General features: G+C 43.2%; 3 protein-coding genes and 2 long non-coding RNA genes across 5 annotated transcripts; 1 reads left to right on the top strand and 4 right to left on the bottom strand.

Annotated features, from left to right (window-relative positions):
* Positions 1 to 2,621: 2,621 nt before the first annotated feature.
* On the top strand, positions 2,622 to 6,224 carry LOC120715648 (asparagine synthetase [glutamine-hydrolyzing]-like). The gene is made up of 3 exons (XM_040002741.1): positions 2,622 to 4,302; positions 4,377 to 4,562; positions 4,650 to 6,224. Exons 1-3 carry the CDS (start codon positions 4,101 to 4,103, stop codon positions 4,790 to 4,792), a joined length of 531 nt encoding a protein of 176 aa, XP_039858675.1. The 5' UTR covers positions 2,622 to 4,100; the 3' UTR covers positions 4,793 to 6,224.
* Positions 6,225 to 21,458: 15,234 nt separating this feature from the next.
* On the bottom strand, positions 21,459 to 31,088 carry LOC120715573. The gene is made up of 3 exons (XR_005691674.1): positions 30,977 to 31,088; positions 29,223 to 29,225; positions 21,459 to 21,472 (listed from the first exon to the last, which is right to left on the bottom strand). It is a non-coding gene; the product is annotated as an uncharacterized LOC120715573 (long non-coding RNA).
* On the bottom strand, positions 24,341 to 27,464 carry ssr2 (signal sequence receptor, beta). The gene is made up of 6 exons (XM_040002615.1): positions 27,348 to 27,464; positions 26,639 to 26,799; positions 26,280 to 26,378; positions 25,817 to 25,925; positions 25,646 to 25,723; positions 24,341 to 25,278 (listed from the first exon to the last, which is right to left on the bottom strand). Exons 2-6 carry the CDS (start codon positions 26,797 to 26,799, stop codon positions 25,168 to 25,170), a joined length of 558 nt encoding a protein of 185 aa, XP_039858549.1. The 5' UTR covers positions 27,348 to 27,464; the 3' UTR covers positions 24,341 to 25,167.
* Positions 31,089 to 48,994: 17,906 nt separating the features above from the next.
* Positions 48,995 to 58,430, bottom strand: LOC120715564 (PHD finger protein 12-like). Its single transcript, XM_040002593.1, has 13 exons — positions 58,398 to 58,430; positions 57,745 to 58,201; positions 57,503 to 57,623; positions 57,281 to 57,413; positions 57,022 to 57,186; positions 56,586 to 56,729; positions 55,051 to 55,750; positions 53,745 to 53,884; positions 53,506 to 53,690; positions 53,297 to 53,391; positions 51,492 to 51,574; positions 51,258 to 51,396; positions 48,995 to 50,162 (listed from the first exon to the last, which is right to left on the bottom strand). The coding sequence occupies exons 1-13, from the start codon at positions 58,428 to 58,430 to the stop codon at positions 49,669 to 49,671; spliced, it is 2,889 nt and encodes a 962-aa protein (XP_039858527.1). The 3' UTR covers positions 48,995 to 49,668.
* An 809-nt stretch (positions 58,431 to 59,239) lies between these two features.
* Positions 59,240 to 61,382, bottom strand: LOC120715581. Its single transcript, XR_005691676.1, has 3 exons — positions 61,129 to 61,382; positions 59,518 to 59,621; positions 59,240 to 59,392 (listed from the first exon to the last, which is right to left on the bottom strand). It is a non-coding gene; the product is annotated as an uncharacterized LOC120715581 (long non-coding RNA).
* Between the last annotated feature and the right edge of the window lie 1,604 nt (positions 61,383 to 62,986).

Here is a 62,986-nt window from a genome sequence, read left to right as displayed (position 1 = left end):
GATCTGTGCTGAGTGACAGTGGGGGTGGGGGGTCTGACTGATTGAGGCCGGTTGGTGAGGAAAGCTTTGATCCAGTACCAGGTGGCAGGGGGAATCTGAGGGTGGGCTAGTTTGGTGGTAAGGATGTCTGGAATTAAGGTCTTAAACGCTGATTGATTAAATGATTGGGGAGAAAAAAAAGTTATCCAAAACTATCTGGTCCTATGTGGGGAAAAACTGTGACCTATTCCTGTTTATGCCATCTTTGGCAGCAAGAATTGTAATCAAGTCTTCGAGATAGTGGGGCATTAAAGTGTTTGCACCCTTACCGATTTCTTTTTTTTTTTTTTATGTTTGTCACACTTCAGTGTTTCAGATCACCAAACAAATTTAAATATTAGACAAAGATAACACAAGTAAACACCAAATGCAGTTTTAAAATGAAGGTGTTTATCATTGAGGGGGAAAAAATCAAAACCTACATGGTCCTGTGTGAAAAAGTGATTTTCTCCCCTATAACATAAATAAAGTTGAGTTAAATTTCTCCAGCCACACCGAGGCCTGATTACTATCATACCTTCTGAATAAAGAAATCGCTTAAATAGGACCTGCCTGACAAAGTGGAGTAGACCTTAAAAGCCAGACATCATGCCATGAGCTAATGAAATTCAGGAACAAATGAGAAGCAAAGTAATTGAGATCTCTCAGTCTGGAAAAGGTTATAATGCCATTTCTAAAGCTGTGGGACTCCAGCAAATCACAGTGAGAGACATTATCCACAAATGGCGAAAACATTGGACAGTGGTGAACCTTCCCAGGAGTGGCCAGCCGACCAAAATTACCCCAAGAGTGCAGCACGACTAAGAGGTCACAAAAGACCCCAGAACAACATCCAAAGAACTGCAGCCTTCACTTGCCTCGGTTTATGTCGGTGTTCAGGATTACAATAAGAAACTAAGATAAAAATGGCCTGAATGTCAGAGTCCAAAGACAAAAACCACTGCTGAGCAAAAGGGACATAAAGGCTCATCTTAGTTTTGTCAGAAAACATCTTGAAGATGCCCAAGACTTGGGCTCCATGCTAAAACAAATTCTGTTAATTTTATACATGCTTTTAAGCAGTGTTATCAGACGACATATCTTTGTCCTGATTATGTGTTAATTCTTGAGATAAATAAGTAGCCACTGTTTACCAATATTGTGATTTTTGTCGTAGCCTGTGAGCTAATTATACAAGTGTATGCTTACCCGTTACCTAATATCAGATTGTCTATTTTAATTATACTTATTTTGTACTCTGCTGTGTTAGTGTCTAACTCTACTTACCTGCGGATTATATGACAGTCTATTTCTATTTCACTCCAGTTCATTGATGTCATTTTAATGTGATTGGTGTGTGCCAAGTAGGGCTGGGTATCGTCACTGATTTCTAGAATCGATTCGATTCTGATTCACAAGGTCCCGAATCAGTTCGATCCACGATTCGATTCAGTTCGATTTGTATCTGGGAAATTTTGCCTCAGACAGTCAGAAATATTATAATTCAGATCAGTACATTTATATATTTTTGTATCTATAAAAAGGAAGCTGACACTCGCAAGACTTTATCAAAGGTGTGAGCATCACAGCAGAGGCCTTTGTGTCAAAGTAGCTGAAGATAAAACACAGAAAAACATGAAGGTGATTTTCCTGTTCTGGGATTTTATAAAAATATTCTGCAGTAGGTCAAAAACAAAAGAAAACCATTAATCAACATATGAACATTACCTCTGAAGTTACAGCGGTTTTATTAGTGACACAGCGTTTTGCATTTTGCATAATTTTAAAAAGTTTAAATTTGTTCAGAAGCCTGTTGAACGGCAGAAATGAGGCTTTCTTTTCGGAAGTAAGTAAAAGGAAAAATCAGCGGCCGACAGCCTGTAAACAACGGTAGACTTGTGCGTAACAAGCAAACGAATAATGAAGAAAAAGGATTTTTAGACGGGAAACTGTTCTTGAAAGAGAGAGAGAGAGAGAGAGAGAGAGAGCTGCATGAAGTGTGATTTTTATCGTCGTAGAAGCAAAACGGCAAAAGTCAGAGGGAATGTTTATGTTTATGTCGGTCAATAATGTTTGGAGAGAGATCAAACTAACAGCTTTAGAATCAGCGCAAAAAGGGCCGAAACATCAGAATCAGTGAGATGTCGCCTTTCTCACCCGACGGCACGGTCGGGGCTGAAAGGTGACATCTCACTGATTCTGATCCATCAGCGGCTCTGCGCTTTGTGTTTACATTTATGTGCAGAATCCGTGTTCCTGCTCTCATTCACTGTTTTAGCTGTTTGGTGTGTTTTTGTTTTTTTTGTTTTTTTTGTTTTTTTTCCCATCCATCCATTCGCGTCCGCTTATCCTATTCAGGGTGGCGGGGGGCGCTGGAGCCTATCCCAGCTGTCATGGGGCGAGAGGCGGGGTACACCTTGGACAGGTCGCCAGTCTGTCGCAGGGCCAACACACAGAGACAGACAACCATTTGCACTCACATTCACTCGCACATTCACACCTATGGGCAATTTGGATTAACCAATTAACCTATCCCCACTTTTTTTTTTTGTGTGAGGTTTCACCTGAGATTCTGGCATTTCGGGCAAAATAAATTTATATTAAAAAATCGATTCAGGATTTTAATGAATCGATATCACGTTATCCAAGCCAGAATCGATTTTAATCGATGATCAAAGCCCACCCCTAGTGCCAAGTCATTAAAGAAGCAAGCATGCTCACTTGCTCACTGTTCACGCTCAGGAAGTTCAACGCCCAGACCCTTACACATAACATATATTTTTATTTCTGTGCCGATGATGCCCAGTTTTATCTATCCATGAATTATTGTTGTGTTTTTACCTTACAATATAAAGTGCCTTGAGGTGACTGCTGATATGATTTGATGCTATATAAATAAAGTTAAATTTAATGGAGCCAGATGACACAAACCAGTTACTAAAACTGCAGGAATGTTTTAACAACATAAAGACCTGGATGGCTTCTGATTTCCTGCTAGCAAATTCAGATTAAACACTGGTTATTGTACTTGGCCCTAAAAATCTTAGGTACATGGTATCTGTCGCAGCACATGGACGGATCCAGTTAAAAGGAAGTTTTCCTTTGCCCTGTTTCCAAGTGCGTGCTCATAGATGTTATCTAATTTTGGGTGTTTTTCTCTGTATTATTGTAAGGTCTGTCTTGCAATATAAAGCACCTTGAGGTAACTGTGGTTCTGATTTGGTGCTATATAAACAAAACTGCCTGACTGTATCCTCATTTGAAGTCAGCAGCACTCTATTCCTGCTGACAAAGGTTTGCTTCATGGCCTCACTGTGTTCCTCCAATGCCTGCGTTTTTGCTTCAGCTAGAGCCACATCCGGCTTTGCCTTTTGCCATTAGCTTGATAGGACTCGTACTTCAGCTTAACTGCTCCCTTCACTTACGGTGTCTTCTATCTTGTTTGGCGATAACTGCCATAACAGGCACCAACCACCTTGTGGCTGCAGCACTGTACTGCAGCTCTGGCAGTGGGGTGCAGAACATGACTCAATGTCCCTAGCCTCACTTGGGATGGAGCTCTGCCAGATCTGGGAATTAAAGATCGGGGCCTCACACTCCCATTGCACCCTCACTGCACAGACCTGGGTGTGCCAGGTACCACAATCCTCCCCCACCCGCTGATCCAACTTGCCATCAGGTGGTAATCGGCTGACAGCCGTCGGCTGTGTCACCAGAGTGTCTAAGGTAGCAACAGGTCTGATGAAAGCCACCATAACCATTTATTAATCTGCAACCTCGGGCATGCTGCTGCTAAGAGTACCTGTGGACACCCTTATGCTGGACCATGGTGCTTTGTCATTGATAGCCTCTTACCAGGGACTCCAAGAAGGATAACCGCGATTCGGTTCAGTGCAAATGACAGTCAGGACCTGTTTCTTAACCTAAAGAGACAGAGAAGTAGTTCTCATGGCCATCTGGGGAAATTCCAGAGTGGTTAAGGGTCTAGCCCTACTTGAGTTTGATGAAAGTTAAAATGATCATTTTGTTGCCATTTGTTCTTTCAGCTGAGGAAGCAATTTGAGTTTGATTGTCAGACTAAAATGGATGGTGAGATTCTGCTCCACCTTTATGACCGCTTTGGCATTAAGAAGATGGCTTCTCTCCTGGATGGTGTATTTGCTTTCATTCTTCTGGACACTGCCAACAGAAAAGTGCACGTGGGAAGAGATACGTATGGTGTTAGGCCTTTGTTCAAACTCCTCACAGACGATGGATTCCTTGCATTGTGCTCGGAGGCCAAAGGTAATGGGATGGTTTATATTGCTTGAATGTTGCTTCTTTATATGTTTGCATTACTAACCTCATTCTGATCACAGGCTTGATAGACATTACCCATGGCATGGGTACTCCTGCCAGCATTGTCCCCTTCCCCCCTGGGCACTTTGAGGTCTTTGATTTAAAGCCAAGTGGCAAAGTTCAGTCTATTCAGATGGAACAGTTTCACTGCTGCAGACAACAGCCTTCTCATGCCATCTATGATACAGTGGAGAAACTACCTATAAGTAAGGGTCTATTCACCACTTTAAACATCAAGCATTTCTAGTGGTAGATGGTATTTGTGAAGGACATTAAAGAGTTTGTCTCCCTAGGTTTGGATGAGGAACTGGTGAAGAGCAACATCAGAAATCTGTTTGAAAATGCTGTAAGGAAACGTCTCATGGCTCACAGGAGAATTGGTTGTCTTCTGTCAGGTAACATCTGCTATGTGGAGCACAACGTGTGTGTGTGTTAATCTTATGTCCTTTTTGAAAGGGCTTGCATTTTCATTTGGCTTCTGGGAGTCTGCCTTGAGACATGCTATTCTGCTTTAGCGCCTAAGAGTTGGCGTTCATACGTAGACATATTCTGTGTGAGTAAGTCGACCTGTCTGACAGTAACATTAACTTCACTTACATGTGATGAGCTTTCTGTTCATTCACAAGTGAAGAAGTGTTTTATTTGCAATTCATCGCAATCCAATTTACATATAGAGTTGTGGTTAAAAGTTAACATACACTGATCATAAGCATTAATGTCATGGTCATTTTGTACATGCAACTTCTCAGCTGCCCTCTCCAGCTTGCGCACAAACCACACAGCTCTCTCCTCTGGGCCCCGGCAGCTACTGAAATAGGGAAGGTGTAGTAGATGTGATGGATGACAGCTGTGACAGCCTCTTATGGCACTGCCCGCTGAAGTTAGAATCATCCCAGAAAAGTTGATTCTGTTCATCTGGACGTAGCGTTTTCAGTGGGAGAAACGTTTCGTCATTCATCCAAGTGACTGAATGCAGATAAACAGGACATTTGCATAATGACTGAAACTACAACCAATGGCAAACAGTGAGCTGAGAGGGCAGTTTCTAGATCTTTAATATTCAAATTCTCATGACCATTGATCATCAACCACTGATCAAAGATCGTTAATCAATGGCCATAAGTACTATTCACAGAGAGTTGGGAATGGCTGCAATCACAGCATTGTAAGATCGCGAAAGATGCACCCTTAGGCCCCCCCCTCGATTCAGAGATGGTCTTTCCCTTTTCATGTAAATGACGTCCTTGGCTCCGCGCTCAAAGCAGCGTCCTCATCAAGAACTGTATAGTATGCTCAACTGCACCAAAGAGTAAAACGGTGAAATGTGGATTTGTAAACATCAGGTCTCTCCGTGCTAGTACACGAGTTTATAATTGATCAACATAGTTTACTTTGCTTTAGAAAAACCTGGATACAGCAGAATGATTGTGATCATTTAAATCAGGGGTGTGAAACATCTGGCCTGTGGGCCGAATACAATTACTTTTGGCTTGTGAGATAATTTCATATGTCAGTTATTAATGGCCCATCTCTAGGTGGGAGCCGAATCTTTTGGCATTTATTTTAATGGGCACACCATGCAGCCAATCACATGCAAAGACAGACCGAGATCGTGCCATTATGTGAAAGAAGGAAGTGGGGCAGACGTTCTGCAGACAGCAAGTGTAGCAGAAAGAAACGAAAACTTAAAGTGAGCAGCATCTGGCTGTATTTCAATGATACTGGAGACTGCAAAACTGAGTGTAGAATTTCTAAAATTAGGAGCTGGCTAAAGTGATATCAGCTTATATTTTCAGCCATGTTCCATTGTTAATGAAAAAAGGTTTCAAACTTGTCCAGGCCTTAAACCTTATGTGTGTTCTCCCTAGTAAATCATACTTTTTATTTGTTTTTGTTTCTAATGTCTCTGTAAAGCACTTTGAATCACCTTGTTGTTGAATTGTGCTATACAAATAAATTTGCCTTGCCTTGCCTAGTACTGAATGCATACCACCCCCTCAAAACTGGATTCATTTTATACATTTATTTCTTACAATACAACTCCAAAGAGTTGTTGACAGATTATCTGTATCATGTAGAAAAACTGAACTTCTTTACACTGACAGAAAGGTTTCAGTGGTCTGACACACTTAAGGTCGAAGTGGGCTGAAATGACTTTGACACCCCTGGTTTAAATGAATCAACACCTCTGAGCCATATTGTTAGAATCCTTGGAGCAGCTTCCATTCCATCGTATTAAACAACCAAAGACCAAACAGTTCCCAAACTATTGTGATTTTAGCATCCATGTGGATACTGTAAATCAGCGGTCTCCAACCTTTTTTGCACCACAGACCGGTTTATGCCCGACAATATTTTCACAGACCGGCCTTTAAGGTGTCGTGGATAAATACAACAAAATAAAACTAGTACCGGTACCGAAAAAAAGAAGATTTATTCATAACACACATGAAAAGACCCAGGAAAACAGAGTTAACGGTAAAAACAATAAAAACCCTGAAAACCATACATTTCACAGCTGAGCCTCAACTCTCACGGCCCGGTACCGGTCCGAGGCCCGGGGGTTGGGGACCGCTGCTGTAAATGACAGCCTCAGAATGGGATTTAAACTGTTATTAAACTCAATGGGCTTCTCTTAAAATGTAAAAAAAACCACCCACTACTTTAATTACACTTTAATCACAGGGATGAACCAATAATGACCTCTGTTTAACTATTAGGGGTGGGGGAAAAAATCGATACTGTGTAGTATCGTGATATTTTGTTTGCTAATAATGTATCGATACAGGGACAGCAGAAATCGATATTTTGTTACAAACAATTTTTTCTCAACATGCTCTGGAGTCAGAGCATGTTGACTTCAGAGCATGTTGATCCTTTTTCTGAGCAAGAATCCTGACATTCCTTCACTGTCCAAATGTGTTTAACTTTTTTTTTTGGCAGCAATAAACATGACAGTTTACTTATTTTAATTTAAGACATGTTTAATTTTAATTAAGTTTAAAACTTTTTTATTTAATGTAAAATTATATATTTTTTAACATATCCTCACAGCCTTCTGCTGCTGAACAGGTGGTCCTTACACAAGAGTATTAGCTTCGGAAAAACTCTGAGTAACTGCTCTGCCGCTCAGGTGGCCAGGGGCAATTTCTTCCCTGCATAACGTGATCCAGTGGTTTCTGTTATGATGCTGAGCCACGATATATTTAGCCGAGATGCAGAGTATTTGCACATGTTTTGCATATTCATGCTTTGAGCAGGAGAGGTTGGTATGCCCTCCTCCTCGTCACAGTGTTGGGCTTAGAGTCAAGCCCCGGAGTTTCTGCAAGTTTCTGTCCACCTTCACTATCTATGGTGCTAACAACAAGGACAACAAGTTAGCTGGTTTACTAACTTCAGCAGAAAAGGAAAACAGTGTTAGCTAGTGTGGTAAACCGTACTAACTAAACCGCCTTAGTGGAGAGTACGACGCCCAATCTATGGTGCAGACTTGGTTTCAGCAGAGACGAGCAAAAGGTATCAAGCACCCAGCGACAGGAAGTTTGCTAAACACTCCTGTCTATGGACAGGTAAGATAGCTAGCTAGCCTAATATAGGTTGAGATATGCACCAAAGCTTGAAGAGGTGTTTCAATAATGGCTATGTAATAGCACAAGCTACTGAAGGGTGGGAGTTTCTGCCTGACGTAGTTGTTGCAACCACCAGCCAATCAGGAGTGGTGGAATGAGTTAAATGATTCTGAGTTGAATTGCATCCCATAGTGCGATATTGCCGTGATTGCTACTATGGGAACAGGGAATTTTACTTTCACACGCATCACCTCGTTAATATGGTTTCAGACCAACCATACGTGGTACAAGGCTGCAGGTTATTGTAGGCAGGCATTAAAAAAAAGCAGAGGACACAGCTCTTGTTACAGTATACTGGGCATGACTGGGAGACTGATGTCTCTGAGAGCTTTTATTCCTATTGTGGTTAATAATTTATAGTGGAATTGCAGTATAATTGCTCAAAATGGGAAGTTTGTTAAGCACACAAGCACAGAGGTTTCTGTGGTCATTTCGCAATAGTCTGGTATGGGTTGCATAAAATGCATGTAAATCGTTCACTTTGTATGACTTTGAGTTAACATAGGATTATCGTTTCTTCTTTGTTTTACCTTATTACTCAGAGAGCTTTTTGGGGTATCAGCACCATCAAATTAAGGCTGAAATCCTGCTTATTTCAAACCCAATATGCTGGTATTCAAAAGAAACAAATCTGTACATGTCCTCACCATACATCACTGTACTGCGGAGCACCTATTGGAACACACTAGAGCATAAAACAGTTGCATCCATACCTTCCCAGAACTTCCCCAATCTCATAGAAGTCTTCCACATTCTCAGGTTTGAAGACAGCCATGTTCCTTTGGTTCACACTGGTCACCTTGGTTATAGGTTTGCCTACTGCCAACTATTTAATATGGAGCTTCAAGGGGTTCATGATCCTCCAAACTCTAACATCAACGCTGGACCTGAGTTTGAGTAAGAGAAAATATTACAGAAAATTATGTTCTCCAAAAGACCACACAATGTCTTGTACTGTGACAACTACACAAACACAGTGCATACATCTGATACATACAGCCGACATTTTGCTAGCAAGAAAAAAAAAAATCAGACGTAATAATTTCTCCAGGGTTCTTCAATATGTGTTTATGCTGAACTTTTCCCAGTCATCTAGTTCAAGATGAATACTTTATCTACTCATAAATAAAACTGTAACGCAGCGGTGTTCCAACAGACAAGCAGGCTAAGCAGCGACTGCCTGGTCAAATCAAGAAATCAGAAACAATTAATGTGAAAGATCTTTTTTAATCTGAAACAGCGTTCTGCCATCAAACTTCCACCCATCCTTTACATTACTGCCATCTTCTGACTGCAGTTGGCTTTTGCTACTGGAAGCTTTACTTGTCTTGGATCCTACTGAAAACTGTGTGCTTCTACTTCATGAGCATATCTGTGTCCCGTTAACTATGCCTGAAGCTTGACAAGCTGAGAGACCAGATAAACATCTGGTGTTTGATGGGAGACCAATGGGAGATTAGCATGCAAGGTATGCTGCCACTGGCTCTGCATTCAAAGTTCTGAGATTCCCAGTTTGTGTGGAAACAGAATCAGCATTAGCCAGTAGATGAGCTTCTGGAATTTATCATCGTAACAGATCATTACGAGCAAGCATTTCCTCTTACAAACCAACCCGACAAACGTGTATACAAGCTGGAGTGCAGTGTGAAAAGTTTTAATAACTTCCTTAGGCAAGTGGAACAGGCACAGGCTCAACCAGCACATTAAGATTAGTATATCTGAGAAATCACTAGTAAGTTTAACTAGCTGTTTGGTCAAGACGCCTTCATTTTTCATACATATTTACTAGGGATGGACCGATCCGATATTATGTATCGGTATCAGTCCGATACTGACCTAAATGACTGGATCAGAGAAATAAAAAAATGTAATCCGATCCATTAAATATCAAAAAAGCACCTCACAAAACTTGCGACATGGCGTAACTCAGCTCATAACCGTAGCTCGTCGGAGCAGTATGCGTCTCGTCATAGAGCGTCTGTGGCGTGCGAGACCTGTCGGTGGTCTAGTTGAGCATTTGGAGCCTCGCTACCAAACCAGCATTTCATCTCCAAGAAAGTTATCCAAGAAAGAAGTAAAGCAAGTGTGTAAGTTCATCTCTGAATGTTTGTAAAGCATTCCCGCGTTAAGCTTAACAACCATATATGGAGCGACTGCCTCTCCCTCTCCCTCCCTCTCCTGTTGCTACTTCAATTGTGAAACTGATTAATGATCAGCTGATCGGCTTTTCTGTGCGAGTCTCTCTTGCTTGTTTTTGGTCCACACAGTTACACGGCTGGTAACTTTGCAGGGGCAGGTCTAGCAAAGTTTAGCCAGGGGGGCCGATAGGGCATGAACAGGGAAGAGGGGGCACAAAGACATTCTTTTCTTTCTTATTCTCAGTTAAAATGTCGAGCTTTTAATAAATAATTATCTGAATAATACAACCAAAGTTTTAATCTGATGTAAAATGTATAGAAATCCATTACTGTATATAGTAACTGTTAAGTCTAATATACCCTAGTAAGCTATAGTACTTTTTCCTTTGGGAACCATCTGTGCAGTCTGCAGTTCTGTTGAAGAAAGATGTTGAATCTATTTAATTATTGTGGAAAAATAATTGACTTCTGTCCTTTTTTTTTTTTTTTTTTAAACACATGCATTAAATTAAAGTTGATTACGTCAATTAAGCATCATGAGGTGGGGGGTGGGGGGTGGTTTCCTATTATTTTTGCTGGGAGATGGCAACCCTATTAGTTAGGTTGTTTAATATTTCTGCTAAATACTCTTTAAAATACCAGAATAGGGAGGATGGAGCAGGTTTAAGTTTATTAGCTCAGTATTGCTGAACTATGAAATATTTTGGGTGCAGTGTATTTCTTGCATACAGGTTTAACAGAATAGCTTTAGTGTTTTGTTTTTTAAAACTTGAGTATGAACAAGATATTAAAAAAAAAAAAAAAACAGTTTTATTGATTAAAAAACACTATATTGGATTCATATCGGTATCGGCAGATATCCAAATTTATGATATCGGTATCAGACATTAAAAAGTGGTATCGTGCCATCTCTAATATTTACATATTTAAACCAGTGGAGACAGTTAACCATATCGTGCACTGCTCAAGCCTTTTAATTCAGCTATGCTTGTTTGTTATTAATACAGTTTCATATATCAACAAGCTGCGTTTCTAAGCTCATTAACAATTTTTTTCAGGGATAATGGATTGTCACAACAAAACTACAACAAAACTACACAAAGATACAAACATTAATATTTTACTTCTCCATTGCGTTACTGACATTTTCAGAAAATATATGCATATTTTCTCAGTTACCACCTCATGTGTCTCCCTCTTTTCTTGACAGTTTTGAGCCAATCTGTATATGTGGAATGTGTTGTGATAACATTGACAAGTATACTAGATGCCATGGATTCGTAGGATTACAATTCTTTGTATTGTTGTAGAAGAATGAGCTCAGTGACATTCGCCTCACACCCTCAGTAGTTTTAATGTTTCAGCTGTATATTTTTAGTATTTTACGTGTTCATTCAGTACACTGCCATCATACTTTTTGCAATTCTAAAAAATGTTTACAATATTTCAGAAAATAAAATGTATTAACATAAAATGGAAGCACAGCAAGAAACAATTTAGCAGTTTCCCACAATAACTTTACGTACATAGAAGCTGAAACTGATAAAAGACTGGAGAAAATGAAAGCCTCTTAGTGGCATCACCAGCTTTCACAGAAGCACAAGTCACACGTGAGGCACTTCCTCATTTCAGGTTCGATTTCTGGGCTTGAGGATTTTTATCTTATTAGGTGCTGTATAATAACGACTTCTCTCGTCTGCTTGTGGCACTTCCATTGATTCTCTTCTCACAACTCTCTGTACTAGAAACCATGACATCAGATGCATGTCGCAAACTTCTCTCTACACACTTTGATGTACTTCCCCATATGATACAGAATGAAAGAAACATACAGGGAAGGGTGAATAAAATGTGGATGTCAGTTTGTGCATCATGTCTCCTGGCTAAAAGAAACAATCACAATCTTTCAAACGTCGTCCGACCCTGGTCATTTCACCAAGCATGACGAGAACGGTAATAGCTACAGGAATGTCACTGCAGGCACAAGATTCAAAACTCACTGCAGAAAATACATTTATGGTCCCAACAGGCTCAATCCGCATGGTCTGAATTATGGTCGTTTTTGTGATATTCTCTATGTTATTTTAAAAAAAAAAATGAAAAATTAAACTAAAATTAAAGAAAGTTGCTGTAACTTGTTTTGTTTTTCTACAGTCTTAGAAATTCTGTGACAGCAATTTTGTTATTTTATTTAACTGGATGCAGAAAAGCACATGCAGATCTGGAAAATGTAGTGACGATTTTGCAAAAAGGAACAGACATGCATACATTTCAGTTCATTAAGCTGGTTAACTGATCTGTAAATAATTCCAAACAATCTATGGCAGATGCAACATAGCAAAGCAGTAAAGCGGTTTCACGCTGTACAGCTTTGGTATTAAATAGATTGGGTACTCAGCCGATATCTAAGCAGACTGACTGCCATTTGTCAGTGATGCTTCTGTCGCACTGCGCCTTGCCTAAACTGACCAAGCAGAACTAGTCCAACCCGTTGCAATTCTGGACCATTTGCTTGAGTCATCTCTCTCTCTGCACATGACTTAGCAGCAAGTTAAGCTCTAGGAGTTCCCACAATGACGGCGCATTTCAGCAAGCTGGTAAACACCAAAGTGGTTATTATTGTTTATCATTTCATTTGTTTTCTTTTCCTTTTCTTCAGAGCACAATTCACTGATGATTACTTAGATGATATACATAAAGGAAAAGTTCCCCAGATAGAGATTTAGATATGGACCTCAGTCAGGAGATCCCGACAAAGGCAAAAGCGGACTGCAAACTGACACACACAAATCGCCTGTAGTTACGGCTAGCTAAAAGAGTGTGAAGTGGAGCAAAGGTTGGGACATTGAGTCAATGCAGAGAGTGGCTGAGAGAGACAGTGTGGACAACTGTCACACTGAGTCAGAGTAATAACAATATGATAAACTGCTATGTAGATGATCCTCTGCTCCCCCACAGTGACGCTATGCATCATCTGCAATAAACATCTGCAGTTTTCTAAATAATAATCCACAACTTTACAGAAAGAAAATGTACAGTATTTTCTTGATCTACTGCTAGAAGTACACTGATGTGAGGTCATGTTCTGTAGTGCACTGCAGGCAAACACCACCACCAAATACAAGCAAACAAAGTACAGTTAGTACAGTGTTTATCTAAAACCCAAATACCTCTTAAGGTGAGCCAGCTACCACAGATAAAAGATGACTTTACACAGGTGTTCCTGAATGCATAGGTGCTATAAATCATGCTAGTATGAAAAACCTATCAACGCACATTAACTGTAAGACAGCTATCCCTAAAGAATCTCCTCAACATCTTTCTTTCCTGTCGATTGGTCATTTGTTAAAGTGATGTGACTTCTGACTCCTTTGGTCGAGGAATGTGATTTGTCCAAATGTTCCCAAGGGTACACTATGAGTTTTTCCACAATAACAAAGTCACCAAATGTGACAAACAGTCTAAGAGCCAAAAATTGTCTAACCCCCCCCCCCCCCTTTTAAAAGTTTAAGTGTTTTTCCCCCAGAGCAGATTTTTTTTTAAGAAAGGGAACACCCTATGTGGTTTTGGGAACGCCACATATTTAGAATCCTATTTAGTTCATCCTAAATCCACCCTGCGATAACCAAACCTTCAAGCTAGAATCTGCAATAAATAATGAACATACATAAGATCAGGCTGGTTTTGGAGAACCCGCCCGATACCTGCCAAACAGTTTGAAACGCTGTGGGTACAAAGATCTGACGCCCTTTGAATGTACTAAAATGTATTTTGTATGAAGTTAACCGATAAAAACTATCCATTGGTTAATTTACAGAATAACTTCTTTGCAAGTAACAGTATAAAAAAATGTGTAGACTGCACAGCCTAAGGCACTATACGACCTCAGCCTGTTGGGACATGTTTTATGTAGAAAAACAGACTAAAATCCATCCGTTCTAAAGGAGGGAAACAACACAAAACTTCCTTGTCCCACGAAATGGCACAGTTTAAAAATAACTACAGATGCTTTCAATATTTCAAAGAAGACAGATGCCACTAAAATAGAAAAAAAAAAATCAGCTGAGAAATTTGTTGGCTCACTAACCATCGACACGTATTGCAAGCAGCCTTAACAACACAGCGCTTCCTTGCCCAGGTTCACTGTTCGGCTTCCAGGTAAGACGTTCCCAGGAAAAGCTGTGTATCTCGCGGATGTGTTCCTGCCCTGATCCTGGAAAGGCTGGAACATAAATGCCGTTTCGCCGTATGCTTGGCCCTGAAGCTCGCAGGCAGTTGGGGAATGCGGAAAACACCACCACTATCCACACTTTGATGTCATGTCCGATTTACCGTAAATACGAGTTTAGCGACCTGGAGAGGCGTTCAGGGCACCTACTAAGAGTCAATAAAGTAAAAAGCTTTTTTTAAACTACATTTCACGTCCACCCGTCACATAACAGGTAATAAGAGAAAAATTTCCGGTTTGAAAACACCTTCAAAATAAAGGCGGAAACTACAAATTAAGTTTTGAGGTGTTTCAGCTTTATAATACTATTCAGTGGGCAGAGTAATAACGAAATATCAATCCATTCATCTGGTTTCTTAATCATTTATTCAACTGATTTAGAGTTCTATGGGGAACCTCTATAGAGCCTAGGACCTAACCTATGTAAGCGGCCAACGTCAAGATTCAAGATTCTTTATTTGTCACATGCATAGTTATACGAGTACAACTGAAATGAAATCTGTCCTGAAACACTCCTCGACTGTGCATAAAGAGGACATTATATACAGTAAGTAGTGAATTATATACATTAAGTAAATTAAATAAAACAATCTGGAAATTTGAAATTAAAAGTCTGAAAATGTGTGGGAGTGGAATGTGTCTTGTGCCATATTAGCACCGCAATGTACTGACAGAGCAGTGCAACATACAACATAGTGACCAGAGTAGTACAAACGGTAATGTACAAGATCAGTTGCGGTCCTAGCCTATTTAGCGCCCTGGGAGAACACCCCCTCTGCGGACTCCGTTAGGGTGGTGTCTGAGAGGTAGATGTTGTCCAAGATAAAGACAATGTTGGATAATACCTCCCACTCACTCCATGACATGACATGCTGGCTAGTCACAGGAGCATGTTCAGAGACTGAGATTAGCAAAAAGCATCACTGAATGACACAGGAAATCATTCCTGCCTGTGGCCATCTCCCTGTACAACTCCTCCATCTAACACACTGTAAACACTGCAATAGTTACATCCTTTTTACACACGCTCTTTTCTACTCTGGAATATTCTCGTCAATTTTCTTGTAATCACCTCTGTTAATCCTTGATATTTATAACTGAGTGATCTGTATATATTAATGCTATTTCTTAAATGTGTCAAATCTGTAACATAATGTATTGTTTGGAGTTTAGTCTGTTACTGTTACAATTTTTACCAGGGCCGTGCAGAGAGGTTTAAAGGGGCGGGTGCTCAAAGTTAAAAAGGGGCACATTGAGCCAGGCTGAATAACAACAACACACATTCATCAAGAATCTAATATGGGCAACAAGGCAAAGCAAACGTAGCCAATGTTTTACCTGATGGGTACAATGTTGCTGTTGAGGGGTTGCTGTGGATAGTGCTGGAGGGCAGGGCTGTGTTGATCTGAGACTGTAGACATTAAAAAGTCCATAGGAGAGATGGTAGCTGATTAAACAAGTGTCATGAGATAATAACTAAATGCAAAGATTGGTGACAGCGCTTAGGCTCTGCCTGTGAATCACTCTTTGCTTCTCTTCTTCCTTCCATCCCATCATTTCATATATCACTCTCCACTTGCTGTCTTTCTGACAACAAGGCACAACTTGCTATTGCAATAAACTATAATCTAATTATCCACACCTAACAACTCCAGCACTTAATCTATAATAAAATGATGACAGAAAAATGTTATAGCACTGCCTTTAGTAGCCTCACACAGCTCCTACTGTTTCCTCCTCATGTCCTTACCAGGCATGTCTGGACAATGTTATATCATGAGTAATATTTTTTTTTATAAATCCATCTAAATAAAACACACACATGCACGCACACACAGTGACATTTTAGACCTTCTTCAGAATACTGTATATACTATGGGCATCATGGTGCTGATCCAGAATCCTTACATTATTATTTATTACTAGAGCTACAATAATAAAGCAAAGAGGAGGGGGAAGTAATAAATATGAAATAATATCATTATGATGATTCCATTTGTTTCACTATCCACTCTGTGCAGGGCAAAGCTTATTACATTTTTAAACTGTAGAGATACAATAATTTTACTGCTGTAAAATCCCGATTTTGTCTTATTTAAAATATAAATCTAATATAATCTGCTTCTTAATGTATGTTCTTTAAAATACAGCGTGTGTTTTTAATATATTATAATTATAATAATTATTATGTGGACATGCATATTAGATCGTTTTTTAGTGAAATATAATCCCTCCAGAAAGGCAGGAAAAGCCCGGAAACTTACTTTAAAACTAAATATGTTTCTAAATACTTTAAAACTAAATATGTTCCCTAAAACGGTGACAGAGCTACAGACCCATGACAGCCTTACACAGGTAGCCAGCAGCTATGACCAGCACTACATGTGCAGTTAATAAAAGGACAGGTAATGTTTGTCACGCTGTTGCACACACAGCACGCTCGTTTGTTTCAGTTCGTCAGTTGCCACAAGACAGTTTACCAACGTGTACGTAATAAGCTGATACTCCTGGGTGCTATACACTACAGTGTGCGCTGTACACCTACTTACTGGTTTTGTCGCATCAGTCTGTGTCTCTGAGTTAACTTGTGTTTCTCCTACAGCTCCGGACCGGAAAAAATGCGCGTGCTCTTTGTGAGCTCGTTCCCGGCTCGTAACCAGCGCGTTCTGCCGTCAAGGGCGATCATTGGTTAAATGTGATCATGTGACTGATGCAAGCCAGATCCTTTTATTTAGCAAAACTGTGATTAATAGTATATATTATTGTTGAGGGGCACAGACAGGACTCCACACGCACGCACACATTAAAAAATAATAATAATAATTTTTTTTAAAAAGTTGCCTCAACAAAAGGGCACCTTGGGCACCCATCAGGAAAGGGGCGGGTGCTCAAGCACGTGCCTGATTTTTACCATTTCTTCTTGGAGCAACTGTAACTCACATAATTTCCTTAGAGATTAATAAAGTATTCTGATTCTGATTGTTTCAGGATGACCTGCCATTATCCAATCACACATCTGCTTACCTGCATCTTTTGCTCATTTCTCCTCCTGTACTTGTATCTTTTTTTCTAAACTGAGCACCTGATGGCTTTGAACTTTTCTTGTCCATCTTCCATTGGTTTTAATTTTGCACTCCAGTATGAACACCCATCCCCCAACCCGAGGATCACCACAACATAACCTAACAAACCTACACCTTAGTTCACAGATTCACTTTGTCTAGGGTTTATTTCTGGGATTTTGCACAACCCAGGATTCAAAACATGAATACATAATGGGCTTGGATTTACATCATTATGATTAAAATGTGCTCTATCTGGAAGCAGCCGGCCCCTCCCCTTTCGACAGGTTGTGTGTGAGACTTTAAATCATCAAACTGTGAATTATAAATTTTAAATTGTTATTGATCCTTTACCCTGAGTCCTAAAGTGTATATTTATTTTCTTACTCTTCTTATATTTATCGTTTGTTTACTTGCACTGCTGTAACTGGAGCCTCGTCGTCTCGTCTCTCTATATACTGGACTGTATAGCGGAGATGACAATAAAGTTTACTTTGACTTCAGCAGCGAGCAGGCGCACCGAGGTGCAAATTATAAGTCTGTATCATGATGTCTGGTGTTTTCATGTTTGTTGGTTTGTTTTTATTTTGTTTTATTTTGCGGGTTGGTTATTAGATGCTGCTCCAGCCAGCCAGAGAATCCCCCGCCGCCCCGCCCTCTCCTCCCTGTGCCGCATGCAGCAGGTGCACCTCGCAAACGGAGGGCGCCCTTACTCCCAGCAAATGGGCGATAGAAAACCGATCGGTGCCTATGCCATTCCCAATATGCACTGGCATGATGTCGGGGCAGCATGAGTACGAACAAATTGTTTTTTGTTTTTTTTGACGATGCCCCTGATGCCGCCCCCCACCACGATGCTGCCCTGGGCAACCGCCCATGTCGCCCGTATCAAAAACCGCTACTGTACAAGACAATATACACAGTAGTGAGGCCAAGAAGAATCAGCCATGATATGAGATGACCGTGAACGTTCTGGAATGTGGCAAGAATAAGTCCTGTCTCAGTCACTTATGGATGCTTTTGGACGGGTGCGCATGTTCTGATTAAGGACTCGGAGGGCCTGAGGGTAGAAGCTCTTCCTGAGCTTCTCTGTTTTTGCCCAGGTGGTGCAGAACCTTCTGCCTGATTGCAGAAGTTGGGACAGATTGTTGCTGGGATAGGATGGGTCCTTCAATAGCTGCTCTAGACCAGCATCTCGTGGTGTAGATGTCCTGTAGGGAGGGAAGAACAGTCCTGCAGCAGCGTTCAGCCACACAGATCACTCTCTGAAGAGCTTTCTGATCCTTAACACAGCTGTTCCCATGCCAGGATGGGATGTTCTGTGTAAGGATGCTCTCCATAGCACCTGTATAGAAAGTCCTGGGGATCACTGGAGAGACCCAGGACTTCCTCAGTTGTCGGAGATGGTACAGGCGCTGCCTAGCCTATTTGGACTGGACCTGAATGTGAGCAGACCATGTCAGGTCTGAGGAGATGTGGACACTGAGATACTTGAAGGACCACAACCTCTCCACTGGAGCTCCATTGATGATAAGGGGCTTGTAGACTCTATGCTTACTCCTGAAGTCCACCACCAACTCGTTGGTCTTGCGGATGTTCAGCTGGAGGTGGTTGTCCTGGCACCACGATGCCAGATTCTTCACCTCATCCAAGTAGGCTGCCTCATCGTTGTTGGAGATGGCGTCCAACACCACTGTGTCATCAGCAAACATTACAATGGTGTTGGAGCTTTTGGAATGTCAATTGAGCAATAGATTCCGGTCTACCATCCAACCATCTTTGGAAAACCCGTTAAGAGCTTGGTGAAAATGTTCTAGAGCACGCTTAAAGATAGAGCAGCTGTTCCTTGTGAGGAGCTTGGTGGTTGGCTGAAGAAACTGGCAAAAAAGGTCTTTTGAGAAATGTTAGAATGGTTATACTAACATCGCATCCTGCCAAGAATTCTTTGGCACCTGCTGATTTATGAGTGTCCCATATCCACCACTGAGGGTCAGTCTCAGAAGAAGAGTTTGACCAGCATAGTTGTCTATGGAAATAGCAGCAAATTAAGGCTCACCTTGAAATCCATTCTGGAGGAGTTCAAGGTTTTGTGCATCAGGAAAGTAGTACAGTACAATGAATCAATTACTCCATGATGCAGATGTGAACAGATGGTAACATTCACAGTTCTGCTGTGCTATATAAAAATATCAAAAATAAATAAGGATTATATATTTACAGTGTGGGTTATTGCACGTATTAAATATTGCACAGTAGTGATGGTAATTTGCATAGTCTGTGTATAGAGGGTTGGGGGTCAGTGCGTGTGAGTTCAGGGTGGTTATGGCTTTTGGAAAGAAACTGTTCTTGAGTCTGTTAGTCTTTGTACTGATGCACCTGTAGCACTTTCCTGAGGACAGCAGTTTGAACAGGTCAAAACCAGGGTGGGAGCTGTCCTTGATGACGCTCTCTGTTGAGCTCTGCTCTGTTGAGCTCTGCTCTGCTGAGCAAGCCAGGGAGGTATAAATGTCCATCAGGGAGGGGGGAGGGCAGCAAATGATCTTCTGTGCTGCCTTGGTAAATGGTAAATGGCCTGTATTTATATAGCGCTTTACTAGTCCCTAAGGACCCCAAAGCGCTTTACATATCCAGTCATCCACCCATTCACGCACACATTCACACACTGGTGATGGCAGCTACATTGTAGCCACAGCCACCCTGGGGCGCACTGACAGAGGCGAGGCTGCCGGACACTGGCGCCACCGGGCCCTCTGACCACCACCAGTGGGTGAAGTGTCTTGCCCAAGGACACAACGATCGAGACTGTCCAACCTTCCGATTACAAGGCGAACTCCCAACTCTTGAGCCACGATCCTTAACTACTCTTCGAAGCCTCTCCGTGTCTGCCATGATGCTCCCGTACAATACTGTGATAGAGTATGTCAGCAAGCTCTGGACGAGCAGTAGAAGGTCAGCAGCAGTTTGGAGTTCTGGTTGGGTTTCCTGAGGACCCTCAAAAACTGCAGCCGCTGCTGAGCCTTGTTGCCAACCGCTCTGTGATGTCTGTCCAGGAGATGTCAGCAGAGATGAGGACGCCAATAAACCAGAAGGTGTGGGTCACACTCACTGTTGATGTACAGGGCCGTTTAAGTCAGTGCTGTGCCTCCTGAAGTCGACAATGACCTCTTTCAGAGGAACTACAGTAATCAGAGTCACACGCAATGAAGATTATTGTTATCTTAACAAGATAATCGACCTCTGTGAGAGCTGAGTTAGGGCAGCTGCACAGTGTTTGCACAAGCCAATGAAGAAGATAACAGTGGATGAATTATATCCTTAAACTTAGTTAAAGCAATTTCAGAAAGGTATCTACTGTGATGAAATCTATTCCCCACTGCTATGTAATACATTATTGTAAATTTAAATGTCATTAGGAAATGATCAGACAAAAGAGGATTTTCAAGAAATACTGTTAAATGTTCAGTTTCTATGCCATGTCTCAGAACAAGATTTAGAGTGTGATTAAATGATGAGCAGGAGGTGTAAAGAACACAGTTTTGTGGAGCAGTCAGGGAGGAATCATCTGCTTCTGAATGTGAATAAGACCAAAGCTTTGGTGATCGACTTTAGAAGGTAGAAGACGGATCCATCCCGGGTCAGGATTAGTTACAAGACCAACACAAAAGTATACAAATGGATAAGCAGGTTACCTGTGGCTTCAGCAGGGCTAGACCGGAACCAAAAAAAAGAATAGTTTTGTTTTTTTTAATCAAATGTTTATAAAAACCTGACATATACCTTCTGTCACCATGTATTATCTCTGTCAAAGCTCTCACTTCTGAATTTATTGATTCAAATGGCACATAAGATACATTTGTACATATAGCTCCTCGGTAAGGCATGAAAAGTTGGAACATTACTTGTAACAAACATTTGATTTGCAAATGTCCATCTTGGAAGTCTAAGCAAAATTCTAAATACACCCTGAAAGGCCACCTGCAGTTTTTTCATTATGACTTGACTATAATTACACCAAATGAGTCATATAGAAAGAGGTACAATAGGCTTGAAAAAGAGCCACTTTAACATCATCTGTGCACATGTAAAATTTACGTGCCTGGTTTGCTTTAGCTGTATGTTTTGGGTCATTGTCCATCTGTCCATTGTCCATCCAAGTAACTTCTTCAGTCTCAGCTGAAGAAGGGAAACCTGCAGTCAGCTGAGACTGAAGAAGACACTTGAGGGTGGAGAATTTGTCTGACAGACAGCTCAGCCAAACAGAGAGCAAACATCCTTGCTAAAGGGTTGAATTTTGCTGTGACGCCGAGACAAATCCCACTATTGGAACTCTTTTCAGCCACAGAAACAGCAATTCGAAACAACAATATTGCAGACATGTAAGCTGCGAAGCCCCCAGCATCCAACATCAGCATGGACGAGAGGAAGGCACACACAATGACAACAACATTAGCGCTCACAATGACAGCAACATTATTATCCTTCCGGCAGACAAGGGTAGGTGCACGGTTTTGCTAAACCAGAAAGACTATCATGAGAAAATTTTGTCACTGCTCAATGGCAAAAATACTTATGAGCCCCTAAAAGCAGGAAGTGGTTACAGGAAGAGGGTGATAAACTGTCTGAAGCAGTTAGAACAAGACAATGCTATTGACGGGACCTCATACCACAGGCTATAACCAGACGAATCTACATCAAGTCTGTGTGGTTTACCGAAGATACATAAACAGGGTGGACCTTTAAGACTCATCGTCTGTATGATCAACTCAGTCACCTATAACATCTCCAAGTTTCTGGCTTCGATCCTCAACCCGCTGGTAGGCAGCCCTGAGCACCACATCCAGAACACCTTGGATTTTGTTGAGAAGGTGAGAGATGTCATTATGGAGGCAGATGAAACAATGGTCTTGTACGATGTTACATCTCTCTTCACTCGCATCCCAGTCACGGACGTGTTGGAGGTAGTTCGTAAGAGATTACAGGATGACCCCCAACCTCAGCAACAGGACCACTCTCAGCATCGACCAAGTTCCAAGTTGCTTTTGGAACTGTGTTTTAATTCCTCCTATTTCAAATACAAGGGTCAGTACTATAGGCAGAAATATGGGTGTGCCATGGGTTCACCAGTTTCACCTATCGTGGCCAAATTGTACATGAAAAAGTGGAAAAGAGGGCTTTGTTATGCTACCCAGTCCAAACAGTTGAGATGCATTTTTTCTAAATACCGGGTCTCTGTGGCTTTTAAACCCCAAAACACACCGCACCAAAAATTGGTCCACCCCAAGGATCGGGTCCCCCACAAACAGAATAATATAGTACACTGTTAAGTGCCAGGATTTGTACATCGGGGAAACCAAGCAACCACTGGCAAAGCGGATGGCACAGCACAGGAGAGCTACCTTGTCAGGCCAGGACTCCGCAGTCTATTTACACCTACAGGCCAGTGGACACCCTTTCAAGGATGAGGATGTACACATTCTGGACAGGGAGAAACGCTGGTTTGAGGGCGGAGTCAAGGAGGCCATTTACGTGAAGGAGGGGGCCTAAGGGTACATCTTTCGGTTAGCTTATGGATGGCTTGCTTCACTCGCGTGGAGAGGTTCTTTTGACTGCTGTTGACAGCCTATCACAGATTCTGTCAGCAAAGCCTTCCAAATGCAAGCACCACACCTCAGATCAACTCAGGCCTTTTATCTGCTTAACTGATAATAACATAATGAAGGAATTGCCCACAAATGCCCATGAAATACCCTGTAAGACAACTGTCCAATTACTTTTGGTCCATTTAAAAAGAGGGTGGCACAGGTGAAACTCCTAAACCCCTCATCCAATTTGAATGTAGATACCCTCAAATTAAGGTGAGAGTCTACACGTTATGTCAATGTCCATTATATAACTATACTTACAATATGTTTCAGTAAACAGGTAAAAAAAAAAAAAAAACAACCTAAACTCGGTGTCTGTGTCCAAATATATATGGACCCAACTGTACACTCTGGCTATCAGCAGTGGCTCATGGTCAAAGCAGCCATTCATTTTACTGAAGCCTTGAATCTTTCCCTTCCTAATTATGTCCCTCCATCTATTTTCATCTTCCTCTCTTCCACAGATGGTGCAGCAGCAGCCCCCTGTGACTGTGAGGCCTGATTACAAGTTGTTACTGGCTGTTGCTGGTACTACTGTTCACAGTGCAGCAGCCCTGACAGCTAACGTGTCGTTAATCTGACACATTTTGTTGGATCTGCTTTTATTGTTTTCTCTCAGTTTTTCAGCTCCACCTTTTTAGGCTGGTCCATCGACCCAAAAGTGTCTTGGCCCACCAGGAAAATGCCCGGTATGCCAGATGACCAGCCGAGCCCTGGACTTCAGCGTGTGGTAAATGGACTGATTCTTATATAGCGCTTTTCTACTCTCCGGAGTACTCAAAGCACTCTATACAACACGCCACATTCACCCAGTCACACCCATTCTCACAAGCACTACCTCTATATTGAGTGCTTTCTAACTACACTCACACACATTCATACTCTGATGGATGCATCGGAGAGCAACTTGGGGTTAGTATCTTGCCCAAGGATACTTGGCATGGAGACTGGAGGATCGAACCTCCAACCTTCCAATCAGTAGGTGACCTGCTCTACCTCCTGAGCTACAGCCACCCCAAAATGTGCAGCAAAATGTTTCATAATCCTGACTACACTCTGCACCATTTTCTGCAAAGGCAGTGGATTACTTCCACTGCCACAAGATTGGATATTTGACATCTTTTTAAACTATGTGCAATAACGTTTTATAATACATCTATCCAGTATTGAAATATCTGCTCTTAAATTTTGACATTTGATATTTAAAATTGTACTTTGATTTTTTTTTTTTACCCGTTATATATTTGCTTTATGTAACAAAACAAAATGCAACAGAAAGAAAAAATAACCTTAAGTTTTTATTTATGGGAATGATATAAACTGGAAATAGGGAATGCAAACCCCCAGAAATGAATCAGGCTCAGCTTTAAAAAAACAAAACATGTACCTTGTTTTCATTTATTTTGAACTTAAACAACTGGCTCCAAATGTCATATCAGCTCATTAGAAACACACACTGCAAATACAAGCAGCTGTTTACAGTAGTAACCCCCATTAGCCAGTTCCCATTGTAGGGGTTTAGAACATGTGTGCTGAAGGATTCACCAGACTCATGAGTTGCAGTGCAATTACAGCAATGGAGGGAATGGAGCACGGGCACATCATTCCATGATGTTTGTGTCGTCCCCTTTAGGCTGACTGCTGAATTGCTCTTTTTCATCTTAGTCTATTTGGTGAATTTCATGTTACTGAAGGCAATATCTGACAGAGATTATTACTTAGCTAACTTGTGAATGATTAAACCGGTAGCCAACCAGCCTTACTCTCAAGCCCTCCACAATAGAACCCACTGTTTCATCCCAAAAAGGGTCATGAAAGACACCTGGCAGGTCCTGTTACTCAGATCATCTCACTAGTTGTGGTGGAAAACAGCATAATGTAATTGTTTCGTCACATGAACCATTTGCAGATAAAGAGATGCCACACGATTTTCACCTTCTACTTCTTGCTCCAAAGTTCTCTTAAATATTCTGTTCGATCAAACCACAATCAAGTCCATTGGTCACCAAGTTTTAGTTTTCACCCCAAGTATGGGCAATGTTTTTTTTTTTACAAAACCCTTTTATTTCCCTTCCCATCCCCAACCCCATTCTTGAACAGAGCAAAGATGCTTCAGTTCTTCTTGCTCTTGGGCGAATCGTATTTCCTCTTGCTGGAGTACCAGAGAAGCAGAGGGATGCCGATGGAGGGTAGCGTCATCACACCAAATGCAGCCCAGTCCAACTAAAGACAGACACACGGAGCAGTGAGTGAAGTGTTAGAGGACTGTTCTGGCAAATGCAAAAACTTCAGTCTATAAGCCATGAATCGAGACACTATGTGAACAGTGGTATCAAGGAACTCTGTTGTTGTGGAGACTTTAATTTAGTTTATCAACATGCACTACTCGTACTAAAAAGTACTTCTTGTGCTATATGCAAAAATATGTCAGTGTAGATACAGTAAATTCCAATTTTAGCTGAAATTAACAACCCAATAAAGATCCTTAGAGGTTTACAAAATTCCACCAGCCTCAATTTACTTTGATCAGCATAGGCCAGTGCACTCAGGTGCCATAATGAGCGAGCCTCAATCTGTTTTTAACACTTACATAGTGTGGAGAGAAGCGCCGGTCAAACTCTCTCTGAGCCAAGATTCCTCCCTGTCCAGGAGCACTGGTGTAGCCAACCTGCAGGAAGGGAAGGAGGGGACACTTTAGCTTCTAACACATCACTATGGACTGTAAATGCTTTGACTCACTAAGGACTTTAACTGCTTTTACCACAACTTGTCCTCCCTCCTGAACCAGGTAGCTGACGGTAGCAGAGGTAAAATTAAAGTATCCAGCCTTCAAGGGGCGCAACACCACTGTGTGAGAGACGTTGCTGGCTCTAAAAGTTTCAGAGTTAAGAATGATGACTTGGAGAAAGAGCCCATTTATGGTTATTTAAACCAACTTAAATCAAATTCCTGCATTCCTGGTTCATTAAGGCCTCTGTCTTATGAACCATGAAGAGTGAATACTTCTTTAGGTTCAGCGGCCTGAAAAGATATCATTTCACTATTTGGTCCTACTGTGTAAGATGAAATAACTGTGGTGCAAAACATAGGCTGCCATACAGACACCCAGTAACTTATGTTTGATTAAGAATTTAAGATCAAACTCCCATTAAGCCACAATTAATGCGTCAAAAATAGCTCAAGTTTGATAGTGCCAGTGAGAAGTCATGTTACTGCAAGGATACGGTGCAATCCTGTCCCATTTCACATTCAGCATTCCGGAAACAATTCCAAAATCTTCAGGAGGAAAAGAATCATCGGATAGCTCCACCTCTAGAGCTGCACTGTGGAGACAAACCAGATGATGACATTTAGTCACACAGTATGCACTAAACATTTTATCAGGTCTTGACAAGCTCTCAAGCAGTTCACATTTCAACAATTCTGAAAACGTCTTGATAATGTTCAAACGTACTGATAAAGTGATTATTAAACAGCAGTTTGTTAACAAACAACTGAATAGAATAATTCTGTGTCGTTTGGTTTTCTGTGCGTTTTCATTTGTACAGTTATCTGATTTACAGCGGCTGTCCAGATATCTGACCTGGAGCCCACGTTGTAGATGCTGTACTGGAGGGTCAGGTCGCGGCCCTCCACAGCATAGCGGTTCAGGAGGGATTTGGAGGCCAACAAACGGGCGCCCTCTTCTCCTGAGCCCAGAGCCAGCAGAGAAAGGATTACAAACACGTGCAGCATCCTGGTCATCTGGTCAAAACAAACAAACAACAAAACAAAAAAGGGAAAATAAACTGGGGTTAGGAGGAGAAGACGATGGACTACAAAGTATGGTGAAACTATAGCCAGGAGTCCAGGCTGGTTTTGAAATAAAACAATATGCGGTAGTGTCCAGGTATCCAACTAAATTTAGAATAAACAACAAAAAAGAAAGGGGAAAAACAATCTGCAGTCAGTCTTTAAACGGAGACTACTTCCTATTTATCTTAGGTTTGACTTTCAAAAGACGAAAGAAAAATCGCGACTGGGAGGTAATTTTAAAAGGCTGTTACGATATGTTACTAATGAAGTGTCCGGCTTCAAGTCAGAGTGCTCAACACTAACCGGTGCTTACGTGGACCAAAGGAGTCACATCTTCATTTGCGTTAGTAAGAAAATTATAGTAAGTAACAACGCTTTATGTCTAACAGGCGTTTCATAGATTCGCTGTATAATAACAATATGTCCGTCGCTAAAATAAAACATTAGTAAATTATAACTCTGAAGCTTTAAAAGAAAAACAGGAAGAGATTTTTTACCTTCCTCTAGTTCTCTTCAAATGGCAGAAAGTAAAGGAGCTAGTCAAGCGCATGCTCAGAAGCTTAAAGCCTGTTTTTACATGACGTGTACCGAGGGGGAGTTAAAGAAGCCTGCAAACTGCAGCGCCCCTGGTGTTCGGGAGGGAGATAGGAGTCATTCGAAAAGAACGTAGCTCATTATGCAGAAGTAGCTGGACTGCCTGTTCCGGCCCTGTAAAAGTACTTGTTGATCAGTTGAATTTTCATACATATAAAACGGTTTATGTACAAAATATAATTCATTGAGAATAAAATTCTCACTGCAGGTTCTCTGATCTTAATAAGATAACTCTTTATTGTCATTGCACAGTCATACATAGTACAATAGTACAATGAGATTGGAAAACTGTCCTACGTCTGCACTACATATAACACAACACGACACGATATGACACATCACAACGCAACACAAACAACACAATGCTCACAGACAAGACCCTCCATGAATACATGCATTACATTATATTTGCATATAGAAATGAAAAATGAAATAATGGATTGGATTTATATAGCGCTTTTCAAGGCACCCAAAGCGCTTTACAATGCCATTATTCATTCACTCTCACATTCACACACTGGTGGAGGCAGCTACAGTTGTAGCTACAGCTGCCCTGGGGCAGACTGACAGAAGCGAGGCTGCCAATACTCCCAAAACTTGCATTTCTAATCCTAGGACTTCAAAGGCTGTAAATGATTTTTGGTTATACTTTATACATGAATCAAAAACAAATGCAGGCATTCATCAGTTTGCCTTTGGATTCTATTTGTCAAACTTGTATGTAATTCATTCATTTGAAAGTGTTCTCATTTTTGTATCATCACTTGGGCTCTGCTGTGCTACCATGCCAACAGAATCTGGTGATAATTCAGTGTCAATATTCGCATCAAGATGTTCCTTCCCAGCCACTCTGCTTTCATCTATTATCAGATGATAGCAGATGCTTATCTGATACCGTATCAGCATTTCCTGTAACACTCAAAGATGCCACCAAAGGTTTCCAGAACTATCTTGTCCCCTGCCTGTAGATGCTAAATATGCATGTACCTTTTTTTCCCCAATATATACATGTCGCCCACATAGACCGCGAAGGTCCTCCGAAGGATGCAGCTGACGTTTTGGGACACAACTTGCGTTTTCTTCGTTTACTTCGTCCACAGGTAAACGCAAAAACTGAGTTTTTGAAAATATCCACCCTGGCAGGAGTTTTTAAAAATCTCCGTTTTCAGTTACCGAAAACGCCGTTTACGTGTGGACGAAAGGCGCAAACGCATAGAAAAATCTGCGTTTTCAAAAATACCCGGGTACGTGTGGACGTAGCCTAAGTGCCAAACATTAGGCAGATGGCAGAGGTTGTGATACGGTTGTTGACAATCTTCTTGTCAATGCTCAACATGAATGTCTCAGCAGCAAAGCAGGAGGAACCTGAGAATTAAAAAAAATCAACAACAACAACAAAAACTAATGAAAACCTTTAATAACAAGGGTTTGAATGTCTTACTGGCTGAACCTATATGGTTGTGTTAGTCAGTGTATTAGTGTGGAAGCAACAGAACATGAAACTAAACAAGCCAAGAGTATCACCTTCTTGCATGCTCAATGATCCAGGTAAGTAAATCCCAAAAAGTTGATTCTGTTCATCAGCTTAGTCTATTCAGTGTATACATCTGTCCCAAGTCTTCGTATTTCTTCAACAACGATTTGAATGGTAGATGTTGGCAGAAGATGCTGTCCCTGTGCTTTAATGTAAAACATACTGAAATTAGACCCATCCATACCAGGGTCTTCTGTAAATGATACACTGGCACCTTACTGTATGGTGGCACTTGTGGCTGGACTCTCTGAGTATCTTTGTTTGAACCACAAATCACGTTTTCTAAACGTTTGTGTTTTCTACACATATGGGAGGTAAATGTAGATTTTACAGAGAACACACTTTGGCATCCTCTCACTGGACAAGTCACATGCTGTTCACAACTAAAGCCTGCAGTTTTCTTTGTGTGCACTCAAATGGAGTCATGTCAACTAGCGCCACCTGTGGCCAAGTGCCATAGTCTACAGCCAGGTTAACTTGTGACACAGATCTGCACCACGTTTGAATTCCTGTTTCATGCACAGTGTGTTTGTAACTTTCAATGTTGTCTGTTTGTGCATCTTGCAAATAAACCTTTGAACCTAATGAAATGATATTATGTGTTTATTTTTGGCCTGCATCAGTGGGAAATGCCAAGTTATTTACATAAAGTTAAAGAAATCAGCTCTCCCGTTGTTCATCATGATCTTAATAACTTTTTTCCATAACAAAGAAATAGGTCTTGAACAAATATATGACACATGAATATTTCACTAGTGTTGTAATGTCACATCCTGTTAGCTTTTCTCTGGAAATTATCATTTTATAATTCATAATGCCTCATAATGGTAATTCATCAACATGGCTGGAGAGAGTTGATTCAGTTAAAGGACTAGATGTTACAGTCCCTGATAATGCATTGCTTTAGATGGAGAGACTCTTGAGTGATGGCTGTTATGAGGAAAGGCAGCCCAGAAACTTTGTCAGCAGCACGCACCATTGTGTGCCTCAACTTTCGGTCTTTTACCCAGGCTAATCTGCCATTTTCCTTGCTTGGTTAGGTTTAGGGATTAGAGATCGATCTAGATTACCATTTTAAATTTGTGACACATCATTAGTTGTGGACTTTGGGTTCATCAGGTGTTTCGGCCGTTATCACTAGACACCCTCATCCAAGGAGGCCCTGCCAGGGTTGATCAGGCCTTGGAGTGTGTCACCGGTTTATGTTAAATTTTTTCTCTTCTTCTTTCTTCTGTTTAGTTTCCTACATTTTCTTTCTATATGTTCACTGCAACTGAGAAAAAATAATAATTACCTCTTTAGCATTTACGGAGCCTAACTTCTTCAAAGGGATAGAAAAGGTGATAGAGAGAAGTAAGACAAAAGGGGACAAGATAGGAGAGAGAAGAGCCGGAAGGGGGGCACCCGGTCTGGCTTCCCACACCACCCTATACACAGTCTGTTTAAGTGTGGTTAATTTAACACACACTTGCAGCAGCATCTGCAGCAGTTACACAGTGATTAGTAATAAACAGAGCCAGTGTGATTGAGTCAAGAGAGTGAGTGGATTTAAGAAAGTGGGTGACTCAAGTGTGTCAGTTGGTTTGTTTTTGTTTTTTTATTGTTGAGATGAGCTAGAATTTTTTTTGTTTGTTTGTTTTAAAGCTAATTTAATTTTCAAAACTTGCACATGATCTTCAATTTGTAGCAGATCTACTGACTATCACGCAGCAGCTGGAGCAGTCTCAAATGGAGTTCAGTCCACTACTGCCACCTGTGACCAAGTGCCATAACCCACTACTAGATTGACTTGTGACACATCTGTAGAGGCTGAGGGGCTCCACTTACACCTGGAGCATTCAAACCTACCCACAAACATGTTGAAAGGTGCAATGTGGATTGTCAAGACTGAAACCAGTCATTAAGCAAAGACAACAGGGATCTTTTTTTCTGTTTATTTAGTATGCACAACATTTGTAGTTGCCTTCTGCACAGGGGAAGTCCACGCACACTGTGTACAGCCCTGTGTACAGTCCCAGCAACACTCCAGCACATCTTGGTTGGTTGTAGGACTAGCCTTACTCAGGGCAGATACACATAGAGACACAATCAGGTCCTTAGGTGTCTAGCCGAGAAAGCTGAGTGCCAGAGAAAATCCATTGATGCTCAACCCTTTGCGAACCAAGAGAAGTGTCAGTTTTCATCAGCATTTGTCCCGGAGGGGGACAAGCCGAAGACTAGCCCTTCCGCCCTGGACCTGGGCCCGCTGAAGGTCGCCAGGGATTGGCAGATGCGAGTGGACTTGGATCAGACGCTAATCTTTTCCACAGAGATCGTAACAACTACTCTGCGACCAGACCTCGTCCTTTGGGCTTACTAAAAACTTGCCACTGAGCTGAAATCTTTGGGAAATCTTTTTGTAGCCTAAGCCTGCTTTAAATTTCTCAATAACTTTATCCCTGACCTGTCTGGTGTCTAAATCCAGTCGAGAATCTGTGGCAAGATCTGAAAACTGCTGTTCACAAACGCTGTCCATCTAATCTGACTGAGCTGGAGCTGTTTTACAAAGAAGAATGGGCAAAGATTCAGTCTGTAGATGTGCAAAGCTGGTAGAGACAGACCCTAAAAGACTGGCAGCTGGAATTGCAGCAAAAGGTGGTTCTACAAAGTATTGACTCAGGGGGCTGAATAATTACGCACACCCCACTTTTCAGTTATTTATTTGTAAAAAATGTTTGGAATTATGTCTGATTTTCGTTCCACTTCTCACGTGTGCACCACTTTGTGTTGGTCTTTCACTGATTCATGTTTGTGGCTGTAATGTGACAAAATGTGGAAAAGTTCAAGGGGGCCGAATACTTTTGCAAGCCACTGTGTATAACAGTGATGTACTGTTAGTTGCTAATTGTGAGAGGGAAGGATTCTTTTTCAAACCATATTTTAAAAAATATAATAAATGTTCTTCCTAATATTATTATTCTTCCTGTTAATAATAATAATAATAATAATAATAATAATAATAATAAATAAATAAATAAATAAATAAATAAATAATTATTTTTTTTACAAGTATATTAAATATAACAATAATAAATAAAATCACATCTCCATATTGACATGATATATACAAAGTAAGTAACAATTAAAGCCACAAAACCTATGTTGTTATCACAATAAACAAACGGGGATTTCTCTAAGCGTGTGGATCATAATCACTGATAGTCTGGTCTAATTTGTAGCTTTGTTTAGAATTGTGCAAAGCTTGTTTCTGAAACCTCAATACAATTCGTGCACAACTGCTTCAAATTATTTAGTGTTTCACGAAGCATTACTTTCACTAGACTATCACTAGTCCTAAGTATTTTGATTGCTTAACTACAGACACTTCAAGTCTCTTATTATGATGTAAATTAAAGACACTTGGAGGTTAACAATGACTATTAAGTTGTAAAAGCTTTATTTGTAATGCGACGTAATCGTTGTGTCCGCCTTTGCTGTTGTTTGATTGGTTTGACGAGAACGTATCCGTGATCTGATTGGCTTTCAATGACACAACACAGTTCCGCAAATCTAGTCTGTTTGTGTTTTGACTGTTTTTTGCAGAGAGCTTCAGAGCACCACGAAGTGTATACACAAGGAGACTGTCAGCGTTCAGCTCCTCGGTTCATAACTATAGCTGCTAGCTATAAAACATAATGCTTTATTGAAACATGACAAATGTATCTCCAGCTGTTGGGTTTTAACTCTATTCTTCTAACACTATGAGCAGAGATGGGCAGTAACGAGTAATCCGATTACTTTTTTCAAGTAACAAGTAAAGTAAGGGATTACTATTGCAAAAACGGTAATTAGATTACCGTTACTTTCCCGTAGGAACGCTGCGTTACTGCGTTACTAAAACCGTGATTGTTTACTGTATGTAGCTTTGTCTCTACCGCCACACAAGCTTTTGCCCTGTGTGATTATAACGGTTTTCGACTGGTCTTATTAGCCCCGGTAGTTGCTTGGGAATGCTTCCAAAGACAAAAGAAGGATAACTGAATGTGGTTTACTAAGTGGCTAAATGCATAAAGACCCTGTGTCATTAGTTTATAGGGATGTTTCATTTCGCCAAGCCGGTTTTTGTTAGTGTCGAGGCACTGGTATTAGCATGTGTAGTATACATAGTTTGCAGTCTAAATAAATTGTCAGACCTAGAATGTATTTGTCTTACTAGGGGCATAGCAAACAGCTGCTTCAGTATTATCGTGGTATATAGCTGCCCCCGGCTCTCTGGTTCAAATTCATGGTGGCAGCTGTATCCATTGGCCCCATGTCCAGCTCCTCAGATCCTGTTGGTGCTCAGAGGTTAGCTTTGAAATATAATTCCACAGCTGGAATTATATAATCACAGGATATAATTCTGTGGAATAATTCCACAGCTTGCTTAGGCTGTGTGGAAGAGTGTGTGTCCTATTGTTTTACCAGCTGATTTGGACTATCCATGGGAATTCATGGTAGGATCTATAAATGTTAGCTGTCTTATAAAGACCATGTTATACCTTTTGCCGAAGTGTACTAGGTATAAGACAACACCTTAAAATCCTCATACTTCTGTTCTGTAAGTTTACTGTCAGAACACTGTCAGATCTTACTGTCTGTGCTCTCCCAGAAGCTCAGATTTTGCAACAACCCCATTTATACTCTGGGTTTTATAGGTGTTTTTATCTTAGATTCACTGATTACAGGTTTTTTAACTAATACGTCTGTGATGCTTGGTGTATTTACTTTAGTCGCACTGAATTTCTGCTTTCAGTGCTGGATTTTCCAACTACCCTTTTGAAAGAATTTGTTTTTTTTATTGTTATAAGCTGAAGCCTGTTTTAGTTTTCTGTGTGAACAAAATGCGGTAATTTTGCAAAACATGCCATAAAACGATTGCCACTAAAGGTAGCAGTACCAGGAATTTATTCCACTGCAAAATTAAGACTGTTTTAAACTCCGCATGTCAGCGTCTCTCCACACACCACAAAAAAAAAAAGGTTTGAGGTCATCAATTTTTTTATATGTTGGAAGCACAAAAGAGCACCCTTTTAATTTCTAGTCTTGACCACAGAGAGAGACATACTGTGGCAGTATTGTTGTTTGTGAGAAAAATGGCTAAAATAAAACATTTCTATTCATTCAGATTTTTTGTAATATACATGGAACGGTCGATTTGAGTAGTAAACCAGTGCGATTTTAGGCACTATATGCTCACAAATAACATTTGTTTTCTGAGGTTATTTAAACATATTGCGATATGTAGTGTATGGTGATGTAGCCAAAAAATGTTGCGATATTAGATTCTCCTCATATCGCACAGCCCTACCTCCTGGTAGGACATGTGGAACACCTTACCTAGAAGGTGACAGCCTTAGCCTTTGTTGGTGATGACAGTTTCAAGACACCTCCTGTCTGGAGAAACTTGCATTGCTCAAGTGTGATTTTGGCATTTAGACAGTCTTCAAATTCCAAAGGTTCCTTGGGCCCCGTCTATGAACTCTCAGCTTCTTTCCATAGATTTGGATTCAGATTCAGGTCTGGGCATTCTAGCAGCTTTATTTCTTTCTCTTAAACCAATTGAGAGTTTCCTTGACTGTGTGTTTGGGATCATTGTCTTTCTTAAACTTTCACCCTTATTTTATCTTTATCATCCTGGTAAATGGCTGCAGAATTTTATCAAGAATGTCTTGGCACATTTTTCTATTCATCCTTACTTCAGTTGTATGAATCGTGCCAGTGATGTATGCTTAAAAACAGCTGCACCTCCCTTTTTTCATGTGTTCAAAACTTGAAAAACGATGTGTTTTCACATTATCACACTAATTTATGAACAACTATAGTTTGATTTCTTTGCATGTATGGATTGGATGGGTTGTTAACAACATCTTGTAAGAATTTCATGTCAATAGCACCTTTGAAATTGGTGACGGGTTCAATACTTATTTTACCCGCTGTATGTCCAGGTACTAGTTTACCATTAACTTGTTGTAGTATATGAGCTGGTATACTTACACAGCAAAATCTCCAGTGTTAAATTAACACTAGAGAGTGTCTATATGGGTCCACACCTCTGAGTGTTAAATACAACACTGTTGAGTGTTAAATTAACACTTTTGACAGTGTTATATGTTTAAAAGTAACCTAGTCAGTTTTGAAGATTAACAATGGCTAACACTGAGCAGTTCTGATTTTCTAACACTGGAAAATAACTCAAAATGTTAGAAATATTCCATTGTTAATCTTCAAAACTGACTAGGTTACTTTTAAACATATAACACTGTCAAAAGTGTTAATTTAACACTCAACAGTGTTGTATTTAACACTCAGAGGTGTGGACCCATATAGACACTCTCTAGTGTTAATTTAACACTGGAGATTTTGCTGTGTACTATATCAATTCATGTACTACTTCCTCTCTGTGTTAAGTCCCAGGGATGTGTCAGCCGGTGATCGGCTGTGATCAGCTGATCACGGGGCCGGGGTTAAAAGAGAGACGCCACCCACCTGTTCGCCGCTCAGACATCCTTCCCTTCGTGTCAGGAGCTCCGAAACTCTGCCGACGTCAGTCTCCGCCTGATTCAGCAACCGTGAGTGATTATCCCTTTCAATCCTTTTTCTCTTCCCGGCTCCACTCGCTCTCTGTCTGTAACGACAGTTCCGAAGCCACGCTTCGCGCTCTGATCATTACTAGAGTAACTGCGTGTCTGTTCCAAACCCACCGCTAGCCTTCGCCGCGCTTGGGTCTAACCAGCACGCCACACGGGCACGCCGAATTACTGTGTGTGATCCGCCCGACCGTGACAGGATGTCTGAGCCGCATGTAGACCCAGCGGAATTCGAACGGCTAAAAGCCGAAGTATTATATCTTCGCGGTGTGGTGGATCGGATGAGCACAAAGATGGAGTCTCTCACCGAAACTGTCCTCCAGCTTTCCTCTTCCGTCACCTCGCTGCAACGTCAGCCAGCGCCGGTGAGCGCTGAACCCCGGGTCGGACTACCCGATAAGTGGAACGGAGTAGACGGCCGGCCTGATGGGTTGCTCGCCACCTTAGACATGATGTTTGAATGTCAACCCACTAAATACGCCACTGCCCGTGCAAAAGTGGCTATGTTAACCTCTCTCTTGTCTGGCCAGGCTCAGGAATGGGCCGCGGCTCTCTACAACAACAAATCTGCAGCGTGTAACGACTATGCTCTGTTTGTGGAGGAGTTAAAAAAGACATTCGTTCCCCCCAGCAGTGAAGTGGAAGTGGAGTCACAGCTGCTTCATCTACGCCAGGGCAATCGACCAGTCTGTTACTTCGCCTCCCAATTCCGTACCCTGGCTGCCAAGCTACAATGGGGAGATGCTTCTCTGCGCTCCATCTTTCTAGAGGGACTGGCGGATTACATCAGGGATGAGATGGCTGGCCGTGAGGCCCCCAAAGACCTTGGACGAGGCCGTGGACCTTGCCCTGAAGATCGACCAACGTGTGATGTTGCGGCCTCGCCACGCCCCTCGGGCCTCCAAACCCTTCCAGCCTCAGCGGACCATGTCGTCGCGACCTCCTCCCCCCTCTGATGGAGCCACGGCTAGCCCAAGCAGCACATCCAGCGAGGAGCCCATGCAGCTGGGTGGGCTCCCCAAAGAGGAGAAAGAGAGACGCTGGCGTGAGGGCCTCTGCGCCTACTGTGGATCAGCGCGACACCGTCGTCCCCAGTGCCCGCTACGGCCGGGAAACGACGACGCCAGGTAGACTGCGGGGGTGTCCCACCTGGCCCTTCCCACTCCTCTGACCCCTCTCGTTTTCTGTTACCGGTCACATTCCACCTGAAACACCAACAGCTCTCATCCGAAGCCCTCCTGGACACCGGAGCTGCCGAGAACTTCATCGACCAAAAACTAGCCTCTCGGCTTCGCATCCCATTGACTTCCGTCGACCGATTCTTCCCGGTGACCTCAGTAGACGGGCGACCACTCCAACCCTACCCGGTCCAGTTCCAGACCCAGCCAGTCCGCATGTCTGTCGGGGATCATCAGGAGGAGATCCGGTTTCTAGTAGTCTCGGCCTCTTCCTCTCCTCTCATCCTCGGATACCCCTGGTTCCGTCAACATGACCCCCACGTCTCCTGGTCTTCCTGCCGGATCCTGGACTGGGGTCCCCAGTGTTCACGCCGCTGCCTTCTCTTCCGGACTGGACAGGACTCAAAGTCAGAAGAGGCGTCACCCCCGGAGCCCATCGATCTGGATAAGATCCCTCCGGCTTACCACGACCTGTCCGAGGCCTTCAGTAAGAGGCGAGCCTCTGCTCTCCCTCCTCATCGCTCCTACGACATGGCCATCGAGCTCCTCCCGGGAGCGGTCCCTCCTCGTGGTCGCCTGTTCTCGCTGTCACCCGCAGAGAACAAAGCCATGGAGGAGTATGTCGCTGAGGCTCTCCAACAGGGCTTCATTCGCCCTTCTACCTCCCCTGCAGCTGCGGGGTTCTTCTTTGTAAAGAAGAAAGACGGCGGGCTTCGCCCCTGTATAGACTACCGGGGCTTGAATAAAATCACTGTTAAGAACCGCCATCCTCTTCCTCTGCTATCCACCGCACTCGATTCCCTCTCCCAGGCCTGCATCTTCACCAAACTAGACCTACGCAGCGCTTACAATTTGGTGCGGATTAGAGAAGGGGACGAATGGAAGACGGCCTTCATCACCCCTAACGGGCACTGGGAGTATCTGGTGATGCCCTTCGGCCTCTGCAACAGCCCTGCTGTCTTCCAACACCTGATCAACGATGTCTTGCGGGACATGCTGGGCCGGTGGGTGTTTGCCTATCTGGATGACATCCTGATCTACTCCCGCACTGAAGTGGACCATATTCGCCATGTGCGGGCCGTGCTAAGCAGGCTGCTCGAGTACCAGCTGTTCTGCAAACTGGAAAAGTGTGCCTTCCATCAACGGTCCACTAGCTTCCTGGGCTTCGCCAATTTTTATCGGCGCTTTATCCGCAATTTCAGCACCATTGTCGCGCCACTGACATCCCTCACTAAACCAGCTAACCTGCCCAGGCCCTTCTGCCTCCCCCCTGGTGCGAGACAGGCATTCCGAGACCTTATCCGTCGGTTTGCTACCGCTCCCGTCCTGCTCCACCCTGATCCTGCCGGAGATTTTGTGGTGGAGGTGGATGCCTCCGATGTTGGCGCTGGCGCCGTCCTCTCTCAACATGGCCCGGATGGAAAACTTCACCCATGCTGCTATTTTTCGAGGAAGTTCTCTGACACGCAGCGACGGTATGGGGTCGGCGACCGGGAACTCTGGCCATCAAGTGGGCCCTGGAAGAATGGCGGCATTGGCTCCTGGGAGCGAAAGAACCATTTCTGATCTGGACTGATCACCAGAACCTGATCCATATTCGTTCTGCCAAGCAGCTCAACCCAAGGCAGGCCCGTTGGGCCTTATTCTTCGAACCGTACAACTTCCACCTCGCCTACCGCCCTGGCTCCAAGAACATCAAGGCAGACGCCCTCTCCAGGCAGTTCGCCCAGGACGACTTCACGTCAGACCCTGGACCCATCCTACCGTCTCATTGTTTCGCTGCCCCCCTTAGGTGGCCCTTGGAGGACTCTATCCGGGATGCCCTGGCCACTGAACCGCCTCCGCCGGACACCCCAGCTGGGAGGCTCTATGTGCCATCCCGGTGCCGTCAGGAGGCCTTGCTCTGGGCTCACTCCTCCCCGCTCTCTGGTCACCCAGGGCCCGACAGGACCCTCCAGCTCCTCCGTCGTGCCTTCTGGTGGCCCTCCATGACTCGGGACGTCCGTGACTTCGTTTCCGCCTGTGACACCTGTGCTCGGGCCAAGTCCTCCACCCAGCCGCCCGCTGGCGACCTTCACCCTCTCCCTGTGCCGAGACGTCCCTGGTCCCATGTCGGCCTTGACTTTGTTACCGGCCTCCCATCTGTGGACGGTCTTGACACCATCCTCACCTTTGTGGACCGGTTTTCCAAGGCGGTGCACCTGGTCGCCCTGGCCGGCCTCCCCTCCGCCAAACGAACGGCCGTGCTCCTCCTGGACCACGTCGTCCGGCTTCACGGGTTCCCCATGGACATAGTCTCCGATCGGGGGCCCCAGTTCACTGCCAGGTTCTGGAAGGCCTTCTGCCGCCTGGTTGGAGCATCTCCCAGCCTCTCGTCCGGCTATCACCCTCAGACCAATGGACAGGTTGAACGGACCAATCAACAGTTGGGGCGCTTCTTACGGTGCTTCGTCTCCGCCCAACCGTCGCTATGGCCTCGTTACCTGGTGTGGGCTGAGTTGTCTCATAACCTTCACATCTCTTCCGCCACCGGCCTCTCGCCCTTTGAGGTCTGTCATGGTTTTCATCCTCCTATCTTCAGCCATCAGGAGGCGGAGGTCGACGTGCCTGCTGCTGAACGGATGGTCCGCCGCTGTCGCCAGGCCTGGATCAAGGCGCGGGCTGCCATTTCCCGGGCCAACGCTCTGTACACCCGGCAGCATCGTCGCCGCCACCGCCCGGGTCGCCCCTTCCAGCCGGGGGACCGCGTCTGGCTCTCCACAAAGCACCTGCGGCTGCGCGGTGAGTCCAAGAAGCTCACTCCCCGGTTCGTCGGCCCGTACGAAGTCACTGCCCGGCTCAACCCCGTGGCTTACCGTCTCCGGCTTCCGCCCGCCATGAAGGTCCATCCGGTTTTCCACGTCTCGCAGCTCAAGCGGCACGTCGCTTCCCTGCTGGCGCCCCCCTCCCGGGCCCCGCCCCCGCCCAGGATCGTCGATGGGGGTCCTGTCTACACTGTCCGTCGGATCTTGGACTCCCGTCCCCGGGGCCGGGGGGTCCAGTATTTGGTGGACTGGGCCGGCTACGGCCCTGATGAGCGCTCCTGGGTGCCGTCCCGCTTCATCTTGGATCCTTCCCTCATCTCGGATTTCCGCCGCCGCCGTCCTGGCCCGTCGGGTGCCGGTCCTCGAGGGGGGGGTCCTGTCAGCCGGTGATCGGCTGTGATCAGCTGATCACGGGGCCGGGGTTAAAAGAGAGACGCCACCCACCTGTTCGCCGCTCAGACATCATTCCCTTCGTGTCAGGAGCTCCGAAACTCTGCCGACGTCAGTCTCCGCCTGATTCAGCAACCGTGAGTGATTATCCCTTTCAATCCTTTTTCTCTTCCCGGCTCCACTCGCTCTCTGTCTGTAACGACAGTTCCGAAGCCACGCTTCGCGCTCTGATCATTACTAGAGTAACTGCGTGTCTGTTCCAAACCCACCGCTAGCCTTCGCCGCGCTTGGGTCTAACCAGCACGCCACACGGGCACGCCGAATTACTGTGTGTGATCCGCCCGACCGTGACAGGATGCATGTCTACATTAGCCCGGGTGGTCTTAGAAACTCTTGCAGTGTCATTTGTTCATCAATAGGGGTTCTCTGCAGTCAATACTGCTTTGAAAAGATCTTGGATGGTGTGGTATGCCTTTATCTCCTTGAATCATAAGCTGACAGTACAAAGTGGTTCTTGTCTATATGACAATTCAAGTTTGAATTTAGCAGAAAAATAGCTTGGTTGGTGTTGTTGCCTAACAACAAGAATGTTTATAGTTTAAGCCATGTAATTTCCCTCCACCATAATGTGTCGCATGTATAAAAATAATGATCATAATTAAAAAGCTTTAATCTTGAAAATAAAATGGTTTGGTACTGAATGAGTGGCGCAATGATCATCAACTTTTAAACTATTTATAACACCTGCATGAAATGTAATGCATAAATAATACAACAAAATGCTGTGCTCAGTTCCAAACCAAATGCAACAGGAAACAGGAAAAACACTGTTGATGTTGTTGTTTTTTTGTTTTTGATCCTAATAAAGTATAGTTTTAGAAAACACTCATTTCTGGTTGGGGAAATTTCAATTGGCTGTCGCAGCCATCAGTGGCCTGTAAATGGTAAATGGTCTGTATTTGTATAGCGCTTTACTAGTCCCTAAGGACCCCAAAGCGCTTTACATATCCAGTCATCCACCCATTCACACACTGGTGATGGCAGCTACATTGTAGCCACAGCCACCCTGGGGCGCACTGACAGAGGCGAGGCTGCCGGACACTCTGACCACCACCAGTAGGTAACGGGTGAAGTGTCTTGCCCAAGGACACAACGACCGAGACTGTCCAAGCCGGAGCTCGAACCGGCAACCTTCCGATTACAAGGTGAACTCCCAACTCTTGAGCCACGATCGCCCCTGATTGTCTACTGTTCACCCAAATATTGTAGACATTTAAAAGCGTCCTGTTAAACCTCTCGGCAGGATTACCTTGAGGATGATATGGGAATGTTCTCGAGTGTCCAGTACCTGATTTCTCCCTCAGTGTCTTGAAAAGTTCATTTTCAAACTCGCGCCCTTGGTCGTGATGGAGTCGTGCTGGGTACCCAAAGCGCGGAATGAACTCTCAGCTGCTGTCTTCCCAGACTTGTTTTTGGTTGGGTATGCCTGGGCAAACCTGGTGAAGTGGTCCACGATGACAAGAATGTATTCATATCCCCCCCGGCTGGGCTCCAGGTGGAGATAGTCGATGCAGACCAGGTCCATAGGCGAGGTGGATGTGATGGTGCCCATTGGAGCACATACTTGGGTTGTTGGCTTCTTGCTAATGATACATCGGCACTTCCTGGTAACATAGCTTTCTATGTCCTGTTTCATGTACGGCCAGTAGAACCTCTCTCTCACCAGTGCCAGTACTCTCTCTGTGCCGATATGTCCCATGTTGTCATGCAGGTGCTTTAACACCGTCTCTTTGTACTTGGCAGGGAGGATTAGTTGTTGCCTTTCACCTGTCTGTCTATACATTAGTCCGTTTTTGAAATGTAATTTGTTCCACTCCTGCAACATTTTCCTCGTTGTTTTAGTCAATCAATCAATCAATCAATCAATCAATCTTTATTTATAAAGCACTTTTCATACAGAAAAAATGTAGCACAAAGTGCTTTACATAGTTAAAAGCAGCCCACCCCACCCTCCAACGCACTTCCCACACTCTCAATACACATATATCCCCCCACCCCCACCCACACACACATACACACACGCGCACACTTAAAGAGTAAAAATTGGGCTGGGCTCGCATGAGCCAAGTGAGGAAACATTATAACAGAGAGCCGTCTGCACCGGGAGCCGGTCACAGACCGCAGCCTCCGGGCTGGGCACACAGCAGGAGGGAGGCCAAGGAGCCCCCCAACCAGGCTGAGAGGACCCCAGAGACCCAGCAGCCACAGTCAATAACAGCCCCGGTGCAGAGAGCGCCCTCCGAGGAAACACTGGAGATATGGGTAAAATGATAAAATAAATAAGAACAGGATACAATATAAATATAAATATAAATAGAGTAAGAAGATTAAAAAAATGAATAAGAATAAAATCAATAAATATTAGGTAAATCCTAAATTAATAATAGAATAACAGGATAGAATAAATAAGCATAAAAAATAAATAAATGCTAAGTAAAAGCTAAATTAAAAAGGTGGGTCTTGAGCCTGTTCTTAAAAACATGCACGTTCTCTGCGGCCCTGAGCTCCTCCGGCAGGCTGTTCCACAGACGAGGACCGTACCACTGAAAAGCTGCCTCTCCGTGAGTATGTGTCCTGACTTTAGGGACAATCAAAAGGCCAGTACCAGAGGACCTCAGGATCCGCGAGGGTTCGTATGGTAAAAGCAGATCTGAGAGATAAGAAGGCCCAAGACCATTAAGACATTTAAAAACCAATAAAAGAACTTTAAAATCGATCCTGAAACACACGGGGAGCCAGTGCAGCGATTCTAAAACCGGTGTAATGTGGGCCCGCCCTCTGGTCTTCGTCAGCACACGAGCTGCCGAGTTTTGCAAAAGTTGTAAAGTTGAAATATTCTTCTTAGGAAGACCAGAGAGCAGGGCATTACAGTAATCAATGCGACTGGTAATAAAAGCATGCATCAGCATCTCTGTGTTGGCCCGAGAGAGAATAGGGCGGACTCTGGCTATATTTTTTAGATGATAAAATCCAATTTTGGTTACATGTTTAACATGTGGGATAAAACCAAGCTCAGAGTCAAAAATAACACCCAGGTTTTTCACTTGTAGCGAAGGGCATAGTGAAAATGCCTCTAATTTAGACAAGAGTTTCTCTCTCTGAGCCTCAGGACCGACAATTAAAACTTCAGTTTTGTCCTGGTTAAGCTGTAAAAAGTTTTCTGCCATCCAAGATCTTATATCCAAGATACAGTTAAAAAGGGCATCCATTGGTCTGGTGTCATCAGGAGACACGGAGATGTACAGCTGCGTGTCATCAGCGTAACTGTGGAAGTTCACTCCATGCCTCCTGATGACACTGCCGAGAGGCAACATATACAAATTAAAAAGTACAGGGCCTAGAACCGACCCTTGAGGCACACCACATGTCATTTTATGGATCTTAGAGGAGCATGTATCCATACTCACCATAAAAGATCTGTCAGAGAGATAGGAAGTGAACCAGTTGTGTACAGCACCAGAGAGGCCCACCATGTGTTTTAGTCTGTTTAAAAGAATAGCGTGGTCCACTGTATCAAAGGCTGCGCTTAGATCCAGTAGCACCAGGACTGAGAGCTTTTGGGCGTCCCAGTTACATCTAAGATCATTTAAAACCTTTAGGAGAGCCGTCTCTGTGCTGTGGTTCACCCTAAATCCAGACTGGAATATCTCCAGGATCTGTCTATCATTGAGAAAATCAGTAATCTGAGTAAAAACAAGTTTTTCTAAGACTTTACTTAAAAATGGTAAGTTGGATACAGGTCTGTAGTTATTAAAATCATTACAATCCAAATTGCTCTTCTTCAGAAGGGGCCTCACCACCGCCGTTTTAAAGGCAGCAGGGAAGACACCCAACTGAAGAGAGCAATTCATCATGTATAAAAGCTCAGCCTCAAAAAATCCATAAAGTGTTTTAAAGAGTGAAGAAGGAATTGGATCTAAAAGACATGTGGTGGGTCTCACTGTGGAGAAAACCTTCTGAAAGTTCTCAGCATTAACCAGGACAAAGCTGTCCAGTGTCTCCTCAGGTACAATCGAGCCCTCAGATGTGTTTACAATCATATCGCGATTAGATAAAATATCAGACCTGATGGCGCTGATCTTTCCCCTGAAGTGGTCTGCAAACTGCTCACAGAGCGAGTCTGTGGGGGTTCTTTTGGAGCTTTTAAAATCAGGGTTAAATAAATGATCTATGGTGGAAAAGAGGACCTTGGGATTATTTTTGTTATTACTGATTATTTTGGCGAAGTATGAATTTCTTGACTTCCTTAATGTATTATTGTACATTTTAAGTTGCTCGGAAAATATTTGATGGTTGATAGTATTTTTATTTTTCCTCCACCTCCTTTCTGCTGCCCTGCAATTTCTTTTGAGTTTTTTGACTTCTTCGTTTCTCCAGGGTGATGCATGTTTTACGTTAATCTTTTTGGTGGTGAGTGGAGCAACGGAGTCAAGGCTTTTCTTCAGTTTGCTGTTAAAATAACTAAAAATCAAATCGCAGGGTGCAGGTAAAATCACAGGGGGGCATTCGTCTAAAACCCTGGTAAAATTTGCAGCCACTTCAGAGGTTAGATAGCGCCTCCTCACAGTTCGCACCGAGGTCTCCCGCTGAATAAAACCGGTGATGTTAAAAAACACACAGTAGTGGTCAGAGACAGCCAAGTCGACAACAGAGGACACGCTGGTGGACAGCCCATGGGTGATGACCAGGTCCAGAGTGTGTCCTCTGTTGTGAGTCGGCTGCGTGACGTGCTGGATAAAATCCAAACAGTGAAGAATGTTTAAGAATTCTTTTGTTGCAGGGTCAGAAGGATTATCTATGTGCAGGTTAAAATCACCGGTTAAAATTATCATATTATATTTTGAATGTATGTTTGTTAAAAATTCTGAGAATTCCTTGATAAAAGCAGCACTGTCTTTAGGTGGTCTATAAATTGTGACAGATAAAACTGGAGGGCTGCTGAAAACAATAGCATGGAATTCAAAAGTGGTAAAATGATCAAATAAAATGTGTTTGGAGGTGAGTGTGTTGTTGGTTAAAGATGCAGTCCCGCCACCTCTCTTACCACTTCTAATAGAAAAAGAGAAATTAAAATTTGGTGGGGAGGCCTCAGTGAGAACAACTGGTGCATCCGAGCCCAGCCATGTTTCAGTTAAAAATAAACAGTCAAGTTTATTATCTAAAATTAAATCATTAATAATAAAAGACTTGTTCGACAGAGAGCGGACATTTAAAGTGCCATACTGATTGAGACTGGTGGATTTTTGACAATAGAGTTGAATGGATGTTGATATTTTTGAAGAGGCCGGAGGTTATTAATGTTTTTGGAGTTACTGGATTTATGATAATTCTGTTGCTCTCTGTTTGTGATTATGACGGGTATTGTGTTGACTGTGGGAGAGAAAGGTCCTAGTCCAGAGTTTTGTGTATTACTGTTAAAAGTGGAACAAATGTAGGAGCTGGGACCAGGGGAACATCAGTCAGTGGCAGACAGTGGCGATGTGCGGGAGTGCTGTACGCCAAATGCCAAATTGGCGGACAGCAAACGGCGTCCCCAGGCATTGAGGTGGAGCCCGTCTGCCCCAAAAAGATGCCTCCTCTCCCAGAAGGCATCAAAGTTGTTAATAAAACCCACGCCGTGGGAGATACAGGCAGAGGAAAGCCAGGTGTTAAGGCTGAGCAGCCGGCTGAAACGGCCTATCCCTCTGCCACAGGTGGGGGTGGGCCCAGAGATAAAAGCACTCACCTGCAACTGACCAAGGAGGCTGAAGAGTTCGAGGAAGTCCAACTTCAGCAGCTCAGATTGCTGTTTGGGGATGTCATTGGTGCCGATGTGGATGATGAGCCGGTTAACCTGTGGGTGGGATGCCAGAATGTTGGGAATTCTGTCCACTATGTCAACAACAGTGGCTCCCGGGAACGACAGCGTGAGCGCCCCCCTCATCCGCACGTTCCTGACGATGGAATCCCCGAGGACCAGCGTGGAGAGAGGAGGTGCCACCGAGGGCTGTTGGCCATCTGAGACGCCCGCGCCGCGACACCGGGGGTGTTCAGATGGAGATGCGCCAGCCGGACTGCGTGAGTGACTCCCAGGTAGCCGCGCCGTGGGTCCTCTTCTCCGAGGAGCCGGGGTAAAGCACAGCTCTCCGCGGTGAGTTTGCACCACAGCGTCGGGTTGCCCGCCGCGGCTCCGGGGGCGTAGTGGTGGAGATGGCGCAGACCTCAGCGACACAGCGGGATGGCGAGGGCTAGCGGTCAGAGGAGGAAAGTCCACAGGATCCAGGACATTGAATTTATTCTCCAATACTACCGCACCGGAGGGGTGAGGGTGCGAGAGACGGATCCTCCTACCCCCTCTGCAGCCACCACGCGTCTCAACCATGGTCCATGGCGCTGGTTGGAGTGGAGTGGAGCTGACCAGAGCCTTGGGTCTGGCCCCTAGCTGAAACCAGGAGTTCTCGTCCTTGGCAGAAGCACCAGCGACGCAAGTTGAGAGCCTGTGTTGACTGTTGGCGGGATCTTGGGACACAGCAGCTGGATGGTGCACTGTGTCGGCTAGCTCAGCGCTAGTAGCGGTGGTTTGAGCTTTGCCAAGGAGGATCGTGTCAAGTTCGCATTCAGCCCCCTGGATTTGGTATAGCGTGGATATCCTTTGTTCCAGCTCGATCACTTTTTGGCTCAGGTTGATGCAGCTTTCACAGCTGGATGTTGAGGTAAGTGGTGCCATTCCGGAATCTCGTACCGGCGACAGCGTCAAAAACAAAAACAGACACTGCCACTTTAGCTTACGTTAGCTAAAAAGTCAGTCGTGACGCAGCAAGAAAAGAGTTTTCAGATCAATATCCAGCAAATGCAAAACGCAGTCACTGTGTTTCTGATGTCATTTGTTAAGACTGTGCTTGAGCTAGCTCATCTTGGTCAATTGCAGGAAAAACTGGATGTGGCTCCTGCATTTTCAGCGAGAGTTAGGGCAGCAATCCATGCAACATCACTTTCTCGAGCTGCTCTAGCCCCACCCCAGGCTGCTTGGACCACCTCAGGTGGTAACTCTTCAGTGCACTCACCCGCATACATGTCAATGTTAAGGGGCAGACGGGACAATGTGTCAGCATCAACAAGAACTTTTCCCCATTAACTGCATAAATCTTTGGCACTTTCCCATAGTCAGTTAACTCTATGAGCTCTGCTATCGGACGAACATTGACATCTGGAATGTATTTATTTTTCCAAGCTCGGTCTATCAAGCTAACCTGAGCCCCTGTATCTACAAGAGCGGCCACAGTTAACCCATTAAGAAGGCATTTTGTTGTTGCTTTTTTTCCTATTAGTCTTACTATTGGCTCTCTGTTGCTTACAGCGGTTTTTAGTGGCTCATTTTTGCTCTTCTTGGATTTCTGTCTCTTGAGTTTAGCTTGGTGCACTTTTGTGTTGTCACATGATTCAGTCTCTGTGTCAAGGTGGGACTCAGATGTTGTCCCGGTCACAGCTGGTCCCTACGCAGCAACCGGCCCTGGACTGGTGAAGTTTCTCTTTGCCTCGCTTCTGCCATATTGGAGAGGAGGACCTATGACCTCGCTATGCTGTCTCACTGAGCAATGCGCCACCCGGAGGCTGGGGGGTGCAAATATCTCTTACACATAGTTCACTTCGGTGACAAATCTCTCTTTTATTTTTTAACAAGTACTACCTCTGATGGGATCACACATTAGTGTGTCACATTAGCTTTATTTTTGACACTCTGTGTATACCAAGATTGTATACACAGAGTTTGTAATTGCAGAGAAATACTGAATTAATTTTGGGCATTTCATTTTCGAGCAGGAAGCTCAGAAAACCCTTTGGGGTTTAACAGGTTAAAAGAAAAGCAAAATCCACATTTCAGTTTCAGTTTCTACTGTAAATATTCCAGTTTGTAAATGAAAATGCAGACACTTCTATTTTTGTGAACAACCTAATATTCTTTTTCTTCATTTTCAGTAAAGAAAAAAATATGAAAAAATTGTTCATGTTTTCATTTGGGATTGAATGTGCACGGCTCCCAGTGCCTTTGTATATATGGAAAAAAAATGCTATTAAGAACATGGAACTTTTCCTCTGTTGTTTTAAACACACTGCTATTACTTTGCACAGAACTGTACCAAAGACAAAACTGAAGGCAGAGAGACCAACAAACAAACGGACAGTTGCTGCAGTAAAGGTCCGACCGAGCATCTACACCTCAGTCAGTCACAGACTGCCAAAGATTTTCATCAAAGATGTAAAAATGATCATTTTATTTAAAATCATATCAGGGTGTCCAGTTATTTTCGAGCCTCTGAAAATGGCCTAAACAGTTAATGCACCAACTTTGTGAAAGCCCTAATGTGTGACACCTTGATAACTGTATTTGCATCTGTTGCTGCTTCCTGTATTTTTGAATTAAACAACCATGAGGTACAGAAATTAAAACAAAACACATCTCTGTTTATTTCTGTTCCAACCCACGGTCTGCTTTTCATGGAGCACGTCGTCACTTTGTCCATTTTTACTTTTTTTTTTTTTGTCCTGAAACAAGCCGAGCCCACCAGCATTCTGAATGAACAGTATGATGACCAGGTCCGCGTCGACCTCATTGATAAACTCTTGATTCCAAATGTGCTCTGCCCAATCATAGGCATTGGTTTCTACTGACAACAAGAAATAAAGCAGGGCTGAACCATTTTCTAATAGGGGAGGGAGGATAACACTATGCAATATATTCATTTTTTAGAATTTATATTCAACGTTAATTGCAGCTAGGCTCAAAGTGTTAATGCTAGCTTATTTTAATAAACAACATGTCATGCAAACAACTAGGGTGTGGCAAAGATTATTTTAGGGTGGCACATGCCCACCCAATGCCACCCCTGTAGATCCACCCCTGTCAGTACTGAACTTGCTGTCTCAGAAAGTGAAAACCAAACTAGAGCTCAAAGTGGACCTAGAACAAGGCTGAAAATAACAGGCATAAACACTGAGTTTGTTCTTAGAAAATCTTTCTGTATTTACAGGTTTGAACAGACAAGCAGGTACAGACAAAGAGTGCTTATATACACAGCAGCACAAGATGTTAAAATGAGTGCTAAAACTATATGGTATTTACAGATGGACTACAACTAAGAACAAGTTTTATCACAAAACGTCTGGTACTCTACACAGTATCACAAATTCAATGAGCTGTACAGTTAAAAACCAAAAAATGGCAAATCTACATGAAATCCAATGTTTCTCCAATCGAGAGGCACTGAATTAAAATGTATTTGCATTATATATACATGTTATAGTGTATAAGCATGTATGTTTTCATACATATATAGCTACCTGTGGTGCAAAAGCAGCAAAAGAAATTAGAATGTATGGAATTGAATACTACAAAGGAAAAAAAACAAAAAATGTTTGTGCTAAATGGGCTGACTGACAAAAAGGTTACACCATACATAACTAATATACTGGCAAAAACAAAGATTGAGCGCAAGGAAGTAATGTTTGCTCAAAGTCCTAACGGTCCTGACGGTTACGTCAGTCATTTAAAAGAAAAAAGAAAAAAGAGATTGTCAATAATACTTCAAGTTCATGCAAAGATATAAACCATTAAAAAAAAAAAACAAAAAAGAACTTTTCCCTGTTGACCAACCAGCTGTGCAGCTTTCCCTTCATCGTGACACAGAAGGGGCAAAATAAGAGGGAGGGCGGGGCTTCCTGTGCACTTGGTGGGGAGGTACAGTCTCAGAGTCAGCCTCATCCTGGTTGGAAAAGCTGCTCGTTGTGGCAGTGCTGGGTGGTGGTGGTGTGGAGGTGTTAGCGGTGGTGGTGAGGGTGGTGCTGATGACACTGCTGCTGCTGGTGTTGGTGCTTGTGCAACTGGCAGCAGGTGTAGTGGCCTGCTCCTCTTTGGGCTGCTTACTGGCAAACTCAGTGATGCTAAAGACAAATTGGAGGCAGCCCAGTTTGATGTAGCTGCCATGGTGGAGCAGGGCCGTGCCCTCCCAGCCCGCCCCGCTGCCTCCAATTAGACTGGAGCTACTCGCTTTGCAGCTACAAGACGGCTCAGCACCACCCTGACGTTGGCTACTCATCACTCCTCCTACTGGCAACAACCCCACCATGGAGTTGGCTCCCTCGTCCTCTTCCCGTTTCTTACTGCGACCTACGCAAAGAAGAAATGCAGCAGGTCTGAGAAAGACGTCTGTACAGACCAGTGTCACAGTAAACTCCATTAATGTGGAGACAATGCAACCATGAAAAGATTTCACTGATTACATTTTATCCACAAAATAAAAATGAACACTTTGTTTTGAAAATGAGACTAAAATCATGTGGAAAGCTGAACTCTGGCAAACATGTTTTACACTCATCATCTATAAACAGTTTCAGAGAAATCTGATTTAATGCTGTTTCACACTGCAGCTCTTTACTAATCAAACATCTGTCCAAATGATCTTTAATAACAGATTAAGACTGGAAGCTTTATGTGATACAGCAACATTCAGACTTTACATAACGTGGTCTGCCACAGAACAAGTATATCTGACTGCTCATTTTACACTTTATTTATTTACCTTTCTCATTGCTACAATGCCACATGCACCAAGTTTACCACTGTACTGTACGTTTACTACATCCTTACTTTTACTTTGAAATTGCAATAGCTAATAATAAGCCAGCCCGTTCTTTCCCATTTGGTGTTTTCTCTACCAGCAGGCTCGCTGGCTAGATCGCCATTATGGATGGAGATGAACTCCAACACCAAACTCATGGTTTGTTTTTTTCCTGCACTTCAAGCTGGCACTCTAACCAGAACCTACAACAGACGGAGAACTGGTTCTCTACACAAACTAATTACATGTACCCATTAAGAATGACAAATGTGACCTTGACCACAATTTAGATGAAGAACACTAAAAGCTGACCAACACTGCAGGAGCAGTGTCAGCGTAACAAACAGCACACTGACATTAAGCACATGGGGGGCTACACTTCTATTCAGTATTAGAGTATAAATTAAAGTATTCCTTTAATTTACAGAAGCAATGACGTTATGATTTCTTCACAAATAAAATTTTAACCATTTTAACCAGAACACATACAGATGAGTGGCTAAGTGGAAGAAGATGGATGGATATTCATAAAAGGTTCATACAAAATCTATGAGTGACGACCTCATCAGCAGTCCAAGTAAAACTGGGCACACAGACATGGGTTCCTTCAAGCCAATCCAAACAGATGACGGAGATGTACTTACGAATGATTCCTTGGACTTTGGCTACCAGGCCACCGGGTGGACATGGTGAGGTCTTCTCAGAGAAATCGCACGAGTACAGGACATTATCCACTGTGGTGCCATGCTCGCTATAGTTCAGAAGCTCATAATGCTTGGTATTCTGAAGGACGACAAACACACACACACACAATTTACATCTTGGTCACTAACAACCACAGGAGTGCTCTGCAGAGTGATGTAGTTTAACGGCCTCACCTCGTCATAGAAAATACAGGCATGTTTCCCCGATACGTAGTTGCAGTGACCGTAGTTTGTAAGGCACACATCCATGTCAGCACCTTAGAGAAACAGTTAAAGACTTACACACCCTTTCCCACAACACAAAGAATACAGATTTGCAACATGGATTTTTTTTCTGCAATATTGACGTGTCAAAATGTATTTTAATGACCTGCACTCCAATGTGACATATTGTGTTTTTGTTCAGTAGTTTTTATTCCACATGGTCCTGTTGTGACCCTCACAGGTCTAAGAACTTACTTTCACAGACAACTTGCTTAAAATACTCCGATTTAAAGATGACGGTATCAACTATCACTCAACCTGACTAATGATGCAGAGATTGGGAGCTAGTACAGGCTCAGTATATTATTATATTATACTCTGTCGTGTACTGCTGCCTGTCGTACAGAAGTACAGTCATGGTTAAAAGGATACCTTCTGTCAAGGTTTACATATTGGGACAAAATAAAAATCATCTTGTTTTTAGCAGGTCTTGAAATTAAGTCTTGATATATAACCTCAGATGAACTATAAAATATGACATTACTGTCATGTATTTGACAAAAAAGAAGCCAGAATGCAGATTTAGTGTATGAAGCACTAAGCAAACCCTTGTTGCTTCCATAGAAATAAAGATGGCAAGTAGCAGGTACATACTGCTAATCAAACACAACTGATTAACTGATTATCAGCACGAGTGACCGCCTCTATAAACTCAGAAGCATTCTGGTGTGTGTCGACATAATGCCAAAGAGGAAAGATGTCTTAAAGAATAAATGAGTGCTGCATGTCAGTATCTGGAGTTGCATGAAGCCAGTCCCAAACACGCTCATAATTCTACCATGAGAAAGATTATTCACTATTCAAGTGGAAAACATGCAAGACAGCTGCAAAATATTCCCAGGAGTTAAAGTCCAAAAACAGTCACCAAGGATCAGGCAGTACAATGACTCCAAGCACGTCAGCAAATCTGTCTGGTGGTTCTGCAAGCTAATGAATGATGGGGTGTTGTTAGTTTTTCCACAAACTGCTTCTGCTTCACTTCCCATTTTTATATCTGTGGGAGTGATTAGCTCAGGTCCAAGACACCAAACCAGGGGCCCTGGTAAACCTGCTGTGTTGGCAACTTTGCTTATCACCGGCAATGCCATCACACAGCTATATCCATTCATGCTAACTGTTACGGTGCATGTATGTGCTGCAGTATTCTTCTGAACAATAGGTGTTGCCCGTCCTCCAAATCAGCGCTGGTATAGAAGGAGAAGAAGTCAAAGTTGGAAGCCAAGGAATTTTAAAGTTTTTGCCAAGTTTCAAAGTTTCAAAGTGAAACCTGTGAACCTCTAAACTTCTGTACTGATATGATGTTAGGATGCCATTAAAAACAGACTTTAACCCAGCTGCAGCAGCAATGCAACAACACACCAGATTATAAAAATGCAGAAGTGCATGACCAGCAGAGATGACAGCTTACAACATGTAACATCAACTTTGCTGTACGGTGACATTTGCCAGGCACCACACAGCAGGTATGATGGGGCCCTACCTATGTTCTACTTCGGTCTTACTAAACTTTAGTCACGAGGCAAGAATATAACCTAAATCAAACATGATTGACTGGAGTTTGGTGAACTGGTATAATTTCAAAAAACTACGTGAGAGCAGCTTTAATACTGTTCTCCTACGTGAACCTTTCCCCATCACAGGTGAAACCTAAGAGTGGCTCAGAGCCAGGGCACAGAATGCAGCAGGGTCAAAGTCACAGCGACTGAATGTCCTACCTGATCCTATGTGTAACGTCCTATAGCACATGCTGACAGCTGCTCCTCTTCCTGTCAGAGGGTAAAAGACCGCTCTGGCTTGCACCTTTTCTGACCTGGAAGGAGGAGAGTGTAGGTTTTAATAATTAGAACAAAACAGCAATCAAACAGCAGAAAAACTGACTTCTTGACAAGTAAACAGACTAAACTGTAGTGCAAAGGTGTCTTACTGTTTGGGTGGGGTGCTGAGGTTTTTGGGGTAGTGCTGGTGGTGGGGGGAGGTTGAGTGCTGGGCACTTTGGGAGCAAAGAGCTGCTGGATCCTCTGATAGGCCAAGAGCTTGATCATCTCTGCATCCAGTTTGTCCAACTCGATCAATGTGCACAAAAACACAAACACACACAACCGCTAGAAGCTAATTACATCTTGGTGTGCTTCATAGCAGAACACAGCAATACGAAGGCTCTTAAACTGTCACATGTGGCCGCAGAGTGACAAACTCACCCCCATCCTCCTCTTTTCCATCCTTCATGCAGCTGGACAGGTTGGTGATGGAGGGCAGTGTGTTGGGCAGCAGTGAGTCCGTCAGTGCAGGAGCAGCCTTTATGTCTGAGGGACAGGAGAGGAAAAAAAAAACAGACAAATTGATGAGATGAGATAAAAGAAGGACCAGAAAAAAGACAGTTTTTGATAGTTCACTATAAAGGAAAAAAGTGCACAGGAACTATTACTGAGATAGAAGGCAAAGCAAGTTGTATCTGAATAACTTTTTTTTCTTCATAACTCAGTAACTGAAAATAAAATGTGCTCTTAAATGGCCATGTATCCTTTTGGTAAATGGGGCTGTACGATACAAAATATGCAAGAAAACTGTTAGCACCATCGATTATGTCAGCAGTGAGTATTCAATTAATAGCAACAGTAAACATTCAAAAGAGAGAAAACTCAGGTCTTTTAAAATGAACTTTTCATTTGCTTCCACTTTAGAAAATGCTTGTTTTGATAGTTTAACAATACACAGTATCTGCCAAAAGAGCTCAACTCTTTCACTGTATTTACATCCCATATCACAATCACATTTCCACTTTCTTGAAGAAACATTTTCCTAAAGACAAAAAACTGATAAATTATTAGAAGTAGAAATAACAGAATCACAATTTTAAGTGATCTGCCAAACAAAATAAGCTATGCATCCCATCCATCCTAGACTGAGGCATGAAATAAAAAGGCCTTCTTCCCATCTGCTTGGAGCTCTTTCTTACATTATAAGGGGAAAAAAAAAAGAGTTCTGACAGTAACGCATCTCCTGGATGAAGCAGAGCTGGTCAGTGTGCACGCGTGTGAATGCATGTGTGTTAAAGTGTGCGAGTGAATGTGTGTAAGCCTTCAAACAAGCATGTAGTGCCTGCAGTGAAGAAAGGTGAGCATATAACCATTCTCAGTTCTGAGGCCTTCTCTGTGCTTTAATGCAAAACAGACGTTATGAAAGTGGAGATGTTAATGCTAATAATAATTCAGCCTAACAGCATGACTATTAACACAATTTCTTAATGTTAAAAATGTATTTATATTAATTTAAATATGTAAGATAATGTTGCTATAGCCTCAAATTAAATGTTCTCTCATGCACACCATGGCCCCCGTTACACGTATAATGAGGAGAGAGTAACATAATGATTACTTGAGTATATTATTACTATTATTATCATTATTATTATTATTAGCTGTATAAAGTGATACATTTAGACTGCAGCTTTGACATTTCTGATGTGTACCTGGAGTAGGTGCTGATCCAAACTTTACTGTGTTGTGCTCCTGGCTGCCTCTAGATGGTGCATCTGTGAAGGAACTGCTGGTGATTGAGAAGGAGGGCTTTTCATCGGTGCTCACACACTCCTCCTGGGGCTCTGTCTGGCTCCTGTGGTTCTGTTGGCCACTGTGGGGCCATATCGTGGGGGCAGTGGGGCAGTTCTGTTGGGCACATGCATTTACGGTGCTCTCGGGTTCCTTCTTAACCGTTTCTGTTCCTATGTGGTTCACCAGTCCAGAGGCAGAAGCTGATGGCGTTCTCCCAGCCTTCAGTCTGTTCTGTAGCTCAGCCTGCCTGCAGGAATCTGAGGCACTGTTACAGTCTACAGGTCCATTGGCTCTGGGACGCTGAACCAATTCCAGAGGCCCATTAGGTTTCCTACAGTTCTGACATGGTGTCACGGTACATTTGCAAAGAACTAGCCCTGATGGGCTGTCCTTGGAAAGAGAGGCCCCCTGGGAGTCACTGGGTGTACTGCAAGCTTTAGAGCAGGGGTCAGGGGAAGAAGTCCTTTCTAATGAGGCCTGAGTTTTCATGTCCTCTGATGCTCCACTTGATTGTGTAATTGCTTTCTGCTCAAAGTGCCACTCTGTTGATGAGGCCTTCTGTTTGATGGATAGGTGTCGCATGATACTGCACTGGAGAGCGATGACATCCTGAAGCCACTGTTCAACACAACACATGTATGTTTTTATAAAGAAGCAACCAGCAGTTCTGTTGAGAGGCCCTCCCCTTCATCAAGGATTCATTTATATCACACAAACAAACAGATACCAGAATTTATCTTTTGCTGCAATTTTCAATTAATTACTCAAAGCTCTACAGTCTGTGAAAAAAAACAGACTTTCTAATGCAACTGTTGCAAAGTGCCGTGAAGCAGTTGGTTCAGCTTTCAGAACTTCTGAAACTGAATTTTCTGTTACTTTCTGATAAACACAATACACAGGATGTGTCAGTGTTTCACTCATCTACACCAAAAATCTAACTTTCTAAAAACTTCTTGTCCAAACTCTCATCCAATCATCCAAAATGAAAAGGAAAGCGATCAATCATCCTTAACCATCCTTAACCTCCAACCACATATGTGAACATCACATTTTTGGTTGGCTAGACCAAAATACTAAATGTTGCTCTACAAAGGCCTGATTTCCACATGCGAGGACGTTATACTGCCACTGTTCTATTGAAATTTAAATCGAATGTCCTCATATGTGGATCTCATTTTTCTCAGAAACAAACATCAGGTAAAAAATAAAATCTGATAATTCTTTGGTTTTACATTCATCAGGTCCCAATCAGCCCAAATGGCACAGAGAAATTAAAAATGCATGCCATGAAAGAGTTTGGGTCTTAGGAGGTTACGCTGCTCTCCTATTAATCTCACATCCTATTACATCAGATGACACAGATTGTAGCACACAAAAGCCTGTTTCAGGGAACTATCATTACAATCTGACTTAAAGAACATGTTAGGCAGCTGCTGGTTTCTCTTGTGCCTACCTCCTGCTGCTCAGTCTCTGTGGTGAAATGCTTTGTGGGCTGATGGTCAGGAATGCCACTACAAACCAGCTCCAGCTGGCGCACCCCTGCAGGAAGCAGCATGGGCGGAGGATTCTGGTACTGGGATTTGATGGCATCTGGCACCTGAATAAAAACACTGACTGTTAGAGACAATTTAACACTTTCTAGCACATTAACCAGTATGTTCAGATGTGTCTAAAAATAGCATCACTTCATATACAAGTGCACAACTGCTTAAATTTCAGAAGCTGGAAAAAAGACAGAATGTCAGTATCTAGGTATTACTGTCTTAGTGTAACAGATATATTATTAAAGCCATTAATTTCCTAGATCTCCACCTGTGTTCCAGTGGCCAAGAAAAAAGGATTATATGAAATCCAACACACTGCACCGTCACACTGAGACACACGTCTACCTTGATGGTTTTCTTGTTGCACTGGTGAGTGGTGCGCCGGTTGGGAGCATTTTGTCGATGTACTCTACGCAGGAAGTCCAACTTAACTGCGTGCTGGGACATCCTGTCCTGGAACTGATCGAAGAGCTGACAGCGGCTGGACAGGCTGAGGCTCCTCTGATTCAGCTGCATAGCAAACAAAAATATATCAATACAAATTTACATCAATAAAAGGAAAGGGAAAGCAGCTTTAGCTTAGAATCAGCACAGTGCATCTTACTACTAAGTGCTCCACATGGTTTGGACACATCCATTTGCCGGCAGGTAAAGCTGTGAGTGGAGGGTCCAGACAGTCCATGTGGAACAGGAGGGGACAGTAATCGCACTGGATCAGCGGAGCCAACCTGCAACTCCTGAGAGACCAAATAAATAGAATTAGTACCTGCTGTCATCACTTCAGGGCTTTGTCTACTTCTTTGCACTGTGGTCTAGAACTGCTGACCTGTTGCATGAAAAGCAGATTTTGACTGGCAAAGGGACTAGACCATTGGGATCCAGTTCATGCTGAAGCCTCCTGAAGGGCTTTCCAAGCAGCTCTTCTTTTTTCCTCCGCTTACTGCTGCCTAGAAATCCAAACAAAAGAGCAACATTGAAGAAACAGTCTAAACTGCATATATAAAGAGGTATTTTAAACTTAGGGTGCTGAATGAAATCATATTTTGGTAGTCATTATGACTGACTGACCTGGTAGTGCAGTGGTGCACGTGAGCTCACTCGGCAGCTGAAACTGAGTGGGGTTTCTCTCCATAGCAGCTGCTATTAGGAGCTGAAAGGGCCTCTTGAGGAGTCGCGGTGTCGGAGCAGAAACTGTACAACTCTCGAGCTCTGCACCCTGAACTTCATCCTCAGGCTCTGCTGCCTCCTCCTCTCCATCGTTCTGCTCCTCTGAGGGGGTTGGGGTGGATGAAGTGTTGGAATTTGGAGTCCCAGGTCGGCTGGTTGGCCTGCTGCTGGTTCTGCGGTCCAACAGTTGTACCTGGGCCACTCGTAGACCAGGGCCTGCAGCTCCGGCCCCCGGAGGAAGACCGTCAAGCCGCAGCACGCCAGCGTTGAGCTCCAGCTCCACGGATGGAGAAGCGGAGCGCTTGGAGGAGGATTTCTCTGGCAGGCCGTTGGTCTGTTCAGACTTCTGTTCTCTTTTCTGTACATATTCGCAAACAAAGCCCAAACACTGATTTAAAAAGCCATCTCTTGACCCTGCTGTCTTAGCAAATTATAGATGAATCTCTAATCTTCCTTTTATCTCAAAGATTCTTGAAAAAATAATTTTAAAAAAAGCTAACAGATCAAACTAAGGGCCCTGATACACCTGCTGTGTTGGCAGCTTTGTGTGTCACCAGTAAGACCATCACACAGCTATATCCATTCATGCTAGCTGTTACGGTGCATGTATGTGCTGCAGTATTCTTCTGAACAATAGGTGTTGCCCGTCCTCCAAATCAGCGCTGGTATAGAAGGAGAAGAAGTCAAAGTTGGAAGCCAAGGAATTTTAAAGTTTTTGCCAAGTTTCAAAGTTTCAAAGTGAAACCTGTGAACCTCTAAACTTCTGTACTGATATGATGTTAGGATGCCATTAAAAACAGACTTTAACCCAGCTGCAGCAGCAATGCAACAACACACCAGATTATAAAAATGCAGAAGTGCATGACCAGCAGAGATGACAGCTTACAACATGTAACATCAACTTTGCTGTACGGTGACATTTGCCAGGCACCACACAGCAGGTATGATGGGGCCCTACCTATGTTCTACTTCGGTCTTACTAAACTTTAGTCACGAGGCAAGAATATAACCTAAATCAAACATGATTGACTGGAGTTTGGTGAACTGGTATAATTTCAAAAAACTACGTGAGACCAGCTTTAATACTGTTCTCCTACGTGAACCTTTCCCCATCACAGGTGAAACCTAAGAGTGGCTCAGAGCCAGGGCACAGAATGCAGCAGGGTCAAAGTCACAGCGACTGAATGTCCTACCTGATCCTATGTGTAACGTCCTATAGCACATGCTGACAGCTGCTCCTCTTCCTGTCAGAGGGTAAAAGACCGCTCTGGCTTGCACCTTTTCTGACCTGGAAGGAGGAGAGTGTAGGTTTTAATAATTAGAACAAAACAGCAATCAAACAGCAGAAAAACTGACTTCTTGACAAGTAAACAGACTAAACTGTCGTGCAAAGGTGTCTTACTGTTTGGGTGGGGTGCTGAGGTTTTTGGGGTAGTGCTGGTGGTGGGGGGAGGTTGAGTGCTGGGCACTTTGGGAGCAAAGAGCTGCTGGATCCTCTGATAGGCCAAGAGCTTGATCATCTCTGCATCCAGTTTGTCCAGCTCGATCTCTGCACACACACACAAACACACACAACCGCTAGAAGCTAATTACATCTTGGTGTGCTTCATAGCAGAACACAGCAATACGAAGGCTCTTAAACTGTCACATGTGGCCGCAGAGTGACAAACTCACCCCCATCCTCCTCTTTTCCATCCTTCATGCAGCTGGACAGGTTGGTGATGAGGGCAGTGTGTTGGGCAACAGTGAGTCCGTCAGTGCAGGAGCAGCCTTTATGTCTGAGGGACAGGAGAGGAAAAAAGAGACAAACTGACATTGAATATGACGGCACAGCTGTGTAAGTGTTTCAGTGTCTAAAAAGTCACTCCAACTGGTTGATGCACAAAGTGATACACTTGCAAAAATTCTACAAAAAGACTTCATTTAACACACTTCAAAGAGTCACGAGAACTTGTTGCAACATTATTTCATCTCCTTTAACTATCATGAGTGTGTTTGGGTTTTTGGGAGTCAAGGATCCCAATAAAAATCAACAGCACATCTTACTGGTGTGTCTACTGCATGAAGAGTTACAGCAAACTGACAGAAGCACTGTTATCAGAAGTAATTTCTGACCACACCAATGTCCACTTTTTTCCCAGTTAATGCCAGTCGTTTATCTGGACCTCTCTCCTATCACATCGAAAATGAATCAAAACTCAGAACCTCTGATCGATACGGTCTTGCCCATGTCAGTTATTTTGGTTTGTAAAATCTGTCAATAGTCCGCCCATGATTTACTGTCCCCTTTGAGACATACTAACATGTATGTTGTCACCTGACACTGCTCTGTCCAGTCTGTGGCAAGTAAACGTAAAGAGACGTCAGATACCAAGTCAGCTTCCCACCTGAGCAGTCTGTACCAAATAGAAATGCTGTTTTTTGTCTTACTCTTAGTAAACTAAATAAATAATTCACTGACCAAACACCATCCACTCTGATACATTTGCATCTGCTGGTGAAAGAAACTGATCTGACATCAGTGTTAAGTTAACAAGCTCTACGTGACAAGCTCTAAAGAGTCATGCATTAAATGAAGCAGCAGGAGTATTTCTTGTAATCAAATTACTCGATGAATAGTTGCAGCCCTGGCTAGTACTACAGGCGGAAACAACAAGCCTGTAAGATGACTTTAGAATTACAAGTTTAGTTTACTTTAATTACTGTTAAACTACAGTGTTATGTTTTTACTTGTACTTACAATTTCCAGAGAAAACACTAAAGGCTGTTTTTGTGCTTAGATTTAACTCGTGCTGTGTCACTAATATTGCACTGTAATACTATTGTACCATAGCAGTGACAATGGATTCACACTTCGGTCATCTGCCACCATCCCAGAAATGTACTAGTCAGTACTAATACAATAGAATTATGCAATTCTCAATACCAAAACAAAATGATCATCCCATGTACATAAAGGCTGCCAACCGACACACACTGCTCAAAACCCCCACAACACCTCCTCCAAGTGGGAGCACATGGGGGGTGGGCCTATGCCATCTCTTTAGCCTGTACACAGCCAGACTGCATGGGCTAAAACACAGTCTCTGGTTAGACTCCCTTGAGCTCCTCCCCAGGCCTGGCTCCAGGGTGGGGCCCTCGTAATCACTATAGCTACTGTACATTATCTCTTACACTTTAAAGTATTTTAGAATAAATTATTATTATTATCATTATTACTATTATTATTATTAGCTGTATAAAGTGATACATTTAGACTGCAGCTTTGACATTTCTGATGTGTACCTGGAGTAGGTGCTGATCCAAACTTTACTGTGTCGTGCTCCTGGCTGCCTCTAGATGGTGCATCTGTGAAGGAACTGCTGGTGATTGAGAAGGAGGGCTTTTCATCGGTGCTCACACACTCCTCCTGGGGCTCTGTCTGGCTCCTGTGGTTCTGTTGGCCACTGTGGGGCCATATCGTGGGGGCAGTGGGGCAGTTCTGTTGGGCACATGCATTTACAGTGCTCTCGGGTTCCTTATTAACCGTTTCTGTTCCTATGTGGTTCACAAGTCCAGAGGCAGAAGCTGATGGCGTTCTCCCAGCCTTCAGTCTGTTCTGTAGCTCAGCCTTTTTCATGTCCTCTGATGTTCCACTTGATTGTGTATTTGCTTCTCAAAGTGCCACTCTGTTGATGAGGCCTTCTGTTTGATGGATAGGTGTCGCATGATACTGCACTGGAGAGCGATGACATCCTGAATCCAGCTGAAACTGAGTGGGGTTTCTCTCCATAGCAGCTGTATTAGGAGCTGAAGAGTCTCTTGAGGAGTCGCAGGGTCGGAGCAGAAACTGTAAAACTCTCGAGCTCTGCACCCTGAACTTCATCCTCAGGCTCTGCTGCCTCCTCCTCTCCATCGTTCTGCTCCTCTGAGGGGGTTGGGGTGGATGAATTGTTGGAATTTGGAGTCCCAGGCCGGCTGCTTAGCCCTGCTGCTGGTTCTGCGGTCCAATAGTCGTACCTGGGCCCACTCGTAGACCAGGGCCTACAGCTCCGTCCCCCGGAGGAAGACCGTCAAGCTGAAGCCGGCCAGCGTTGAGCTGCCGCTCCACGGATGGAGAAGCAGATCGCTTGGAGGAGGATTTCTCTGGCAGGTCGTTGGTCTGTTCAGACTTCTGTTCTGTCATAGACACACAAAAAACCAAACACTGATTTAAAAAGCCATCTCTTGACCCGGCTGTCCTACCTAGTTATAGGCGAATTGCCAAAACTTCCTTTCATATCAAAAATTTCTTGAAAAAAAATATTTTTAAAAAGCTAACAGATAGTTTTCAGAGGAATGGCTTATTTGAACCAGTTCAGTCACAGATTTCAGAGCTCATCACAAGCACAGAAACAGCTTTAGTGAAGGTTATACATCATCTTTCTCATGGCCTCAGTGCAGCATTCAATACTTTTGACCGTAATATTTTATTAAAGCAATTAGAGCATCCTGTAGGTATTGATTTCTGCAGTGGTTTGTATCATATTTATCTAAGGTTAATTATGGATGTGCTAGGACGCATTCTGTTTACAATTTAAATGCAGTATCATCAGAAGGCATAGTATACATTTTCACTGCTATGCAGAGGACACCCAACTTTATTTATCCATGAAGCCAGATACCACAAACCAATTAGTTAAACTTGCAGGAATGTCTTAAAGACATAAAGACTCTGGATGGCCTCTAATTTTCTTGACTTCTAAATTCAGATCCAAATGAGGTTATTGTACTCGGCCCTGAAAATCTTAGAAATATGGTATCTTAACCAGATTCTTACTCTGGATGGCATTACCTTGGCCTCCAGTAACACTTGTGAGGAACCCTGGAGTCCTTATTGACCAGGACAGTCCTTCAATGCACATATTAAACAAATACCTAGAACTGATTTCTTCCAATTCCAATTCTTTGCGTAATATCTCTGAAATAAGAAATATCCCTGTCTCAGAGTGACGCTGAAAAAACTACTTCATGCATTTATTCGTCTAGGCTGGACTAGATGTTTTCTAATTATTTTGGGACATCATTTTAGAGACAGAACATTACTTTTTACTTACCACACTGTTCATTCTCGCCAATGTCTGAGATGCAGAAGACGATAATTTACACTTTGCACTGTCTTCAT

Source organism: Simochromis diagramma, unplaced genomic scaffold (assembly GCF_900408965.1).
Source record: "Simochromis diagramma unplaced genomic scaffold, fSimDia1.1 OVJJ01000449.1, whole genome shotgun sequence".
NCBI lineage: Eukaryota > Metazoa > Chordata > Actinopteri > Cichliformes > Cichlidae > Simochromis > Simochromis diagramma.
The sequence above is the reverse complement of the archived record's forward strand: the minus strand, read 5'-3'. Positions and strand labels throughout refer to the sequence as shown.

What these genes read in the sequence shown, in the direction of transcription:
- LOC120715564 (XM_040002593.1), bottom strand. Translation starts at nt 58,430, where the DNA reads ATGAATGGATATAGCTGTGTGATGGTCTTACTG. An exon ending in ATCTGCTTTTCATGCAACAG is followed by an intron (nt 57,414 to 57,502) that starts GTCAGCAGTTCT and finishes TTGGTCTCTCAG; the next exon opens with GAGTTGCAGGTTGGCTCCGC. An exon ending in GCAACAAGAAAACCATCAAG is followed by an intron (nt 56,730 to 57,021) that starts GTAGACGTGTGT and finishes GTTTTTATTCAG; the next exon opens with GTGCCAGATGCCATCAAATC.
- ssr2 (XM_040002615.1), bottom strand. Translation starts at nt 26,799, where the DNA reads ATGACCAGGATGCTGCACGTGTTTGTAATCCTTTCTCTGCTGGCTCTG. An exon ending in AGGAGGGAGGACAAGTTGTG is followed by an intron (nt 25,724 to 25,816) that starts GTAAAAGCAGTT and finishes CCCTTCCTGCAG; the next exon opens with GTTGGCTACACCAGTGCTCC. An exon ending in GGCGCTTCTCTCCACACTAT is followed by an intron (nt 25,279 to 25,645) that starts GTAAGTGTTAAA and finishes GTCTGTCTTTAG; the next exon opens with TTGGACTGGGCTGCATTTGG.
- LOC120715648 (XM_040002741.1), top strand. Translation starts at nt 4,101, where the DNA reads ATGGATGGTGAGATTCTGCTCCACCTTTATGACCGCTTTGGCATTAAG. An exon ending in ATTGTGCTCGGAGGCCAAAG is followed by an intron (nt 4,303 to 4,376) that starts GTAATGGGATGG and finishes TTCTGATCACAG; the next exon opens with GCTTGATAGACATTACCCAT. An exon ending in AGTGGAGAAACTACCTATAA is followed by an intron (nt 4,563 to 4,649) that starts GTAAGGGTCTAT and finishes TTGTCTCCCTAG; the next exon opens with GTTTGGATGAGGAACTGGTG.